Source organism: Malania oleifera, chromosome 10, assembly GCF_029873635.1.
Source record: "Malania oleifera isolate guangnan ecotype guangnan chromosome 10, ASM2987363v1, whole genome shotgun sequence".
Classification (NCBI taxonomy): domain Eukaryota; kingdom Viridiplantae; phylum Streptophyta; class Magnoliopsida; order Santalales; family Ximeniaceae; genus Malania; species Malania oleifera.
Genome location: NC_080426.1, coordinates 31,517,593 through 31,584,259, shown reverse-complemented (window position 1 = coordinate 31,584,259; position 66,667 = coordinate 31,517,593). Strand labels below are relative to the sequence as shown.

The following is a 66,667-nucleotide window of genomic DNA, read 5'->3' as shown; positions in this document are numbered from 1 at the left end:
CATCATATAATCGTCAAAACTATCACAATATACTCATCGTTTCATAATATCTGAAAATATGCTTCACTTGTAAAATCGTTCACATCATGATTCACTTCACATAAAAGTAATGTTCATGCCACACATATGCCGTTTAAAGTCATGCTTCATGTTCTAAAATCATCATTTCTAGCATCTCGTACGTACATATATTTAATAATCATAATAGCAGTATTTTCCAAACATATGTTGCATATATGATAAACAAATATAACATATGTTTTTTTGAAAATAAATGTGCTCATAAATTATAATTACTTGCATGGAAAATATCTGTTTTAGTTTATTCCCTTACCTGACTATTGAGAAAGCCCCTTAAAATCCTAGCCTGACTCCCGTAGGATTTCCTACTCAATACCCTGAAACTCAAAACTTTCAGTATTAAACATCTGTATTTTCATGCGTACATCAATTTTTATAACTGCCATAAAGTCTAATTTGACTTAAAAAGCCTTACCTCAACTCTGGGATGATTTCCAACTTCGTTTCCCCAACGATCTGTTTCGGCAAACTTGTAGAGAACTTCGCCAAGAGCGTCGTGGTAGCCTCAGATCTTTGATCCAGCGTAAAACCAGCCCAAAATCAAAGAGAGAGAGTGAGAGAGCCGAAGAGGAGAGAGAGAGGCTTCTTAAAAAAATAAGATATTTCCCGGATTTCCATATTTATAAAGCAGCGAGATTCGTCGACGAGTCCTTCACAAATTTCGTCGACGAGACCTTGTATTCGTCGACGAAATTCAGGCTGCCTTAGAACCCCTCTCGGTATTTTCTCGTCGACGAAGCTCTGTGTTCGTCGACGAAATCTTTAAAGCCTTCGTCGACGAACAAAGCTTGGCAGCTTCCCTTCTTTTCCCTTTTTCAAAATTTCCTTTCTTTATTATTTAAATTTCATTTAAAAATTCGGGTCATTAGACAACCAGGTTCTGATATCATATACATATACTGAAACCATGATACATAAATATCTCATATCATTTATTTTCACATCGATCATATCATTTCACATATATACATGTATCATGAAAATCATTGGCCCGTATGCCGGTATTACACATTTTATCATAGCTCGGCCCATACGCCAGCTACACATAGCACAGCCCGTACGCTGGCAAACAGTAATCACATAGCACAGCCCATACATCGGCAAATCACATCTCATAGCACGGCCCGTATGCCGGCAATCACAGCCACATAGCACGGCCCGTACGCTGATTTTTCATCATAAAAATCCATATCATCCACATTCCCAGAAAAACAGTATTTCACAACATTTTTACTCATGCCACACAATAGATTTTCCACATATTCAACATACGATCATTTTCACAGTATTTTGCAAATATAAAACATATATATATATATATATATATATATATGTATAAGCATTTTCTCAAAAACGGAAACTAGCTTAGTTTATCCCCTTACTTGATTCCTAGAAAGCCCCTAATAAAACTACTCTGCACCCGTAGGGTTCCTAACTCAACACCCTGAAAATGAAAAATTCCAGAACTAAAGTTCAGTATTTCGAAGCATACAATATTTTCCTCAATTACCAAAAACTCAAATATTGAGTAGAAAGTTTTCATCCAAAAGCATTCAAGTTTAAGACTTGGGGGGTTCCATGACCAATACTCTGAAATTGAAAACCTCCAGTATTAAACTTCAGTATTTTCATGCGCACAACATTTCTTCTAACTAGCGCAAGACCAAATATGGCTTAAAAAACCTTACCTCAACTCTGGGATGATTTCCAACTAACTTTCTCCTACGATCCGCTCTAGCAGATTTGGAGAGAACTCCGCCAGGAGCGTCGCGGTGACTTCGTATTGTCGATCCGACCTATATATGGCCCACAAATGATGAGAGAGAGAGAGAGAGAGAGAGTGAACCGAAGGGGAGAGAGAGAAGAGAGTGAGGCTTCTTTCATAAGATAAAAATTCGGATTTTCGTATATATAAAACAGGGGATTTCGTCAACGAGCCCGTTCTTTGTCGACGAGTCATTCACAAATTTCGTCAACGAAATCCACTCCTTATTGACAAAATTCAGTCAGCTCAAAAATCCCTCTCGGCATGTTCTCGTCAACGAAATCTTTAAAGCCTTTGTCGACGAAACCCTGTGTTCGTCGACGAAGCTTGACAGCTTCCTTCTTTTTCTTTTCCCATTCTCCTTTCTTTGTTATTTAAATTTCATTTAAAAATTCGAGTCGTTACAGATATGATTATTTTGGAATAGATTTTACATTTAGCAGGTTACCCTATTTCTGTGTGGCATGAGTTTTATTTCCATATAATGTGTATATCAAAATAGATTATTTTTTCCCAAATCAAACATGATATGATGGTTTTCATGGAAATTATAAAACAGTACAGGAATCATGATTTTACATATTTAAATAGTACATAAAATTATGTTCAAAATATATGTTATACCGATGCAGATGCTGTGATTCATGTTATGTTATGTCGGTCTAGATGTTGTGATTCATGTTATGTTATGCCGGCGCAGATGTCGAGGTTCATGTTGGCGCAGATGCCATAATCAAGTATGATCAGACAAAAATTATGAAATATGTATATGACAGTTATTATTATGAAATACGAAACAACTATGTTCAGTATATGGTACTTATTATATGATATCAGAACCCGGATGACATGGTTTAGTACAGTTTCAAGAGCACGGTACCCTAGCTATATGTTCAAAATTATGATAGTACTACCACACGACCAGTAGTGTGGGAGATGACAGTCAATGTAGCTTCAGTGTAGAGTGGAGTTCTTCCCCTGGTAGTTCGGGATCAGGTGGGACAGGCCCATTGTACTTACAGACTTTTGATTGATCTAGCATGGTCGGCCAGCCATTGCTAGGTCCCGCGTTCGGGCTGCACAACCTAGTCATGTGGGGGTAAGACATGACACCAGCTAGCTATCCATCCTAGGTGTATTTCAATATTGTTGTTATATAATATGATTTTTATGTTAGTAATTTAGTACGTTATGTTATGTTATGAGGAAACATGTTTTATTCAGGTATGATATCAACAATTTTTACCAGATATGATGTATGTATTGATATTATGTATAACACGAAAACACTCATGTTGCCACACACTGATATTAGTTTATTTCCATTACCTAGAGGTGCCTCACCCCAGCTATATAAACATTTCAGGAAATCTAGGTAGAGGAGCGGATAGAGCTCCGCGATAGTAGAGACCGGTGAGGCTACCCTATCTGAAGGGTGAGTTGTTGAGTTAGGGTCAGGTTTATTTTTGGGTTGAGACCTTAGGGTACTTCTGGCTTTTGATGGATGATTGTATATATAATAGGTTTAGTAGAACTCTAGTATTGTGATTGGTTGGATGATATATATGTGAATTATGTTTCCTGCTGTTAGGTATCAGAGTTATATTTTGGGTATATCCTTGGCACCCACGGGTCCAGGTTGATTATGTTATATAGTTGTACATGATTATTATATTGAATGTTATTATGAAAAAAAAATGGGTAAACTAGGCAGGTCGTTACAAAATAGGTAAAAAAAAATGGTATCATTTTTGGGTTGTTACAGTTTGATATCAAAGTCTAAGTTGTTAGGTTCTGTAGACTCTAGAGTGCAGTGGAAATAATACCAAAATATAGAAAAAATATTTGAGGTTTTGTTCTATAGTCTGGGTACAGGTTTTCCGTGATGGTTTCTATGTCATTCCTAGGGTGACAATTTCAGGAAAGTCATAGTAAACTATTGTTAGGTCGTGTGTGTGATACCCTATGGATGAAAGACTTAAAAATATTAAATGTTACTACCCATATCAATAAGGTGCACCTTTCTTTTCGGGAGCTTTCCCATAAGAACTCCATAGTTAAGCGTGCTTAGCTTAGAGCAATCTTCAGATGGGTGACTACCTGGGAAGTTTTCTTAGGAAGTGTGTAAGTGAGGATAAAAACACACTGAAAAGGACACGTGTTGATCTGTGGGGCCAGTCATTAGTCCGATAAGGCTTGCCCCTCTGTTGTCTAGTCTAGGTGGACGAGGAGAGACGTAGTGCTCCTTGGTAGACACAGGTTGGGGTGTTACAAATAGTATCAGAGCCAACATCTAGCCGGAAGTGTGATGAGATTCACATCGCTTGGGTTTGGAAATGTGGGTTCGCAACGAGGACGTTGCGTTCTATAAGTGGAAGAGAATGTGATACCCCATGGATGAAAGACTTAAAAAGATTAGATGTTACTACTCATATCAATAAGGTACACCTTTCTTTTCTAGAGTTTTCCCATAAAAACTCCATAGTTAAGCGTGCTTGGTTTGGAGCAAACTTGGGATGGATGACCACTTGGGAAGTTTTCTCAGGAAGTGTGTGAGTGAGGACAAAAACACACTGAAGAAGACACGTGTTGATCTATGGGGCCAGTCATTAGTCCGATAAGGCCCGCCCCTCTGTTGTTTGGTCTAGGTGGAGGAGAAGAGATGCAGTGCTTCCTGGCAGACACAGGTTGGGGCGTTACAGTGTGTCTAGGTTGCAGGATTGAATTTTGAATTAATATTAGGAAGGGTAGTTAATTGTGAATATGAGATTTCATTTAGATGAAATAAATTAGATTTATATGGGAGATAGGGTCCTTAAATTATGTTCATTGTCTTTTAAGGGTGGACCTAGGGAGCAATGGTACGAATGCTAGGGGTGATGGAGCAGAACCCTCTAGTTTGGGGAGCAGACCCTCTAGCGGCTGAGAACTAGATTCAGGATGTTGAGGATATAATGACGGTCCTCTCGTGTACTGACGAGCAAAAGGTATTGTTTGCAACATTTAAATTGACCGGGGAGACAAAACGCTGGTGGTGATCAACGAGGTTGATTGAGGAATAGAGGTCTGATCCGGTTTAATTTTAATTTATCTCAATAAAAAATATTCTCATCATTTTCAGTGCACATTTCATCATCTCATAATAGTATATACCATGTTTCACGTATTTCAACATTTCTCAGAAAATACTCATAAGTATTTATCACTTTTCATCACCTCTTATATTTCAAATACGCAAACACCACAATTCAATATAAGTCATATGCCACACAATTTTATCTGATATTCATATCAATAATTATAGGCAAAATAACATATTCTCATTTTCACGTATTAACTAAATCAGTAATTCTAAAAAATAACTGTAATAATTTATTCCCCTTACTTGACTTATGGAGATCTCTCTAAAAATACCCAATTCTTACGCCCCTTGGTGTTTGCAACTCAAAAACCTAAAATTTACATTTATCCCAAATTATTCGACTCAACTCTCAGAATAACTTTCGTTTATCACTTCCTAGATTTTGTATATTCCAAATTAATATTAAAATTCTAAAATACTCCACTTACCCTGGTTTTCTTGAACTACACCTTTAGGGATCCTGAAATTATAAGCGCGGTGCTCACCCGAATCCTGAATTCAATAACCCAAGTTTAACCCCAAAATACCCAATATTTTAACATTTCTAAATCTACATTAATTAAATAACAATTAATCCCTAAATAATCCCCTTATCCTAATTTTGGGGCTATCCTTACGACGACCCCATGAAAAATTCACGACCTGTAAAGAATCATCCCTAGATTCTTACGGTGTTATCTGATTGTCAATTAGGTTTAGGATTTAAGAAAAATTGAAGTAAGAATGAGAATTTACCTTATCCCAAGGGTTATGTTTATATTACTCTTATGACAAATCTGCTTCAGTAGAAATGTCGATGACGAAAAATGGAGCCCAGCGGTATTCTCTGATTTTTGATCGGCCGAATATCAATCAAGAAATTGAGGAGAGTGGGAGAAAGAGACAGAGGTGACAAGAGAGACTCAGGGGGGGGGGGCTTCAGGAAGCTTTACTTTTATATATATATATATATATATATTATAATAATATATTATATTATATTAATATATTATTATATTATATTAATTAATTCTTTGTTTATTTATTTAATTATTTAATTATTTATTTGAAATCACTCCACTAATCTTGTACAACTATTTTTGGGGTTATTACAAAATGTAACAATCTTAGACCCAACTCTGGTGAGGTATTGTCCGTTTTGGCCAATTGGTCTCACAAGCTTGCCCTATAAAAGGTGCCTCACATTATTGGAGTACAAACCATTCTTATAAGTTTAAGATCTTTTTAATACACATTCGATGTGAGACCATGACACTTTGCTATCAAGAGTCTTGCAAAGCAAGGTAGGGAGCTTCCAAAGAAATTAAGAAAAAATAAATGGATGACAGAGCCACAAATTAAAACAAAGCATGGTAAGTATATAAAAGCTATTAATAGACTTGAAACTCCCTCCACCTAGGTATGCTCAATTGTCAAAACTAGTATGAGAATTTGTCAACTAACCAATCTATAGTTGAATTGTTGGCCTATAGTATATGTTATCTTGTGGAATGATATTCCATTAGCATTAATTTGTATTAGTTATTTAATTTGTTTTTAAGTATGTTAATATAAAATCAATAACTTGTATCGATTTCTTACAACTAATAAATTATGAATGTGTCTTTTCTTGCCTTAGATTAGATATAGACATTGGACGTGTACTAGTTGACTTAAAACAAATTTTCTAACTCACGTGCAACTTGTACTATTACTTTTAACTAGTTTATTTAGAAATATGAATAAAAATCCTTCCCTTCGAGAGTATTGCATGTATAAAGTATCATATTAATAATTAAAGGTATTTTAATTTTTAGGATTATGGTACAAAAACTAATCATTTATAAAAATAATTATAATAATAATTAATGATCATGAAAAGTTAATCACTAATGATTCTATTATTAACAGTGCCAAGAAAATTATTTTTTGTACACTTAGTTAGCACGGGAACGTAGTGCGCACGTATGGACTCACCATAGGGATGAAGATCTATACATACATTATGTTCGATTAAACTCATGAATTCATCAAAGAGTGTGACTTGCATGTGCATGCGTGTGAATTTTGGTTAAAATATTATTAAAACCACGCAAATAGATAGGAATGCTTTGATATTGCAATAAAAAAATTATAAAAATTAAAATGCAAGCAAAAAATAAAAATTGCAAAAGAAATATGCAATATCGTTCTTGATTTATGGATGGTGGTTGAAATTTAACATGTATTATTTGCCTTTCTAATAATATATAATTTGAGATCTCACGTGCAGCTCAAAATATTACTTTCAACTATTTTGCTTAGTGGTATGAATAATTAAAAAACCTTACGTACTTTCATTCCAAAGTAAAAAGGTTGGATTAATATAATTATTCATAAACTTTTTCGAGTAAAAATAGTCATAGTAAAAATAATTTTCGTCATACATATCACACATCAGGTCAAACTATCAAGTTTATGGTACATTAACGAATCTATTATTAAAAAGTTAATAGCTACTATTATTATTAATTAGTATTGGTAGAGATCCTCCTACATGTCTCTATGGCTGATCCCGGTGTTTGCACAGTCAATATCGACGTCCTAGAAAAATGCAAACATAATATAATCAATACTAAATTTAATTAATATATACAAACGAGTTTGACGTTCATCAATCCAATAATTTAGGGTAAAATGATAATTTCACGCATTTACCTTATTTTAAGTTGTGTTTGAAAATATAAACTTAAATTCAAATTTACATGAATTTGAATAAAATTTAATTTACTTATATGTTACATATTAGCGACTTCCATACACCTCATATTCATAGTCCGATTCTAAGGTTTTCCAGATATAAAATTACTAAATAAAACAATCCCAAAGTAAAAATAGAACCTTCTATATAAAGATATAAACAAATCAAGTAAAAAGATTTAATCCCATATGACAAGAGACTCTATGTGGGCCTTTGTTGGGGACTTCATGCTGGCCCATTGTGACCAAAAGCCACATGGCTTTAAACATTCAAAGGTCTCCCATTTGTCCATTACTAAGTTTACCTGCTTTATTCATTGCTCTGTTTTTGATTTCTTGTTTGTGTTGGACTCCAAGTGGGACAGCTACTGCTCTCCATGTCACATGCAAATCCACATGAAGAATTGAAGATGACACAAAGTCAGAAAACCCATCTCTTCAATCCCCACAAAAAGCCAATTTGCCTTTTTCTCCCCTGTTTCCTAATAATCTAAAGACAGGACAAATTGAGCAGAGTATCAAAGTGCAGTGACCTAGGGATGTTGTCTCAGCACACAGGGAAATAGAAAGTTAAGAGGCCCTTGGGAAGACTCAAATGGGGTGGAAGGGCTGCACCAAGGGAAGGGTAATAGATGGGGATGGTTGTACTTTGACCCACTAATCATCAATGTTTAATTTTTGATGAAAAAAACAGAGATATTTTTTAAAATCAAAGAAATATAGAACGAAAAAAGAGAAGAAATCTCTTTTAAAAATTTTTAAAAAGGAGAAAACGCGAAGAAAAAAATTTATAGGGTAAAAGACACTGGCCGCTCTCGGGGTTTAACAAAAAGACAATGACTTCCCTTGAGCTTTCAAAAAGTTTAGGGAAAGATTTCAAGAATTCCAATGACCTCCTTAAGATTTGTCAGAAAGACATAGATCTCTTTTTGTATTTTGTTAGAAGACAAGTTTTTTTTTGGAGAAGATATGTGTCTTTTCGGAAAATTTCTAGGGAGATTTGTGTAATGCCCCGAACCCGTGAGTGGGGGCCTGAGGGGTTATGTGCTCCTTCCACCTATCTCTGATACCACAATCATCATGCACGCAGCAAAAATTAATAATATATCTCAATTAAAATACTAGAGTTCTATACTATACATTCAAAAAGTGTATCTGTTCACTTCATATTACATAACCAGGAATTAAACATAACTTTACATATTTTAGTTCTTACAACCACTCATAGTTACAAAAACTAACCCTGCCCTAGAGCTGCTAAGCTTGATCGCTAGAAGGTCTTAAAAAATTAATAATTCGCTAGAGTGAGACACTTCTCAGTAAGAATGTAATAAATTATTACCAGCGTGTGGCTATCATGAGTTTTAGTGTATACAAAATATAACCATTTGTTATTCAACAACAACTGAGAAGACACATGCAGACTATATTCACACATACATAATCATTCATAAGCGAGAGTTCTTGAGGATTTTCGAGATTACAAGTTCATAACATGTAACGCCTCTTTGCTTTTATACCGTTTGTAACTTTACCCTTTTAATTTGGGTGTGACTATAACTGATACTTATCAGGGCACTCACCTTACTTAGTAAGCTCTCGGGCGAAGAGTCTTACCTCGCCATAATCATTAATACATTTTAATTCCCATACATGTACTCACACACATTCAACATTAATCATACCACAGAATCTGCATACACATACACCACAACACATCCACATTTACAATACATTTAATTCACATCCATACAAGATACTGCACAAGTACTTCACTTTCCATGGCTCTCAGGGCATCCCTCCCCATCGTTCCCAGCACGTACTTCACAACAGACATCCATTGTTACACTTTCACAGTGACATATTCATAGTAAATCAGTAAAACGAACTCCTCAGGTCTGCCAACGTTTTACCCCCCTTTATATAAATGACATGTAACGTCCCTCATTAAAATATAACAAAATAAATCAAATGGTCAACCCGAACCCGTGGGTAACGGGGACTCCTATCATACACAGCGAAAAATCTAAGCAGCAGTAAACATAAAAATCCAAACATCTATCCATAAAACATAATACCAGAGCCTTTTTTTTTTGTTTATAACATTATAATACTGTACTCTTGTACATATCTATATACATCAAAATATCTCTAGGGTCACACAAAATAACTCTAACCCTAGTACAAAAATCTTACCCTCCTTACGGGGTAATCTTTCTAACTCAACGACGGCCCTAACCCGTCGGTCTCTCAGAGGCTCCTAAAAAATTTAATAATGATGGGGGTGAGACACTTCTCAGTAAGAGAAAGTAAACTAAATACAGTTGTGTGGCAACATGAATATTTAAAGTGCTTATACATATACAGTACAATTCATAACTCTGGAAATAATCATAATATCATACTGGATAATCATGTAATTTCATATTCGTTAATAAATCATAACATACATAAACATCTGTTATAACTCGTAATACTAAAAATCAACTCAGGATGAATAGCTAGCTAATGTCATGTATTACCCCCCATGACGGGTTGTGCAACCCGAAGGTGGGACCCGACAATGGCTAGTCGACCACTGCCGAATCAACTATGTCTGTAAGTACGATGGGCCCGCCGCACCCTAATCCGGACTGCCAGGTGGACGTCTACACTCTACTGAAAGCCTCATCGACTATCCATCTCCCATCCCCTCGTGGGACAGTAGCACTAATAAGGCCTCGTGCCAAAATCAACCCATAGCTACGGTACCGAGCTCCTAGTCTGAACTAAACTAACATCCTGGTTGCAATAACATATAATACATGAATATACGTAACATCAACACGGCCTCATGTCGAAAACATAGATACGGCCTCGCGCTGAAATCATACGTATGGCCTCGTGCCAAAATCATAGTAAATATATATATATGGCCTCGCGCCAATAACATAAATACGGCCTCGTGCCGATAACATAATAAATACGACCTCGCGCCGATAGCATAATAAATACGGTCTCGCGCTGATAACATCAATAAATACGACCTCGCGCCAAAAACATCAATACGGCCTCGTGCCGAAACGTTTCAGGTATTTACATTCTAAAAAAAAATTACTCTTTTATCATATATTCGTCAAACTCAATATAGCATAACTCGTCTTTCCAAAATACTTGAAAATGTATTTTACACGTAAAAGCATACATATCATATCTCATTTCACGTAAAATAATATTCATGTCACACATGCTCTGTTAAAAGTCATACTTCATATTCTAAAATCGTGCTTTTCTATCGTCTCATACATACATATACGTTTCATCGTAATAATAGTATTTCCCAAACGTACATTTCATCTATAATATACAGGTATATCATATGCTTTTCTAAAAATAAATTTATTCATAATCAATAATATTTTGCATGAAAATGAACTGCTTTAGTTTACTCCCTTACCTGGCTACTGAGAAAGCCCCCCTAAAATCTTAGCTTGACCCCTGTAAGATTTCCTACTCAATATCCTGAAACTCAAAACTCTCAGTACTAAACATCAGTATTTTCATGCGTACATCAATTTCTATAATTATCACAAAATCTAATTTGACTTAAAAAGTCTTACCTCAACTTTGGGATGATTTCCAACTTCGTTTTCCCGACGATCCGCTCTGGCAAACTTGCAGGGAACTTTGCCAGTAGCATCGTGGTAGCCTCAGATCTTTGATCTAGCGTAAAACTAGTCCAAAATTGAAGAGAGAGAGTGAGAGAGCCGAAGAGGAGAGAGAGAGGAAACTTAAAAATGAATTTAAAATCGGATTTTTCATATTTATAGGCGGCGGAACTCGTTGACGAGCCCGATCTTCGTCGACAAGTTCTTCATAAATTTCGTTGACGAGACCCTATATTCATCGACAAAATTCAGGCTGCCTCAGAACCCTTCTTGGTATTTTCTCGTCGATGAAGTCCTGTGTTTGTCGACGAATTCTATTAAGCCTTCGTCGACGAATCCCTGTGTTCGTCTCGTCGACGAAGCTTGGCAGCTTCCTTCTTTATTTTATTTGTTTCCATTCCCTTTACTTTTCCTTTCTTTATTATTTAAATTTCATTTAAAAATTCGGGTTGTTACATGACAATATAATGAACTCCTCAAGTCTGCCAACGTTATATTGTGAAATACCCGAATAACCACACAAAACAAATCACCTAAACATATCAATTCATTTACCACAGTAATCACAACCAGTTTATTATAAAGAGTTAATCTCATGCCACACGATTTAAGCATTAAACCATAATTTAATAAACTGAGATGGTCGACCCTACTCACTTTGATCCTTTATAAAATATGTATAACGATTCAAAACCAATAATTTATTCCAATTAGAACATTCAAAAAATCCATTTCTATAACCCTATGTTCATATACTTTAGTTTAATCGGTTAGTTTTGGAAATGACAGTCGTTTTCATAACCCTAAGCTCAAATACTCCTTTTTAAAGCGAATAGGTTTAGAAACAAAAGTGGTATATATATATATAAAAACCTATATACTCCATTTTAACCGGTATAATTTACAAAAGAACTAACATAATTTATTCCTCTTACCTATTTTCCCGAAAACGACCCGAAATGAATGGGAAAGCAAAACCCCGACTTTCAGAAACTCGTCGCAGAAACTGTTTCGATAACCCGGCAAAGAAGAGAAAGGCATTCGGAGGGAGAGAGCGGATCCCAGGAAGCCTTGGGAGAGAGAGAGAATCGAGCCCTAGGTTTTAGAGAGAGAAAGTTGAGTTTTTATGAAAAAAAAAATGAACTAAAGCCTATTTATAGGCGAGCTGCCCTGCAGGAAACAGTCGACAGTTTTTCTGGGCTTGACTAAACCATCAATGGTTTGGTACTTAAAATGCTCTCGATTGTTGAAACTGTCGACGGTTTTCTGAGATGGCCTCAAACCGTCGACGGTTTGATCCTGTACCAAACCATCTCCATTCCTTTTTCTTTCTTTTCCTTCCCTTTTATTTATTTCCTTTATTTTTCTTGGTTCAGGTCTCTACAGTTTGTGTCATTTTTGAAACCTAAAAAGAGAGGTATGTGACATTTTTGAAATTTCAAAAGAGGTTTTTATTTTTTTTATCAAACCTTATGGGAGATGAATGCCTTTTGCCCAAAAATATTATGACAATAGTGAAAATTGTCACTTTCACAGAAAATATGAAAAGAGCATTCATTTAAAATAACAAATTATAAAAGTAAAAAAATCAAAAACCTGTTCTCATTCCAAAATAATGATAAAGTCAACTTAGTTTGAAAATTAAAAAGAAATTAACTTAAATTACTATTATTATGACTAATTGTTAATTTTTCTATCTCCTCCTAATTTACCATTGCTCATCATCTCTTTCTATCTAATTCCACTAATATTGTGTTGTTGAATTAAATTCATCATGATCTTTGACGTACCATCTATTACTCTATTATTGTCATGACTATCATTAATAAAACTAATCATTCAGTAATTTAATAAGATTACTTTCATATAAAATTAATAAGTGTGTGAAGCTTATGCTATTTAATAATTTATTCATAAATATGACTTATTAATTAGCCGCAAAGGGAATTTGTGAATGCATAGAATCTAGTACAGATGTCGAGCTCTATTTTGCATATTAATTATGAACTGATCAATATATTTATGACATACATATTCTAATTCATTTTAAAAATAATTCAATTTTGGAGTTTTTTTTTTATTTGAATCAAATAGTTTAAATGACCATTCAAAGCTCTTGCTTTGTGTTTTATTAATGAGTCATTTTAATATGCTTTTTGATCCATTTGTTTAGATAGATAATATATTTTTGAGATACTAATGATCCTACATTCCGTATAGCAATCAATGTCTAAGGGCATAGATAGCCTTAATAGGGATTTGATAAATGAAAGTATGTATACCGTACGAGATAGAGTTAGGGGCGAAAAGGTTAGAAATTATAGAAAGAAAAGTATGTATACCGATCCTTAACTGAAAATAAATAAATATAAAACAAACTATAAGAAGCCAAACTTAATTTCATATCTTAATAAACATTTGAATATAAATCATGAGTGTTATTTTATCTCGAGTGAAAATTATATTCTATTAAAATATACTATTTTTTTAGTAAAAAAATTATTTTCAATGATCATAATCATATGTTACATTTAATGCATCATGTCAAATAAATTATTTGATTATGTTTTTTTTTTTTTGGTGTAAGGATAAAGAATACAAACAAATAAAAAATAGGCAGAAAGAGAGCAAAATTAGCTATGGAAAAACTGAACACCCCCAACTCATGAAACTAAAATGGTTCTGCCAGCTTCATCTACCTTCTTTCATTTACTCCAAACATTTAAAATGTGACATTTTGTATGAAAATTTCACAAGACATTCTGCAATTTTTATTTTTTATTTTTTATCAAAGAAAGAGATTGCGGAGTATAACAGAAACCGTGCAGATTTAAAAGAGTGTTGCAGAGAATGCTAATCCCCTGTCTCTCTCACAGAGACAGACGAGAGAGAGAGAGAGAGAGAGTCTAATTGAACAGCAGAAGCTTCCAGATGAAATGGAATTGGAGGTGCTTAGAAGAGTTCACGTCGCGCAATATTAGCTTAAAAAACAAGTCCTTTGGTTTTTAATATTCAATCCCAAAGGGGCAGTTAATAACTTAATAGTCCATACCTGACTAACCCAGGCCCGCCAAACAAAACCAAGCGCAGCGAGTGTTCAGAGAAAAGAAGAAAAACAAAGAAAGAAAGATTTTCTTCTTTCAGTCCTCCCTAATTTCGCTGAGCAAGAACAAGTTGAGGTACCAAATCATGTGAAAGTTTGCCCAACCGCGCAGTAAAGGTATGTGTACTGTTCATCGCCGTCGTCATCCTGCTTTTAGCTTCCCTCTTTTCTCTGTTGCGCTTTTTCATTTTACTTGCTTTGCTTGTTTCCTCAACTGGGTTTTGTTGATTTTCATTCTTTTATTGCTTTCCCATCTGGGTTTGCAGCAATTTTGAACTTGTTTGCCTCGTTTCCTCATCTGAGTTTTCTCGATTTTCATTCTTCTATTGCTTTTCCTATATGGGGTTGCTGCAAATGTGGACTTTTTTTTTTGCCTTTTGCAACCGAAACCCATTTGGGCAATGATCTTTCTTTCTTATTTCTACCTGTTTGCTTTTCTGTTTGGCGACTTGGGTTATCTCTGATTTTGTTTTTCCATTTGTTTTCATACCGGGGATACTTTACTCGCCTCTTCTTCCTCCTCTTTGATTTCTCTGTTTCACACATCTGGGTTCTCATTTGTTTTGGATAATTTTGCCTAACGTTCTTCCTCTTAACATGGATTGGTTCTAATGTCAACTCAGTTGCAATTCTTCACCAGGTGGGTCACGGCTGAATCTCCAAAGCTGCTGTTGATTTTGAACAATGAAGTGTTTCTCCTACTTCAGGGATAAAATCAGAAGCAGGGAACAAAGATCAGCCCCGGAACTGAAAGGCCTTAACAAAGCAGATAGTTCGCCAACGGGAGATGGGGTGATCAAATCTTCATTTTCGGCAACTTCTCCGCGTAGTATCCCGGAACTCTATGAAGAGAAGGCTCACAATTTGCGAGTCTTCATCTTCTCAGATCTCAGAAATGCTACTAACAATTTCAGTAGGCTGCTTAAGATTGGGGAAGGCGGATTTGGGTGTGTGTATAAGGGTTTAATCAAGCCCGCGAATGGGCAGGGTGAACATATTGTTGTTGCCATTAAAAAGCTTAACAAGGATGGCTTTCAGGTATTGGTTATGAGGATTTTCTTATGAGCTTATTTGTTGGGGAATATAATTGCAAAATGTTGATGTGAAGTGTATGAGATATAGTTTGTTGAGTAATTCTCAATAAGATTTGGAACAGAAATTTTTTGACACAATTTAGAATTATATTCATTTATTCTGGTTAGAATATGATGAACTTTTTGTTTTTCCCATTTCTATAATCTTGAAGTTTTGGGATAATCTTTTGTCTGATCAGTCATTTAAAATGCATGAACTTAAAATTGTCTATCAGTCATTTAATGGATGATCTCAAGATTACCTGAACAGTCATTTAATGCATGATCTCTGCATTTTATACTAATGATTAGTGTAGATTTTCATTGTTCATTTCAATGGTAGTAATTTTTATGTGCAAAATTCATGCTTTACCTTGGCAAGGAAGGTGAAGTTGAGCTCCCATGATCAATTTCTTTTGTTCCTATAGTGATTTCAGCTATTATGAGCATGTTTTTCTTTTTGCAAAATTTGGCTGCAGTCTTTGTCTAGCCTTAACCAACCTTGTGCGTGACCATGGATATTTCATTTTGAAGCATTCTTTCACCAGATCTCACTGTTTCTCTTACAAATGAAGCAAACACATTGTTTCTTGAAAGCTGTCTTTCTGACCTCTAGCTTTTGTTATTTTGAAAAGCGTATTGATCTGCTTCAGCCACTGGATCTCCTTAAGCTTACTGGTGTGGCTTCCCACGGACTTTCTGGCTTTTAGAAATTAACAAGCATAATGGACTAAAGTTATAAAAGTTGTCTGCTTGATGAATAGCATATTGATGTATTTCTGACTCTGGATCACCTCATAAACACCTGGGCTTTGCGCAAATGAACAAAAATGGGCCATGGAACCAACTGAAATTATTTTGTTGTTTTGATGAATTTTGTGTTGCTTGGTTCTCTTTTTGAGTTGTAGTTTGCTTGTTCTAATGAAAAATAGCATCTTGAAATGGCTATTATTGACATTGGATGAACAATTGATTGTTATTGTGATGTTGATACGCCAAAATATATTCAGATACTAGATGGATAGCATGTGTACCAAACCTAGTTCCTAAAATGGACTCATACAGGATGCATTCACCTATGTGCATCAAACAATGACTACTAGTATTTAGAATTTTCATTTTGTCTAGTCCAAACTAATCAGTGAAGTTGATAAGTTCCTTGCTATGCTAGTATGCTAAGTCTTGTTACTAGTTTATGCAAGTATACAAATCCTTTTCTTAATATTGTTAGGCTATTGTTCCTGAATTACTAATCTTTACCTTGTAATCCTTTGTTTGTCGTGCAGGGTCATAAACAATGGATAGCAGAAGTACAATTTCTTGGTGTTGTAGAGCATCCAAACCTTGTCAAACTTATTGGATACTGTGCTGTAGATGGAGAAAGAGGGATCCAGCGGCTACTCGTCTATGAGTTCATGCCCAACAAAAGTTTAGAAGATCATCTTTTCAATAAAGCATACCCTCCTCTTTCTTGGCAAACAAGATTGCAAATAGTACTTGGAGCAGCTCAGGGATTGGCTTATCTGCATGAAGAGTTGGAAGTCCAGGTTCTTTTTTTAGAATTTTCAATTGATATTATTTGAGTTTCAGGTTCCATTCTTAACTAATTTATGTTGATATTATTTGAATTTTCTTTATTTTAGCAGTTTGAACTCTAGTTGAATAGTCATGTTTTACTTCTATATGGACCCCAAAGTATGCATTGTTATGGATTAGGAGCCTTCTAGACTCAACTGGAAAAAATTTTACATTTCTTTTCTTGTTTATAGCAGTTAAAGACAGAAATCAGTCTATAAGACTGTCTATATTATGGAATAGATGTAAATGACAACAACAAAACAAGAAGTAGTGGATTAGCATAAGTACAAAATAGGCTCATTTGATTCCCTATAAAAACAAATGGACATTAATTCAGTGATCACATGCCTTGCTTTGGGGAAGAGAGGAAAAGGGGGGAGGTTGGGTGGGTGGAAGATTGGAGTTGGTTATTTTATATATTAGGATTTTCTCTTATATCTGTTACTCTTTCAAATGATATGATCTCGTTGATAAGAAGACATGTTTACGATCCAATTGTGGAAACAATCAATTACAAAATTATCATCAAGCTGGGTTCTGAAGGACGAGGGGCGTAACATCAGGTTCTCATTCTAGATATGTAACTTTTGAGGTTTCTTTTGTTTGGAAACATAGTTGCTTTAATGAAATTTTATCGTATGCGTGAAGTTGGATATTGCTTTCCCTGAAAGATCAGGAGGATCCTTTCCTTCAAGATACTGCAAAACTGGTTTATTTTTAGAGCTATCATCAAAATTGAGGACTTTAAGATCATGAACATGATTGCTGCTTGATGATTTTGTGTTAAACATCAGCGAAGCAGTCAAAATTTGTGAGATCATGTTGAAACTAGAAAGTTACTGAAAGCAATATTGATATCAAAATTTGAAATTTTTATGTTGTTTTTAGGTCCATGATAAGAGGGAACCTCAGCCATTATCTAACAACGCATGCTTATTTGAACTGTTATGACACTTGCTGCCTTATTGTAAATTTTAGCAATTCATTTGAAATATACAATATGACACTATTTGAAATATGTATCATGATCGCCTGTCAAGAAATATAATTTAACATTCCTTGGGATTTGGCCCTTTGATATTTAGTCAATGGATATATTCTTTACTGATCAATTTTCACTCTTCATTATTTCAGCACCTCTGTGTCAGTCAGAGGGTGTGTGCGTGTTGTGTTGTGTTGTTGTGTTTTTTTTTTTTGGGTGGGATGTGTATTGTTGGCATTACCTTTTAGACTGAAGTTGCATTTTTTAAACATTGTTGTCCCGATTCAAATCACCTTTATTTGTTGACTTTTTCCTTTTTCATTTGCTAACATTGAAGGTGATATATCGAGATTTCAAATCATCAAATGTGCTCTTGGATAAAGATTTCGAGCCAAAGCTTTCAGATTTTGGTCTTGCTAGGGAGGGGCCGACAGCTGGAAATACTCATGTTTCAACAGCGGTAAGTTTAGAGTGCACTTGTGTCTCCTTTGTTACTTGTAGGTTGCATGAGGGCCTACTGCAATTTTTACCCTTAGATGTGTAGGAAACACATACTACATGAACCTTGATCATACCAGGACCAGTGAGTTCCCCTTACTTCGTTTTAACCCTTCAAGATAGTGGTTTTTTTTTTTTTTTGAATTAATTGGAAATAGATCAGGAAATTTCAAGGATGAATTTGAGTTGCGGAAAGTGATGCATGTAAAAGAAACATATATTGTCAATAAATGTTTGAATTCAACAAACTTCTAAGGAATTCAAAGTAACTAAAGAAATAAATTATGAAACTCATGAAACATTTGCAAATCATGGGATGCAAAGTGGGGTAATTCATGCATGGTGAAAAAGACGTGGGATAATTTGCAATATCTAAATCAAAGGGAGACTCTTGCATTGGCTATGAGAATTTGTCCTTGTGATCAGGTTGTCGGGACACGTGGGTATGCTGCCCCAGATTACATTGAAACAGGCCATCTAACAACCAAGAGTGATGTGTGGAGTTTTGGTGTGGTACTGTATGAGATCCTTACAGGAAGACGGTCATTGGAAAGAAACCGACAGAGGACAGAGCAGAAACTTTTGGATTGGGTAAAACAATTCCCTGCTGAGAGCAGTAAATTCAGCATGATAATGGACCCGCGACTTGAAAACCAATATCGTACAAGTGCTGCTCGAAAAGTTGCTAAGGTAGCAGACAGTTGTCTATTGAAGAGTGCAAAAGATCGGCCAAAGATGAGTCAAGTAGTAGAAAATTTGAAGCAGATAATCCAAGCTTCAGACGAGGGAAGCTCTTCGAAGAAAATTTTCGAGACTTTTAAAGATGACCCAGATGTCTCAGATAAGAAGCCAAACCAAACAGAAGTCTCAGAATCCTCAAAGAGACGGATGGCCCATCTGGCTAGACTAAGCGAGCATGTAGACGGGATCAGTAAAAGAGGACTTATCATTATGCAGAGGGCTAAGGTTATTTAATGGTGCTTTTGCTGGAAAACTGCATTTTCATCTATTGCAAGGGTCTAATCTCTTTTGTTTTCAGGTCGTTGTTAATTAGTTGAAGAGCAGGACAGTGAGTGAAAACTATAAGTGAGCGAACTGGGGCGAATGATGAGATCGGTAGCCGCAAGTGGTGGGAAATTTTTCTGTAGAAATCAATAAGTTGTATACTGCCTTTTGACAAGGTACATGACAATAACTGTCCTGAGATCCTTGCCTTGTTTTTTTGGCCCATGTAAATGTGATTTGAGGAGATAGTAAGTTGTAGGCTTTGTATGGGTCCTTGTTTAGTAGCTTGTTCAGTACAAACGAGATGTAGGAACACTTTTGAAATGTCAACAATTATATATACTCCTGCTGGTTCAGAAATTTACTGAAGAGGATGAGGAGAAAGTGTTGATATGGGTTTCCTCGAATTCATTTTTGCTAAAATGTTGAACAAAAAAGAATTGGTTCTCTCTCTCTCTCTCTGCATGTAAGTGCAGACTAAATATGATATGAGGCTCGCGTTAAAAACCCACAAGGCTCCTGTGAGATCTTATTAATTTAAATGACGAATGGTAGTTTTCTTTTAATGTAAAGCAGTTGATGATCATTCACATGCACAAGTTTGGCTGCCCATGCTAGCCTACCAATAATGTTGACTTAAAAAACAAACAGCATTTATGTATTGCGCATTCATAAATGGCCAGGTAAAGAACAACTTAAGTTCATTAATTAGCGGACCAAGAGAAAAATTTAAAGTTTGGCATTAAGACATTTTTTTAGTTGAGAAATTTTTTTTTACTTTTTATTTCTTGTATTTAATTATCGCTAAGTTGCCTTTTTTCTATGAAAAAAATTGAAAACATAGATCAGATTGCATTCATTTGTTGAAAATGATAAATTACCTATTACTGTAGTATTTACAGGGGGATGCACGTAACACCAATTCTTGAATGAGGCATGATATACTATTAGAGATAGAGAGTAAAAGGTGATGGTGCATGAAGGTGATGCGTGGTGGTGATGGTGATAGTCATGGCAGGTGGAAGCAGCACTGATGATAACTTTCGCAGGTGGACGTACAGTTGCAACAGTAAATGCAAAGGCAAAGGTTAGTGGTAGCAGTGGTGGAAATGGGCAGGAGCGGAGGTGGTGACGGTGGCGGTACATGTTAACAGACAATGGTAGTGAATGGTAGTGACAGGCCGGTGATGGTAATGTTGGTGTTGGTAGCAGTAGTACTGGCGGAGGGTGATGCAGCGATAGAAATGGAAGGAGATGGTGGTGGTAGCAGTGGTAGCAGTGCAGACAGTGGTGGTGTGTCCGTGCGTGGTGGTGGAGCACAGATATAACTTAAAATCTTGTTTTAAAGTAAACTACCTAAAGCTCTGAGGTTGAGCTTGACTGACTTCAAGTCCTTAACAATTGATAATTTAATAAAATTATGACTAGTTTTAAAATTAAATACATAAAATGATGTCTGCTAAAAGAATGATGTCTGCTAAAAGGGTTCCAAGCTCTATTGTTAAACAAGACAATGAATCAATAAATGAACAAACATGCTTATGAGTTTATTTAACAAGTTAGCTAATGTGCTATATTATACAAGTCAACTCGTAATCTTAACAAGTTTGAGCATAATTAAGCTCAAGCTTAACTCGGTCGGTAAGGTTCAAATAGCTCTAAATGGGTTATTCTCGAGTCATGCACTAAGTAACTTGTTTTTTTATATATATTTAGCCATTTTTTATGCATATTTGAGTTAGACTCATATGTCTTTAGGGGAGAGACCTCAATTGAACAAACCTATCATTTCGGAGTAGTTTGGTGTGCTATAAAACGATTATGAATATTAAAATAAAGAATGAAAACTTAAAACAGAAATAAAAACTAAAAACAAAAAAACTCAACACAAAAAAATAACGAGCGAGTAGTTGCAAGCTAAAACCTTGAACGTACACTCATTTTGTCCAAACAACGACAAAAAAATATTATTAGAATACTTAAACTGCAAAAGAATATAAATTTAAAAATATTATAGAGAAAATAAAATTAATTCTAATTATTTACTCAAGTACCATATTTTAAATCTCTTTCCAGTGCTCCAAGAGCAATCTTATTATTCATGCAAATTGAAAAATAGTAAAAATATATTTTTTGATGACTTCCATTATCCTTTCAAATTTTAGAAAATTTATTGATAATTAGATTTTAATTTTATTTTTAAGTCATCTGGCAATCTGTATTTCAATTTCTTGTCTTCAAAAGATAATGTACAAAGCAATTCAACCCACAAAATGAATTCTGGGACTGTGGCAGCATGCTGTCCAAACTAAAAACTACGATTTTGACTTCTATAAGCAGACATGAAAGGCTAAAAATTAGTCTTTTGAGTGCTCCCTGCTTTGCTTTAATAGTTCAGCATGATTTAAATGAATTCATTTGATTTCAAGGACTTGGCATGAATCCATCATTGGTCCACAGCAGCATCATTTACAAAAATAAAAAATCAGGACTAGGGACTCTCAAATCCTCAATTTCAACTGCAAAAAACAATTTTTATCCATTTTTGGAATAACCATATCACAAAATTGGATTGTGCTTTGCAGCTGATTTTCCATTTCAAGAGCCTTTTGACAAGGCTCTTCTGAGACAGAGTTGCAGCCTCTGAAGCAGATCAATCCTCTAGATTCTCAACCACAGCAAGAAAAATACCATACAGCTAAATCAAGTTTGACGAATCTAACATAGCACTGATAAATACTTGAATTCTAACCCAAACTATTTTATGATAGCAGCCCCTGCAGCAGACCAATGAAAATATGTAGAAATAACCAATAGAGAAAATACTGCGGAACATAAAACGCTTCAAAGCACATTACAATATCATTTTCTTTAAAATGTTATTTGCCTTCACCAGATCGGTGTATATTGAGTCAACAAGTATGTTTTCAGGATACAATGAAGCCCAGAATATAATCTGTTATCAGTTTGCGTTATATACAAACGAAAAACTGATCACAAACACCCTTAGAAAAATTTGAACAAATTTCTAGAATTCTATTTCTGCAGAAAACAGAACTCAGAATTGGAGAAAATATGATTTGTGAAAGCCTTATGAGAGAATGATTGAATATTCTGTAGGATTATTGGAATTAATTCTATCTTAAAATAGACAACATTATGTCTATTTTCAACAGTTATTTCTGTTCAAATTTAAACTTGTCAGATTAAAATCTGACCGTTACATTATTTATACGGTTCCGATCATACCACTTGATCTTATAAAAAATATAAAATTAATTTTAAGTATCCGATCATGATCAACGGTCACGATCTCACAACGATGCAAGCGTGCAAAGTGTTAAGTGCTTGTGCGCCAACTAAATGCGCTACTAGCACTCTGCAGGACACGCAGCTCGCGCGCGCTAGGATGCACTAGAGTACACAATATCACTATCTCTTAACCAATTTTAAGAGAATTTTTCACATTATCATTTATTAATGACTTTTCCTTTTTCACTTTTCTCAATGTATGACAAACCCATATAGCATTAAATGCTTCTCATAAATGCTTTAGAAAATACAGAAATTAAAGATTTTGAAAACCTATAATTAGAAAATATTTCAACATTCCCCCACCATTTTCAAAATATAGATGAAAAATAATTTATTCAGATAAGAGAAAATTTATGCATAAGAGAAAATTTATACATAGTAGACAAACTTTGAACTAACAATCCTCTTTTGATTAACCAGATACATATCACACACAAATTATCAGATCTTTGGGTGTTACCAAAAGCCGATGCGTAGATTGGCCTTGCGTCCATATCCCAGTTTGATAAGTGTTCTAGAGATAAATCCATTTCTCATAGGAAGCAGCACCACTTCCGACACTTATATAGGTAGGTTTATCAAAAGTATCCCTGTAATTAAAGTACCTCACAGAACCTGTTATAATCCTATTAAGAGCTTAAGCTCAACCTTTTCATTTTTCACATTACAGGTACAAAGCACTATTTTTCTTGGGATGGATTATGTGAGACATATACATTTTAGTGCTTCCAGTCATTACATATGATGTACTTTGCTCATTGAACTCAAGAGTTTGAAAATTTCAAGCGTTGAGTCGAGTTTCCATCATTGGTGACTATAGGTTATGGATTTAAGTCTCATCCCCTTTGATGTTTTCCAGACCATGTCTCTTGCAAGTCCTTTTGTTAGTGGATCAGCCAAATTTTGGCTTGATCTCACAAAAAATATGGTAATTATACCATTAATAATTAACTATCTCACATAATTATGTCTTAGGCCAATATGTCTGGATTTACCATTATATATATTACTGTATTCCTGTGACTAAGTTGTCTCACTGTCACAATGCAAAGATATAGGTCGCATAGGCATTGGCCAAAATGAAATTTCTAATAGCAAATTCTTAAGTCATTCTGCCTATTTGCTACAAGAAGCTAAGGCCACAAATTTTGATGTCATAGTGGAATATGTTATAAGGATTTGCTTCTTTGAACCCCACGAGATGGCTCCTCCACCAAGGGTGAATATCCACCCACTAGTTGATGTATGATCATTACGATCAGTGATCCAACTGGCATCTGTTAATCCTTCTAAAATAGTAGGATATCCTTCATAATGTATGTCATAATCCATAGTATTTTTCAAATGCTTTAACACTCTATATATAGCATGCCAATGAATATCACTAGGATTACTAGTATATCTTGTGATGATCCGATTTTCTACCAATTTTTTTTATATAACAATAATCTGTCACACATCTATCAAATATCTCTATCAAGTATCTGTCAATTATCTCTGATACCATATCAACATGACCCGACCCGAAATAGGGTACCAAGTGATTAGTCCATCTTATAAAAATATACCAAACAGCTGAAGTCAATATATACACCATCCCAAATACATATACCAGAGTTTTATTCATCTTTACATACACAAATCCATATACATCCCCAAAAATCCAAAAAATACTCTAGGGTCATACAAAGCACATCCCCGGCTCAAAAACGCTTACCTTGACTATTAGGGTACTATGTCTCCTCTCCCTCGAAACTCTCTCTGCTTATCTGTCTTGGTTTCCTGAAATGTTTAAATTCTGGGTGAGATGTCTCTTAGTAAGATGGAATAAATTATTCACAGTGTGTGGCAACATGAGTTTGGTTATATCATAACACATTCATTTAAATAATTATATCAACTGGGAAAAACATACAGATTTGTACTTATAATCATATACATATATATAGTTTCATAAACTTTCTTTTCTCTGAATCATATATCAACATGTTTTCATAAGCTTTCATTTCTCATCATCATATTTCAACATGCTTTCATAAGCTTTCATTTCTCATCATCATATTCTAACCCATGAGTATCGACCAACATATAGCACGACGCGTCTGTAACTCATGGCTTATCATTTTTCATTTCATCTTTCACATTCATATTATAACCCATGAGTATCCACCAGCATATAGCACGACGCGTCTGTAACTCATGGCTGATCATTATATTATAACATAGAATTATCACGTCTGTAATGAGAAACCGTCCTGAGGATACTCATGCCACATCATCATGTATTCACCCCATATGATCGAGTTGTGCGGCCCGTAGGCGGGACCAAACTGTGGTTGGCATAGATAAAAAAATAAATGTGTCTGTAGTACAATTGGCCTACCTAATCCTGATCCAGACCCCAGGGGGTAACACAATCCTTCACCCAATCGACTGTCTCGCCACACTCTATACAAGACGTGTGGTTGCACTAACACATATACTAGCAATGGTATCGTGCTCTCAATATAACTCTGGTCCATCAGGGTTCTCATTTCAACATTTCTGTTTTCATATTTCATCATGTTTGAATATCTCATCATATCAGTATAATTCTCATCATATTTGTATATCACTTATACCATCATTTCTCAATAGAAACTATATATCATATTTCATCGTTTCTCATTGAAAACATATCTATATAACACATTTTCATCATTTCCCAGTAAAAACATATCTGTGTATCTCATTTCATCATTACTAAATAAAAACATATATCGTTTCTATAAAAACATATCTATATTTTTCATATCTTCATATCTGTATCAAACATATCAATATATCTCATATTTTCATTTCTATATGAAACATCTCTATAACTCATATCATTACTTCTCAATACAAATCATATTTATTAGTATATAGCACATTCCCTGTATAAAACGGTTATTTCATATTTCTCATGTCACACAAATTTTTAACTGATAATCATAATATAATAATCCGAGGGAAAATATTAATATCATAGTTTTTCAAACTATATACCATGTTCTCAATTTCACATACTTTAATCAACAGTTAATTTTTCAAAAATACCTGTTATAATTTATTCCCCTTACCTGCTTATTGAGAAGATTCCTGCGAAGATCCTAAACCCACGCCCGTGGTGTTTCTAAGCTCAAAACCCTGAAATCATATTTCCCCACTTCAATCAACTCAACTCTAGAATTATAATCATATTCACATTTCCTAGGCCCACACACTCCAATAACTAGTTAAACTGTAAATAAACTAATAATTCATCTCCCTTAGCTTAGCCTTGGAGTGGTGCCTGGATTGCCTAAATTGAAAATCTACTCCGATTAACATGCTAAGAGTCGCTTTTAGGACCCCATGGTAGTGTCTGATCGTCGAATTGGGTTGAAATCAGAGCGAAATCGAAGAGAGAAGGGAGAGGGTGTCCGTGGGTTGAGAGAGAGAGAGAGAGAGAGATTATGTTTTTTTTAAACCAAACAAATTGAAGTTCCCCTTTATTTCAGCACTGCAAGACAAAACCGTCGACGATTATCCTGAAACCGTTGACGGTTTGGTTTTTTAACCAAACCATTTTTTACTGTTTTACCATTACTGGGGCACGGTTACACAAAACCATCGATGGTTTTCTAGCCTCCTACCAAACCGTCGACGGTTTGGTCTACACCAAACAAAATTTCTTTCTTTTCTTTATTTTCTCATTAATTCAATTTTATGGGTCTCTACATATCTACTAAGTTTACCTATAACAAATGCAATATCAGGTCTAGTAGAAGTCATAGCATACATCAAGCAACCAATAACTCTAACATATTCTAACGGATTTACTACTCTATTGATGTTGGGATACAATTTCAAATTTGCATCAAAAGGTGTGCTAACAGATTTGCAGTCATAGTGATTAAACTTTTTCAGTATCTTTTTAATAAAGTGTGATTGGGTGAGAATCAATTTATCATTGTTTCTAATTATTCTAATACCCAGAATCACATATGCATTACCCATATCTTTATCAAAAATAGATTACAACAGTCTCTTAGCACTTTCAACACTTTCAATATCAGTACCAAAAATTAACATATCATCAACATATAAGCAAATAATTACACCTTTATTTCTATTGAACTTACTATATACACATTTATTAGATTCATGTATTCTAAAGCCATTAGAAAGAATGACTTGGTCAAATTTTTCATGCTACTATTTTGGGGCTTGTTTAAGTTGATAAAGAGATTTAACCAATTTACATACTTTAGATTCATTTCTTGGCATAAGAAAGCCTTCGGGTTGTTCCATGTAAATTTCTTCATCCAATTCTCCATTCAAGAATGCATCTTTTACATCCATTTTATGGATTTCAAACTTGTAGATGGAAGCTAAGGCAAGCAAGACTTTTATAGTTGCAATCCTAACAACTAGAGCATAAGTATCAAAGTAGTCGACGCCTTCCTTTTGTGTAAAGCCTTTAACTACTAACCTTACTTTGAACTTGTCAATCGATCCATCTACCTTCATTTTCTTTTTGAATATCCATTTACAACCTATTGGTTTTGATCCAGGAGGTAAATCAACCAATTTTCAGGTTTTATTACTCATGATAGAATCCATTTCATCATTTATAGCTTCTTTCCAAAATTCAGAATCTTGAGACTTCTTTGTCTCTCCATAAGTGAGAGGATCTGATTCCACACTTGGTAAAATTATAGTTTGTCTAGAGTGTGATTCTCTAGTACCTTCTACTAAGTAGATTATGAAGTTTTGTCCAAAAGACTTTGTTGTTCTCCTCCTCTTATTCCTCCTAGGTTCACTAGGTTTAGAAGGTTCACCACTAGTATGAAGTGGTTTCAAAGTCTCCACTGATTTATTTTGATCACTAACTTTTTGTATGGAAGTGAACTTATTTTCATGGAATTCTGCATCTCTAGATTTTATCATTGAAGTAACTCCTATAGAATCATTTGGTTCAATCACCAAGAATCTGTAAGCTTTGCTATGTTCAGCATAGCCAAGGAATACACATTCTATTCCTCGCTCACCTAATTTCCTTATCTTAGATTCAGGAAGCCTTACAATTGCTCTATAGCCCCAAATCTTAAGATATTTTAAAGTAGACTTTCTTTTCTTCCATAACTCATATGGAGAAGTGTTAGTTCTCTTAAAAGGAACTCTGTTTAATATATGACAAGCAGTTAGCAAGGCTTTGTTGGATATTTAAAAAACCAAAGACCAAGGATAATAAGAGAAGCTGATTTAGAGACTGTAGAAGGCTGATTTTTATTGAGCAACAAACTATCTATTTATACAGCATAATGAAAACTGACTTGCAGAAAAATCTGCTAAAACTGAATTACAGAAAAATTTACTACATGTTGAGCATAACAGCTAAGTGCCTAAAAATCAGCATAAAGAAATGATTATAATCCTAAAGAATAGTAACAAATAAAACTGATTCAACTCCTAAAGAATAGCAACAAATAAAACTGATTCAACTTCATAAGTCACACCAGTCAACACTCCTCCTTGACTCTGTTGCTGCAAACATCAAGCTTCTCCCTCAAGAATTCATATCTAATCTTCGGAAATGCCTTTGTTAGGATGTAAGCACTTTGATTTTCTATTTCACAATAGATCAATTGCACTTCTCCTTCCCTTTGCACCTCTCTTAGAAGATAAAACTTTATTTTGAAGTATTTTGTTTTGCCATGGAACACTGGATTATTAGCAATTGAAATTGCAGTTTGGTTGTCCACAAATAATTGTGTGCCTTCTTGTTGTTCCATATGCAAATATGTCATAAGTTTCCTGATCCAAAGGGCTTGATTCACAGCAACAGCAACAACTATATATTTTGTTTGTGTTGTGGATTGAGTTATGACTTCTTGCTTCTTAGAACGTCATGAAAAAATTCCAGAACCAAAGCTAAAACAGTAACTTGAGGTGCTTCTTATATCATCATCACATCCAGCCCAATCACTATCAAAACAACCAAGGAGATTAAAGTTTTTAACTTGACTGAATCTTATTCCATAATCAATTGTGCCCTTGACATATCTAAGAATTCTTTTTGCTACTTGAAAATGAATTTCACTAACACAGTGCATATACCTTGATAGCAAATTCACTGCATGCATGATATCTAGCCTAGTTGTAGTTAAATACATTAGGCAGCCTATTGGGCTCTTGTACAACCTTTTATCCACCTTTCAGCTTCATTTTCTTTGCAAAACTTCTCTTTTTGATTCATTGGAGTCACAATTGGCTTACACTCCTCCATGTTGAATTTCTTGAGGACTTCCTTTGCATATTTATGTTGGCATAGAAATATTTCTTTTTCTTTTGACGTACTTGCATAACAAGAAAGAATGTCATCCTCCCAAGGTCTATCACTTCAAAGACATCTTTCATTTCTTCTTTAAACTTGTCAATCAGCTCCTTGCTACTTCCTGTAACAAGTAGATCATCAACATACAGAGATACCACAAGTATTTCATCATCAATCTTCTTGATATATAAAGTAGATTCACTCAGACTTTTTTCAAAGCCTAAGTTCACTAAGTGTGCATCAATTCTGCTATACCAGGACCTTGATGTCTGTTTTAAACCATACAGGGCTTTTTTTAGTTGATATACCTTCTCCTCGTGTCCTTGAAAAACAAACCCTTCGGGTTGCTCCACAAAATTTCTTCCTCAAAGTATCCATTCAAAAAGGGTGACCTGACATCTATTTGGTGTAAAACCTAGCCTTTTTGTGCATCAAGAGCCAGCAACATCCTTATGGTATCTAACCAGGCAACTAGGGCAAAAGTTTCAAAAAATCTACCCCAAACATCTGGGCATATCCCTTGACAACAAATCTTGCCTTGTACTTGTTTACAAAACCATCAAGATTGAGCTTGGTCCTATAAACCCACTTGACTCCTATAGCTTTCTTGTGTTTAGGTCTATCCACCAACTCTCATGTCTGGTTCTTTTCAATCATATTTAGCTCCTCCTTCATTGCAACTATCCACTTCTGATCAGTTGTAGCTTCTTCATATTTTGCAGACTCCATTACAATAACATTACACTTATGAAAAATGTTAGAGAGTGATCCGATTCCTCTAACAGGTTCACCATCCATATCATCATTCTTCTCTTAAACCTTAACTTTCTTGTCATTCTCCCAACTCCAACTATCTAACTCAAGGAATTGAACATCCCTGGTGACAATTACTTTGTTGCTTTGTGTGTAGGCCTTTGAAATTGAGCTATAGCCTACAAAAATCCCAGATTCTGCTTTTTTGTCTAACTTGTCTCTCTTAACTTGAGGGATCTAAGAGAAACATAGGCAACCAAATGTCTTTAAATTAAGTAACTTTGGTTTATAGTCATACCATGCTTCAAATGGAGTCTTTTTCAGCAAAACTTTTGTTAGCAATCTGTTTAGCAGAAAAACTGCTGTATTTACAGCCTCGGCCCAAAATTTCTTTGGTAGCCCTTTTTCATGAAGCAAGCACCTTGTCATCTCCATAATTGTCCGATTTTTCCTCTTCACAACACCATTCTGTTGAGGAGTGTAAGGTGCTGTCAGCTGATATTCAATGCTTGCATCTTCACAAAACTTGTTAAATTTTTCAGTGATATATTTAGTTCTATTATTAGACCTAATCACCTGCATTTTGCATCCACTTTGAGTTTCGACCCAAGCTTTAAACTTCTCGAAGATTTCAGCAACCTCAGATTTAAGCTTCATAAAATAAATTCAACACATTCTTGAGTAATCATCAATGAAAGCAATATAATACTTACTGCCATTCAATGATGATGTTTTCATTAGTCCTCCCACATCTGTGTGTATTAATTGCAGCCTCTGTGTAACCCTCCAAGCCTTGTTTTGTTGAAAAGGAAGTCTGGTTTGCTTTCCATACTGACAGGCAACACATTTGGGAGACTCCTCCTCTAATTCAGGCGAGCCTTTCACAAGATTGTTCTTCTTCATGAAAAAGTATAGTGGTATGATGGAAATGCCCCAATCTTTTGTGTCAAAGCACTGTATTGCTATCTTCTTTGTCTACAGCAGTTTGCTCCTCTTTCATCAAATCCAAGGCAAAATTTTTGTCTTTCATTTGATCTTTAAACACCTCCATGTCTTTTGTATCTTTAATCACACAGTTTTTGCCTTCAAACGACACCTTATAGCCTTTCTCCAATAACTGAGTAACACTCAAAATATTTTGATTAATTTTAGGAACATATAGAACATCATAAATTAATTTCAGACCTGTGTGGCCTTCAATTGCTACTGTTCCTTTTTATTTTTCTGCAATGTGTGCTCCATTTCCAATTCTGACTTTAAAAATAGCAGTCTTGTCAAGCTCTTTGAAGACCTCTCGATCATAAGTCATGTGGTTTGTACAACCATTATCTATATGTCAGCTTTCTGTGGAGCTGTTGGTGGCAAAGCATGAGACAATAAACAACTGCTCCTCTTGAGGTTGATCCTCAGCAGCCTTGGCTTCTCCTTCTTGCTGTTGAGTCTTACATATCCTTTCCATGTGCCTTAATTGACCACACTTATGACATCTTACATCTGGCCTCCACCAACACTTATTCTATGGATGATTGGTTTTTTTGCAGTAGAAGCAAGGTAGAAAGACTTGAGTTGCTGCTTTGACTATTTTTGTTGTTGCTTGCATAATCTCCAGGTTTGTTGTTTTTGTTATGTTTTTCTTTTTCGTTTTTGCCACCATTTTTGTTCTTGCCACCATTGTTGTTTTGTGATTTGGCTTGAAAAGCACCCTCCACAGATCCTTTTTGCTTCATAAGCCTCCTTTGTTCTGGTGCCTACAGTGCATTCAACAATTCTGCCAAGGTAATGCTTGATAAAGCTTTTGAGTTTTCTAGAGATGAAATTGTAGCCTCAAACTTTTCAAAAATTGTGACTAGGACCTTTTGAACAATTCTAGAATCAGAAAAATCAGTACCAAGGAGTCTTACTGTAACGACCTGCTATTTATATAATATTATCTTTTCTCTTTTCTTTTTTCCTATTTGTATATCATAAATATCATTTGTCTGAAATACTACTGAAAATATCTCTAGCTCAAAGGAGCACTGAGGAAAACTCTATATGTCATACACCCCTAAGCAGTGGTATACAAGAAACTGTAAACTGTCATATACACAATACCAGAAAACTATAATATTTAGAAATATATTTACAACACAAGATACCCAGTGACAACATCAAAAACCTGGAATCTACCCCAAACCACTGGTATCATAAAGAAACACCTACCCTTCCAATATGGGCAGTGTAAGATAATCTCTACCTGCGAGCCTAATCTGCTCGCCTAGCTGGATCTCCTGGAAAATAGTAAGTCACTGAAATGAAACAACGCTTAGTAAGATGAAATGTGCTATTACCAGTGTGTGGCAGCTAAGTTACACATTTAATATACTGAAATAATACTGATACTGTAAAATGAGTAAGCTGATATACTGTACAAAATACATGTAATGTAGTTTAAAATACAATTGTGTATCTGAGCTTGCTATCTGTACTTACTGTTAATATGATAATATAAAATGTTATTGTGTGATATATCTGTACATAGGAACTTCTGCTATATCCCGGGATTTGTATATCATGATATAACCCCTCATGATAGGGTTGTGCGGCGCGTAGGCTGGACTTACTCTAGTTGGCCAATCAGGCAAGTCAATCTATATCTATAACATCCGTCAATCTGGCCCACTACAATCTCTCCGGGCAATCTCCATCCCTATCATCGTCTAACCGGCCACCTCAACCCAGCTTGCTGGGGAGACTGCAATCTCTCCTGGTACGGTTAGACGAAATTCACATACTAGCTGAGTAATGTGGTTGCACTCTATCTGTAATAGCAACGGTACTGTGTTCTGCTATATATATATCTGTCTATAATTTTCACAAGGTTCTAATATCGTGTAATACTGTATACATATGTAAATATATATTTATCTTGCTGCTTTTAACATAATTTCAAAACAACCATAACACTATAAATCTGATCTATAATATCTGATTGAAATATCTATAATATCTGTTTGTAATATCTGTCTGTAATATCTGTAATATATGTCTGAGTGTTATGATTTAGAAATCATGTTATTTTGATAAATACTATAAATCTGACTTTCTGATATTAATATGTATAATTGAATATCTGTAAAGTTGCATAATCAATCATGCTAAACTATAATAAACTCAGGTCACACAACTGTGTAATTAAAATTTCATAATCTATTTTCTGTAATTTCACTATAAAAATAATAATCATGATATTCTGGGAAAATAATCTAATCAACATGCTTATAAATATACATTCATAACCTTTTGTGATACATTCTAAAACTCCCTAGCATAGCATATTTCTCTTGCCTAATTTCTGAAAAGCCCCTACTGTATTCTGACTTTATACCCACAGGGTTTTCCACACAACATCCTGAAAACAACATCTCTTGGAATAAAATATTATTATTTTTCTATGTACAACATTTTATATAACTATGGTAAAGGCAAACACTGAATAAAATGTCTTACCATGAAATTCGGACGAAATTCAAACCAGCCCCTCCAACGATCCGCTCCGGCAGACTTGTAGAGAACTTTCCCAAGAGCATCATGGTGGCCTCAGATCGTCGATTCAACGAGAAATGGAGCCGGAATCGAAGAGAGAAGGGGAGAGGGACGTTTTAGAGAGAGAAAAGTGTTTCTTGCCCCACATTTCTGTGAAAAATCCGATTTTAGAAATACTTATAGACCTGGATTCGTCGACGAGACACCTCATCTCGTCAACGAGTCCCTGAAGAAAGTTCTTCGATGAACCTGAACCACTCGTCGACAAATTGCAGACTGTAAAAAATCCCCTCTCGGTATCTTTTCGTCAACAAGACGTGTCCTCATCAACGAGATCCTCATGTACCCTTGTCAACGAATTCCCTGTGTTCGTCGTCGAGACCCTAATTAATTTCTTAGGTTATTACATTCTCCTCTCCTTATAAAATTCCGTCCTTGAAATTTACTATCTGTGTTGAACACCATCTACCATCCCATAGAGGAAAACAATCTACTTATTTTATTACTTACCCTTACTTATGGCGGAGGAATACTGTGGTTACATTCTAAACTCTAAGAGATTACACATATAAAACTAAAAACTAATCATTAACTAAATCAATACATGTACCTGCAAATGAAACTCTACCTAACTATTATACTTTACCTAATTACCACTAAACCTCTTGAAACAACTGCGGGTATTTCTGTCTCATCTGTTCCTCAAGTTCCTAAGAACCTTCCTTTATAGCATGATTCCTTCACAAAACTTTTATTAGCTGAATTTCTTTGGTGCGCAATTCTTGTGTCTTTCTGTTCAAAATCCGTACTCGTACTTCTTTATAAGTTAATGAATCCTTAAACTCTATTTCTGCATAACTGATTATATGGGATGGATCTAGGATGTATTTCCTCAGCATAGTTACATGGAATACGTCGTGTATTCTAGATAAAATTGGCGGCAAAACTAACCTGTAGACAACTGACCCTATTCTTTCTAATATCTCAAAAAGGCCAATATACCTAAGGCTCAACTTGCCCTTCTTTTCAAATCTCATAACTCCTCTCAAAGGAGCTACCTTCAGGAATACTCAATCTCCCACGTTAAACACTAACTCCCGGTGGCGAGTGTCTGCGTAGCTTTTCTGCCGACTTTGCGCAGTACTAATTCTTTTTTAATTAGGCGGACCTTATCATACGCCTGCTGTACTATCTTTAGACCTAAAACCGCATTTCGCCAACTTCATCCCAGAAGAGAAAAGAACGATATCTCCTACCATACAATGCCTCGTAGGGTGGCATGTCAATGCTAGCCTGATAGCTGTTATTGTAAGCAAATTCAACCGACATAAACTGAGTCCAGCTACCCCCAAAATCTAGCACACATGCACAAAACATATCTTCTAATGTCTAGATCGTCCTTTCAGTATAACCATTTCTCTAAGGATGGAAAGCAGTGCTAAATGCTAACTGTGTACCCATAGCCTCCTGAAAACTTTTCCAAAATCGTGAAATAAATCGAGGGTCCCGGTCCGAGACTATGGATACCGGTACACCATAGACGCGAACTATCTCCTGAACATATATTTTTGCCAGTCTGTCCATAGAATAGTCGACTTTAAAGGGGATGAAATGGGCGGTCTTCGTCAGACAATCAATAATCACCCAAATTCCATTCATTCCTTATCATACTAGTGGTAACCCAATAATGAAGTCCATAGAGACATGATCCCATTTCCACTCTGGAATAAAGAGTGGTTGCAACTGCCCTGCTGGTCTCTGGTGCTCATCCTTAACCTGCTGGCACATCAAATACTGCTATACAAATTCGGCAATTTCTCTTTTCATTCCACTCCACGAAAAGTACTTTCGCAGATCCCTATACATTTTAGTACTACTAGGATGTACTGTGTATAGTGATTTGTGAGCTTTCTCTAAAATTATTCTTCTAATATCTTCATCATCCGGCACACATAATTTGGTGCGAAATCTCAAAGCTCCATCATCAGAGATACTAAACTCCTCTCCTTAACCATGCCGTACTCTGGCTATCACCTCTGCTAATTCTGCATCATCACCCTGAGCGGCCTTAATCTTCTCATATAGTGTAGGTTGTACAATCAAGCTGGCAACCAATGCTTGAGGACTATCCTCTACTAACTCTATGCCAAGTCTCTCCAAATCCATCAGAATCAGGTGATGAATCTCCATAGCCACCAGTGCTAGTCCCACTGACTTCCTACTCAAAGCATCAGCCACCACATTCGCTTTTCCCGGGTGGTAACTATTAGTACAGTCATAATCTTTAATAAGTTCTAGCCATCTTCTTTGCCTCATATTCAATTTTTTCTAGGTAAAGAAATAATTTAGGCTCTTGTAATCCGTGAAATTTTCGCACTTTCCACCATACAAATAATGCCTCCAGATCTTGAGAGCGTACACCTTTGCAACTAACTCCAAATCATGGTCAGAATAGTTTTTCTCATATTCTTTAAGCTGTCTAGAAGCATATGCAATAACCCTGCCATGTTGTATCAATACGCACGCAAGACCCTTCAGGAATGCATCACTGTATATCACAAACCCATCCTCCCCTGATGGGATAGCCAATACTGGGACAGTAACCAATCTCTGTTTCAATTCCTGAAAGCTCTGCTCACAGTCATCAGTCCATTCAAACCTTACATTTTTCCTCGTGAGTCACGTCAATAGACCTAATAAACTGGAGAAACCATCAACAAAGTGACGGTAGTGACCTACTAAATCTAGAAAACTTCTAACCTCTTGAACATTTCCAAGTCTTACCCAATTTACCACTGCCTCTATCTTACTCGAGTCAACAGAGACACCTGCCTCAGAGATCACATGGCCAAGAAAAGAAACATGCTTCAGCCAAAATTCATATTTCTTGAATTTCATGTATAGCTTTCTCTCTCCCAATGTCTGTAATACCAACCTCAAATGGTACTCGTGCTCCTAAAAAATCCTCTAGTAGACCAGTATATCATCAATAAATATAATCACAAATTGGTCTAAATACTGATGAAATACTAGATTCATTAAATCCATAAATATTGTTGGTGCATTAGTCAATCCAAATGGCATCACTAAGAACTCGTAATGCCCATATCTGGTTCGGAATGCGGTTTTCGAAATGTCCTCTGCTTTAACTTTCACCTAATGATAACCCGACCACAGGTCAATTTTAGAATAAACCTGGGTCCCCTGGAGCTGATCAAAGAAATCATCAATCCTAGGGAGAGGATATTTATTCTTGACTGTCAGTTTGTTTATCTCTCTATAATCGATACACAACCTCATGGTCCCGTCTTTCTTCTTCACAAATAAAATTGGTGCACCCCAGGGCGACACAGTGGGCCTGAAAAATCCCTTGTCTAGTAATTCCTGTAACTGATCTTTCAATTCTTTCAATTCAACTGGGGCCATATGATATGGTGTTTTAGATACCGGTGCTGACCTCAGCAACAGATCTACACTAAACTCAATCTCTCGGTCTGGTAGCAAACTAGGTAACTCTTCTAGAAATACATCTAAAAATTCTCTTACCACAGGAATATCAACTTGTTTCAGTTCTTCTTTTGATAATTCCTTTATGCAGGCAACAAATCTCTGGCAATCTTCTTAAATCAGTTTCCTCACCTAAATAGCTAACGTAAGTTGTGGTGAAGAACGTACTCGCAAACCAAGAAATCTATATTCTTACTCTCCTGGAGGTTTAAAAATCACTTCTTTCAAATGACAGTCAATACTAGCATGATTAACTGTCAACTAATACATACCCAGAATTATATTAAACCCCTACATATCTAACATCACAAGATCAACTGGCAATACCTTTCCCCGAATAGTTAGTGGAAAGTCCCAGAGTACCCTCCTACATCTCACTACTAATCTAATCGACATATTTACAACTAAACCAACATCCAATAATTGTGCCTCATACCCCGTTAATTTAGCATACACCGATGAAATAAAAGAATGGGTGGCACCTGTATTAAATAAAACAACAGTTGTATATGAGAAAGTAGTAAGGGTACCTCTAACTACGTCTCCAATTGCATCGACGTCAACGCTACACTCTCGTCGATGCAGTGTTCCTTTGCTGGCCTCCACACGGCGCCTGATAACCACCCCAAAACGGTCTGAGAGCTGGTTCCTAAGCTAGCAATCCCTGACACGACCAATATCTGTGTTCGGGTCTTCCACAGTGATAGCAGACATCCTCACCCATCCTACATTCACCTGGATGTCTACGGCCACACCTAGGACAGGTAGGAAAAGCTCGTCCACCCTGAGGACCACCGCGACCCATCATTCGTCTCTAACTACCTCCATATCGATCTCCTTTCCATGGCCCTCGGCTGGAACTTGCCTGCAAATCCTGAGTCGCAGACCTCTTCCTCTAACTCTAAGCTGCAGTACCTCTCTGCATACCACTCTCAATAATAGCAGCTCTATCCACCACTTCCGCGAACGTCTGAGCCTGGAAGCTAATGACTTGCTTAAATAAATTTTGCCTCAGGCCTTCTTCAAACTTCCTTACTTTCTTTTCCTCATCTAGTGCCAAGTGTGGGGTGAAACAGGATAACTCAATGAATCGTGCAACATACTAAGACACGGTCATCTGTCCCTAAGCTAAATGCAGAAATTTTGCTATCTTTGTGCTCCGAACGACAGCAGAGAAATATCGCTTGAAGAATAATTCCTTGAACCGACTCCACGACACTGGCACTGGACGAGTCCTTGTAGAAAGTTTGTCGACGAACCTGAACCCCTCGTCGACGAATTTCAGATTGTCAAAAACCCCCTTTCAGTATCTTCTCGTCGATGAAACGTGTCATCGTTGACGAGATCCTCATGTACCCTCGTCGATGAATTCCTTGTGTTCGTCACCGAGACCCTGATTAATTTCTTGGGTTATTACACTTACCTTGTTGATAATGCCAAGAAGTCTGTCAGAATATTCCTTGACTATTTTTGATTCTTTCATCTTTTGCATCTCAAATTCTCCGATCAAATTCAGCACTTACATCCCTTTGACCCTTTCATTTCCTTCGTATTCTTGCTTCAAAAAATTCCAAATTTCCTTGGCTGTTTTCAGTGTCATTATTCTGGTAAAAATGGTGGATGAGACTGCTGCAAACAAGGTTGCTCTTATTTTTTATTTTCTTTGCTTCATCTCCTTCTGATTTTTTATTTGTGCAAGAGTTGGATTGTTTGAAGGGCTGGAACTTCATATACTTGTTCAGTAGCTTCCCATAGATCATTAGTTGAATCAAGATAGGCTTCCATTCTAACAGTCCACATCTGATAATTTGTTCCATCAAACACTGGAGGTGCAATTACAATGAATGAATTTTCTGAATTCATTTTGAATAGGCTGTTGTGTTTGAGTTCTCTCAATCTCACAAGTCCCTCAAGACTCTAGCTCTTGTCGCGACGTTCTCAGACACGAACTTGGAAAAGGTAGTAAAAGGTAATTTTAAAAATATTTTCATGAAAATCAAGGTGTGATGGAGTCGCCACTAACCTTTTGGAGTGTGGGTAGAACACTTGATCACTACCCAATTAAAGGTAGAATCGGTCTACATTACCAGAGTCGGGTTTAAGAGTTTGGTTATGTTAGGGGAAGGTATTAGCACCCCTACGCACTCGTTCTTACGAACGGTACCTAATTAATTGAAAATTATCCCACTAATTAAATTTAATAAGCCTTTGAAAATTAATCCCTTTCAAAAATCAAAGAAAATGCACAAAATAAAATACTATATAAGTATTCCCTCAAAATCAGGGCATACCGTACTCTGAAGAGCTCATGCTTCCCTTTTAAATCATCAGAATCGAAAAATTGAGAAAATAATTTACAAAAATACACTCTCAAGATTTTAAAATTTGAAAATAATATTCCGAGAGGTTTGAGACTCATTCGAGATGAAAACAATTTTCTAAACCTCGAAAATATTTTTTTTCTCTTTTTTGGTGATTTTTATAAGTACAAAAACATTTTTCTAACCTCAAAATTTATTTTTATGACTTTTTGTGATTTTTCCAAAAATTTTAAATAACACAAAGACAATTAAGCAAAATGAGGAAAATCAAGTCCTGAAAATATTTTTTAAACTTTTTCCCGAGTTTTCTGAATTTTATGATTCTTTAAAATTTCTGTGACTTTTTATGATATTTCCAAACACAAAAACAATTGCCTAACCTTGAAATATTTTTGTAATTTTTATAGTCTTCTATGATTTTTAGGATTTTTTTGGCACAAAAGTAGTTTTCTAATAATTTTTGGGAATTTTTCTATAATTTATCTAAATTTTTGTGATTTTTTCAAATGCAAAAAATAGTTTTTTCAACTTTGAAATATTTTGTGAATTTTCCCAAGTTTTCCTAAGTTCTTATTGTATTTTATAACATTTTTCAAGTGCAAAACATTTTAAAACTTCAAAATATCTTTTGTGCATTTTTCTAAATTTTCTTGAAATTTTTTATGATTTTTGTTGAATTTATTTGAATTTATTGTGAATTATTGAATAGGATAAGGGAATTAAACTGGTTCCATGCCGATTCAAAGGACCTGAATCGATTTGGAGAGTCACTGGTTCAAAAGGGGCCAACCTATTTAAGGTCTTGTCAAAACTGTCACGACCCGAAAATTCTGCTATATATATATATAATTTTTTTTTCCACATAATAAACTTTGACACCAACTGTAATGCCCTGTGCAATACTCCATTCACAATATATGTATAAAATACACTATAGTACCCTGTAATGCCCAAAGTGGCACCAAGTACAACAGTCTTCAAACATAACATACTACACAGCGGAAGCTACTACATATATACATACATCCAACAACAATACCAGAGTTCTAATCATCCATAAACACATAACTATACTTATATCCCCAAAAGTCATCATACCTCCTAGGGATTACACAAAAACATATCTCCCAGCTCGAATACTTACCCTGAAACTAGGGCAATACCACAACCTCCTCTACCTCGGAGCTTGCTCCGCCTGTTTGTCTGGATCTCCTAAAATGTTTGAATTCTTAGGGTGAGACACCTCTCAATAAGTAGGAATAAGTTAATATCAGTATATGGCAGATGAGTTTTATAATCAAAACAGAGCTATCAATTCAACTGTAACCGAAAAGACATCTCTGTATATATATATAACACATAACTCACACCTATATCATTTAAGATACACATTTTCTATTTGAACATACTTTTAATTATGATAAATAATTCTGCTATCGTAAATCTATGTATATATATAAGTCAAATTGTATCTGTATTTGTAACTGTAACTGTGAGTACGATTGGCCTACCCAGCCTAGTCCGGACTATAGGGAGATCCTCTACTCTCCTCTGGCCCAATCAATTGATTTACCAACATTTTATCTGAAAGTGTGGCTACACTACTATAACTGTATAGCAACAGTACCGTACTCTCTGCAAATCTCTAGTCAATCAGGGTTCTGATACTATATAATACTATTTATAAATATTACTGTGTTACCATGATTTTGTATAAACTGTAATACCATGATTCTGTATAAACTGTAAAATCATGGTTCTGTATAAATCTATAATATCATGGTTCTGAATAAATCTATAATATCATGGTTCTATATAAACTGCAATATTATGAATCTGTATAAAATTGTAATACTATGAATTAGTATAAACTATATATCATGGTTCTGAATAAACTGTATTTTCATGGCTCTGTAAAATATTGTATATAAACTCTGTATTTAAAACTATCATTTCTTATGCCACACAATTTGAGTGATATTCATAATTTAATAATCTATATAGGAAAACTGTATTTCCCTACTGTATGGGATAAACTATAATTCTCTGCTATAAAATAATAATATTCTCATCTCTAGGGTTTATTTGAATCTAAAATACCAAGCTTTTCCCCAAAATACATATATATATATATATATATATATATACGTAAAACTATAATTTCCATACCCATAACTTTAATACTCTGAATCATCCAAACAATCATACTCTATAATTCTATAATCGCATATTATATTTTAATCGGTACAATTTTCTAAAATAATCGACATAACTTATTCCCCTTATATGTTTCCTAGAGTTATGCCTACAGGGATCCCAAATTGTGTCTGCAACGCTCACACAAACCCTATATCCACATATCCTAACTCAATCAGCTCAACTCCAGAATATTTATCATTTTAACATTCCCTAAGCCCACATATTCCAATAACTAATTAAACCTAAAAAATAACTTCCTTATCCTAATTTTGGAGTGGTGCCTGTGAAGCCTAAATAGCAAAATCGCTCTGGTTAAACAACGGAGAATCATAGCAGGGATCCCAAAATGATGTTTATTAACTAATTCGTGCTTGTTTTGAGAGAAAAATCGAAGAGAGAGAGAGAGAGAGAGTGGTGGTCACAACCCTAATAGAGAGACAGGAGAGTTTTATTTTGTAACATAAAAAATGAACTTAAAGTCTTTATATAGCCTTGCTAACGCAGGGTTGAATCCGTTGACGGTTTCGCCTTTTTAACCAAATCATTTCTACTATTTTACCTTCCTCTGGTCGCAATAACTCAAAATCCTCAACGGTTTTCTGAGCTCACCCAAAATCGTCGAAGGTTTGGCTTGTGCCAAACCAATATTTCTCTTTTTCTTTATTATTTCATTATTTACTATTTCCAGAGTCTCTACAAAGACCATACACGTGTCACCTTCTGAGTGGGTAGATTGATGAGGTGCAGATCGTGAATGTGGCGCAAACTCACTGTTGTCGTAAAGCATCAATCAGACATTTGAGGAGAGGCCACGCGAGGCCGGACATGTGTGGATGATAACACTACACGTGTCGTCTTCTAAGTGGGTAGACACAAAGCATACTTAAACTTTAAAATTTTTCTTCATTTCATTTTGCACTTTTGCTCTCTACCCTCTCTCTCACCCTTCCTCGCTGTTCCACGAGCTTAAACCTGAAACCCCAAGTCCCCTTCGTAACTCTCTTCTCGTTCCTTTCTCCTTCTCAAGCCTCTTTGCAGTTGAAACCCTACCCTCAGTTTTTCTTCGCTCTTCAGCAATTGACGATCACCATGGCCACCGTCAAGCTCAACCATGGTCACTCCACAACCACCATCACGGCTGCTCTCCAACTACAACTGCTTCACGCCGTTGGAAACACCACCATCCATCTCGACACCGCCGAGATTGAAGACGATGATAGTGCTCCTCCGCCATCGATATCGCCCTCTCAAACCCTCGTCAAGGAAACTCGTCAAACAGCCTGCTCGAACGCTCACTCCTTCTTTTGCTTCCTCTTTCTACCTTACGAGTACGGATCCTCTTCTTACGCTCCCTATAGTTCTCTTGCGATCAGATTTGGGTCAAATCAGGGTACCCCGAGGGCACTACGGCAAACACCCCCCGAAGATGGGTCTTGGAGAGGTTGATTCAAAGTTCGAAGATAAGTTTTCTTTTCTATATTTTTTTTATTTCCTGTTTGAACTGTTGATTGAATGCTGGCTTTGGTCTAGCGCTTATGTGATTTGGAATACTGGTTGTGTTTATGGCGTCTTGTGTGTGAATCTGTTATGGCTAGGGTTTTGGATCTTGCTTCGGGTTGAAACGAGGCAATTCATCTTAACCCGATGAGTGGGGGAGGGTGGATCAACTCGGTTAAGCCCGAGTCAGGCTCAGTGGGCTTTGGTATTAACGTTTTAACCAAAACAGGCTTGGGTGAGTTTAGAATTGGCTTTGGGTTTGAGGGTGGATTTAAAAAATAGGCCTTGGTAAATCTTGAAAAGGGCTTGGGTAGCTTTTGAAATGGGTTGAGTTAGAACTCGAAATGGGCTTATGGATTAAGAATATTGAAATGGGCTTGAGGTTCTTAAAGTTAAAACAGGGTTAGGGGTTTTAAAACTAATTGGCCCTAGGTCACTGAAATTTGAAAAATGGGCCTTGGGGCTTTGCAATTAAAACAGGTTCGAACCTGAGTGCAAGTTCGGGCCGAGTGCTCGGGTATTTTTTCAAAACAGGGGTGAACCTTAGTTTGGATTGGGGTATCTACACTCACTCACACACACGCAATAATTGTATGGACTTGAACAAAACAAGAATGATAAATCTTAGAGTCTTACCCTAGTCCTTTCCTCCTCTTGTCTTCTTTTCTCGATTGTGAGGTAGATTTTGCTATAGATTTACCTCCAGGGACAACACTGATCTCTAAGGCTCCATATCATATGGCTCCAATTGAATTGGGAGAATTAAAGGATCAGTTACAAGATTTATAGAATAAAGGGTTTATCAGACCCAGCGCATCATCCTGGGAAGTACCAGTGTTATTCGTAAAGAAGAAAGACGGGTCTATGAGGACGTGCATAAATTATACGGAGATAAACAAGGTAACCATCAAGAACAAATATCTTCTACCCCATATAGATGATTTATTTGATCAGTTTCAAGGTACACGGGTCTATTCTAAGATCAACCTCAGATCAAATTATCATCAGGTGAAGGTTAACACAGAAGAAGTGGCTTATTAGAATCGTCGACAGGGACACGTGTCTCATCAATGAGCAGTTACCAAGAGGGCTATTTCAGGGCCTGAAATTCGTCGACGAAGGTTATGAGTTCATCGACGAACTCCCTTCTTGACCTCGTCGACCAAGTGACGTGTCTCGTCGACAAAGGCAGGTATATAAGTATGCTAAAATCAAATTTCAGCGTAGGAAATTTGCATGTGGCTCTTTCTCTCTCTAAGTTTTTGTCCCTTTCACCTTCTCTCCTTGATTTCGGCCTCATTTTTCACCAGATAGACGATCCGAAGTCATCACGTCACTCCTAGGAAGATTCTTTTCAAATCTGCTGGAGTAATCCGTTGGTTAGGCTAACTTGGGAACCATCCAAAAACCAGGGTGAGTGGATTTTTTGTGCATTTTCAGTATTACCTAATTCATTTGAAGTCAAATTCTGCATTATATGCGAAAATATTGGGATTTTGTGAAGTAAAATTATGATGTTATATTTTCAAGAATATGGTGTTTTGGGATCCTGTGGACAAGGGTTGAGGACCCCAGTGGGTGGTATTTTAGGAACCTAAGCAAAATGATATATGGAGTATAGTTTAAGATTTGTGCATGTGTAGATTTGGGGAGTATGAATATGATAATTATTTAGGTTAATTCAATTGTTTGATTTGGAAAATGTACGTGTGTTATCTCAGGATGTTAAAATTATGAATGCCGCATACGTGATATTGCAAATAATAGTTAGTGCTCAGATAATTATGTAAGGGAAATATGTTATGCTAAGAATTTTAGTATGATAGTCAGTAGAAATTATATGTTTTACCATATTATTATTATTCAGATTACAATATATATATATATAGCAGAAAATACAGATTTTAGAACAAGTGAATTTATTTATTTAAATTGTGTGGCATGAGTTTATAACAAATTAGTACAGTATTTATACAGTTTACAAATACCATGTGTTGCAGTGTATTGGGCAGAAAATGTCATGGGATAAATATATGTTTTATAAGAAGATGATTTTCAGTATATATATACAGATAGAAATTTTACAGAATATTCAGAATACCATGATTTATCTATTTTTTATGATACCAAGATTTACAGTATATATATATATATATAGAAACATATATTTATAGCATAATCAAAATACCATGATTTTAGTCAAATAATCAGATATATAGACATTAAATGTTCAACCAGTTGTTCAGATTAACAAATTAGTTTTACAATGTTTTAATTATTATAAAATCATGGTAAAACATTAATATAGATATATTAATTACATATGTATATAGTATCAGATCCTGATGGATCAGATTTAGTCAGCAGAGCACGGTACCGTAACTATATTCAGTTCAGAGTTCAACCACATTACTCAAATAGTATGTGGTATTCAGCAGTCAATCATGCCTACGTTGTGGACAAACCCTCCTTCAGATAAGGGTTGAGAAGGTCTATCTGACTTTCGGAGTTCAGTTGACTTACCCTGATCAGCCATCCAGGATAGGTCCCGTTTTCGAGCCGCACAATCCTGTAATGAAGGGTTAAATCATGACTTTCAGTTATCCATCCAAAGCAATTTTCTCAATTATTATAAATATGTATATTCAAGTTTACAGAAACCATAGATATACTTATGGATATTAGAAGTATTATGTTTAGAAAATCCAGAAAAATTAGTTTATGTTAAGCAACATAGGTTTGAGTTATACTGTAATATTTACACATGTTTTCTTAGATTCAGTAATTTATGGTATTTCTATATCTAATTTTACAAATATGTAAACTCACCTGTCATACATTAGTAATAACATATTTCGTTGTTTCATTCCAGTGATTCAATATTTTTCAGGTGATCCAGTTAGACGAGTAGATCAGACTCGTAGATAGAGATGACTTCTGTACTACCCTATCTGTAGGGTGAGTATTTTTGGGAAGTCAATTTGAGTAGTTCCTAGGTTCAATCGAGGGTGTTTTTGGAATGGTTGTGTATGTATATTTTGAAAAATATTTTGACACTAGTATTGTATATATTGGCATGGTTGTATGTATTATGCTTTCCACTTTTTAGATTGTTTATTGCGTCTCAGATTTCACAGGTCCTATTTGGCCTGTGATGTTGGTTTGTTTTATATTAAAAGGTATTAGAGTAGTAGAAATTTTACATTTAATTTATGTAAAAAAAAAAAAAAGGAGGGCAACAAAAATCAAGTTGTTACATTATGCATCGCAGTCTCTTTTACATGTTGATATTTCCTTGGGTGTTGCATACATTTTTATGGGCTAGTAATATGATTTCTTATTGTAAGATCTTCTTATACTAACCTAAATTAATTATTTACATATCCTTGTGTGTGTGGTCCTATTTAATTTAAGTTTATCCCATTATTTTTTTTGCCTCATTTTCTTTAACCACTTTAAAAAATGATTCGCACTCTTTGAAATTCTAAATTCATTGGATACTTGACTCATGTGCTATAAAAGAATATCTTCTATTCCTCTTTTGATTGATCAAAATTTAAATTTACTTCCTTTGATTATTTTATTTCAGACTGGAACTGAATTCTGATCTTATACTCTCCTTAAAAATTGGCCCAAAGACCCATGGCTGACTTATAGAAATATGGAAAGATTGAATGTTTCCAAAGAATTATAACTTTTCAAAAAATCTTAGGATAATCAATATCCCCAACAACTTCACCATTAAAGAACCCCTGGGATTTCTAAGCATCTAAATCTGAGGGTAACCACTAACATTCTTTCAATTGCTCTCATATCCATGCACACTAAATCATAAGAATATCATAGAGAACTAGGAGTACATCCTAATGTGTAAAGGTGCGCACATTCCAAAATACACAAATTTATATTTTAATATTCCAGTATTGCAAATGGTAACTTATTCCTTACCGTGACTATTTACACAAAACAAGATCATAGTGCAATATTCCGAAAGAAAACGTATAAGGTTTACGTGACTTTCTGAAACTGTCGATTGTTCAAGAAAAATCATTGTAAACCCTCAATGAATTTTTGCTTTCGGCTATGAGACAAAACTCCAAAATTACAATTTGCTTGTTGTACTTTACTTCGCTATGCATCCTATATCTAATCGCTCCTACAACACTCAGTCTATCCATTCTTATACTTTGGTAATAATCATCCCTAAAGTATACAGAATCTATATTCTAATCTCTAATACCAATTATGACGCCCCAAACCCAAAACTGGGTCGGGGGTTTTATTCTAAAAATAAATCTCTGATACCATATAATTAAATAGCGGAAGATTTCCATAACAATTACCAGAACACTAAAAACCATCATTTATTACAACTAAAAATCTCAATACAACATATAGGATTCTGAGATCATCAATAGATTAATAAAATAATACAACTCTATACCGGACATTCTATCCCATCCCATGCTTCCACTGCGTTATTCTGATTACTATCATACTCCACAAGACATCTGAAAAATTTTAGAATAATCATGGGGTGAGACATCTCTCAATAAGATGAAATACATTATTATCAATGTGTTCTATTGTGACAATTATTTATATATGTCTCTTATATTACCCCTAAATATACTGAACATCAGCATAATCAATATGATGCAATTAGATAAGTCTACTAACGTAAGTTTTACGACATATCACACACAAGGTAAAACAGTTTAAAATAAATCTACTAACGTAAGGTTTATGACATATCACAAACAATATAATGCAGTTCAATTACATCTACTAACGTAAGTTTTACAACTCATCACAGATAATTAAATTTACACTTTTATAGTACTTCTATATGCCACACAGGCCTTCTCCTTCGATTTATATGTCACACAGGCTTTCAGCATCAATATAGATTTCATACAGAATTTTTATATTGAGCATCACCACTTCAATTTATACGCCACACAGGCCTTCAGTATCAGTATAGACTTCACATAGAGTTTCTATATTGAACATCACCACTTCATATTTATATGCCACACAGGCCTTCGGCATCAGTATAGACTTCCCACAGAATTTCTATACTAAGCATCACCACTTCAATTTATATGTCACACAGCCTTCAGCATCAGTATAGACTTCACACAAAGTTTCTATACTGAGCATCACCACCTTATATTTATACGTCACACAGGCCTTCGGCATCAATATAAACTTCACACAGAATTTCTATACAGAACATCACCACTTCAATTTCTCAATCAAATGCAAAATCTAACTTACCATATAACAGAATTAAACTATCACATTCACATATTCATATCAAACTTGTCATTTTATAATTTCACAATAATCTCACTATATACATATATTCATAAACTAGTATTACATCACATACTCACAATAACATATCATAACAATTTCAAAAAAAAATCATATAAAATTATTTGTTAATTAATCTCATGTCACACGATTATACATTAAATTTTTCATTTAAGTAATCCGCCAGGAAAAAGCGCATATTTCTAAAATCTGGTCTAATTGTTTTCCAAAAATTCTATTTAATTTAAACCTACAATTTTTCCTAAAATGGAGGCACACGAATCACCCTCCTAGTTGTTCCCAAATATGTGTAACACTCAAAAACGACCATTCGATATGCCCAAATCATACAAAAATTCAAATACAACGTATTCGTATAATATATTCAAATTTAATCGATTCAAAATCTTTAAAAAGCTGATATAATGTATTCCCCTTACTTGATTACCGAAAATGTTCCTGCAAGGATCCTCAACTAACGTCTATGGCGTTCGAAACACAAAATCTTGTAACCATATATTTTAACTTAATCAGCTAAATCCCAAAATAATTATTATCCTAACACCTCTAGGCTCACACGCTCCCATTAATCGGTTAAATTCTAAAAACTTAGGTATGATCAACTTCCCAAATTTAAATTTAATTTCTAACATATTTAAAAACACCAATATGATCAAATCCCTACAGCTTAATCTAATTTCAAAATATTCCCATAAATCTAATTTAATTAAATCTCTGTAGTTTAACTTAATTCCAAAATATTCCCAATTTAATAAATAAACCATAATTTTCATACCCACAAAATTATTTAGAAAACCATATACAATATTTCAATAATTATATACTATGATTTAATCGAATAAATTCCTAAAATAAATAACATAATTTGTACTCCTTACCTTAACCTTGGAGTAGTGCCAAAGATCCCCAAATTAAAAAAAAAAAAACTCCAATTAAAATGACGAAAATCGAAGTTAGGAACCTGTGATGGTGTTCATTTTTCGCTTTAGTCGAAAAACAAGGGAGAAATCTAGAGAGAGAGAGAGAGAGAGAGTGGCGTGAGGGGGGAAGAACTCTCTGGATTCCAATTCTAATTGGAATCCTAGGAAAGAAGATCAAGTATGTATATATTAGATTATAATATTATTATATTATATTAATATATTATTTAATTAATTAATTAATTTTACTTTTAAATTTATTTATTTATTTTTTACACCTACATGCATATTATTTTCTGGGGCGTTATAGTTACAGTCCACTAAAGTACCAAAATGTCATCCAATGCCCTCACTAGTTAAGTTCTCATTTCCTTTCCCACGTCACATTTTGATAAACTTGCATTGATGATTTCTACACAAAACACATAGAAAATATAAAGTTACAATGTTTATAAATAAATAAATAAAAGATAGAATATAGTTAGTAACTACTAAATTGTCCTTCTAATTTTAAATATTTATTACATAAAAATAAAATATAATATTTGATTAAAAATAATAAGCAGTATTTATTTAAAATCTTTAAATAATTAAAATTTTAAAATATTAGATATTTCATCTATTAATAAAATAACTCATAAAATAAAAACTATATTAATTATTTAATATTTATGTACAATATATAAATTTAAGACAATTAAATTTATTTCTCAAATCTTAGCAATTAAGAGTTTAGGATTCTAGGAAAACCTCATATAATATATAAATAAAGTTAAATAATATGATATATAAATAATTAAGGCAGTCTATAATATATAAATAAATAATATAATATATATAAATTATATACTAATTCAAGAATTAAGTAAACAAGAGGCAAAAAAAAAAAAAGGAGAGAGAAAGAAACCTGAAAAGTAAGGATTAAAGAGTGAGAGATAAGGAAATTAAATAATTTAAGTCACCTTCGCTAGAGCCTAGAGGATTGGAGGAGTCTCGAATAGTCATAGGGAGCTGCTGCAGGACTAACGAGTGGCGAGGAGTGGCGGAGGGAGCTGCTGCAGGACGTACTGGCGAGTCGGCAACGACTCACGGAGCTGCTGTAGGGCTAGCGGCAACTCGTGGAGCTGCTGCAAGGCTGGCCTGCGAGGCTGCGACTGCTTGAGGGGGGCAGATCTTAGGCTTCAAAGTTCAAAATCAGAGAAATGGAGGAGGTGAACTGATGAAGTGCTGGCCGACAGCAATGAACAATCCTTCTTATTCTTTAGCTTCCCCTTCCAATAACAAATCAAAGGTACGATTTTTTGAAGAGGGGGAAAGCAAGGAATCGTGAGAAAGTCAAGTGGATTCGAAGGAGACGAGCAAAGTCGCCGAATTGGAGCGTCAAACGGTCTGTAACAGACCGTTACACGGTGCAACGGAGTGCAACGTCCGTGAATTTTTTTCTCCCCACAATATCAGTCCATAACGGTTTCGGTCTCTCATTTCCCATTACATAAGGACCGTTATTTAAAACCATGAAAATACCCCACACTAATTCAAGTTTGACAAGGTTAACATGGCACTTGATAAACACTTGAATTCAAGTATAACCATAGTAGTCAAAGGCACGAGGCGAGCCGAGGCGCAAAGGGTCTTTGAAGCCGAGGCGCGAGGCGAAGGCGCGCACCTCACGAAGATGAGGCGCACAATTATTAAAATGGTGTAAAATATCTATTTGGGGTAATTTATATATGAACATATGAATATCTAGTGATATTAGAATTTAAAATGCCAAAACATTCAATGGAAATTTAATAAAATTGCCAAAACGAAGCCCAAAAGCATCAATAATTCAACATAGTTCAACATCAAAAGAAAAGAGTACAATAAAAGATTTCAAAATATAAAATCTAAAAATCCTCCTCAATCATCACTCATCACTCATCACTCATCACTCATCATCAACTAAGTCGGTGAAGATATCATCATCTTCCTCTGCATCATCAGAACTATTTTGTCCAACATCTTTTTCCTCTTCCGTCTCCTCTGCACTATCCACTTGGATTTCATCCTCATCTACAAGTTCCAACATTGTGGTCCGACCCCTAGCACTGGTTGCACTACTAGATGAAGCCCTTCCTCTTCCTTTAGACAATGATGGCATATTTGTACTTATTCTTGATCTAGTGTGATGTGGGGGGTTATTTAGTCCAGCAGCTCTAGCAACAGAATCCCAAGTCAAATTATCATCTTCAAACACAAGTTCATCATCCTCATCAGAATCGTCATCCATCCTACCAATCAACCACTTATTACTATCATCAATGTCCTTTAGGAGGATGGGATCAATGGTGTCACGTTTGTCGTATCGATGCCTCAGAGTTCGATTATATTTCACAAATACCAAATCATTCAAGCGTTGTTGGGATAGCCTATTTCTCCTTTTGCTATGAAGCTGCAAAAAGTTTAAAGAAATATGGTTAATAATGATTCTAAAAAGTAGTAGATTGGTAGTTCTTGTTCTTTAATAATTAATCCATGATATACTAATGACTTACATGTTAGAATATGCTCCAATTTCTTTCGTAGCCGGTAGCACTACACGTGAGGCTAAGAATTTTCACAGCAAACTTTTGCAAGTTTGGAGTTGTTGATCCATATGCCATCCACCATTGCGCTATTATAAAATAAATTTTAAATGAATACCTACTAGGTAAATAGCAAAAATAATTTTCAAAAATGAAGAGGTAGTACAAATGCCACTTTACCTTGTGCTTTTGTCTTCCTTTGTCTCACTGCCAAACTAATTCCAAAGACGCCACTAGCGGCATTGTATTTTTCCAACTCATTTGAAACTTTATCTTGCATTTTAATAGTTGGCAGTAACCTTCCAATACATTTGTACAAACCCGTCATAATTTCTTCATCTTGCAAAATGTTGGGGTTTGAATAGAAAAATTCTGGATTCAAGTAGTGTGCAGCTGCATGCAACGGTTGATGGAGTTGGCATCCCCACCTCGTATCAATAATTTCAAATGCCTCCTTGAATTTATCCTCTCTCTCACCAAAAGCCTTAGCTATGGCTTCCTTAGCCCTATTCATTACTTCATAAATGTATCACATTGCAGGCTTCTTTTCCCCATCAACCAAACGGAGTACACGAACAAGTGGACCTGTTAACTTAAGAGCATAGACGATGGTACTCCAAAAAGTAGGCATCAAAACAATAGTAGCTGCTCTTTTGCCAGCCGCCTCCTTTGCCCATTTAGTAGTATTCCAATCTTCAGAAGTAAACATTTTCCTCAAATTGTTCTTTTGAAGATGGATTGAACGAAGGGTGATGAAGGCAGTTGCAAATCTTGTAACTGCAGGTCTTAGTAACTCCTTTCCTCCAGTGAACTGTCTCATCAAGTTGACAACGCCAACACGATTATAGATATAGCCATTCAAAAAAATTGGCCTTTTCAAAGTTGCATGAATTGAAGGCATCTTCCCAATATCCTCCAAAATTAAATCAATGCAATGAGCAGCACACGGTGTCCAATATAAATGTGGCCTCTTTGCTTCCAACAATCTCCCTGTTGAAAAATTAAGGAATTAAGCCATTAAAATATTAAAACAAACAATATATACACTATAGAAAGTAGTTCTAAAAATAAGTTCTTACCTGCTGCAACATAATTTGACGCATTGTCAGTTACCACTTGAATCACATTTGATTCTCCAATTTCCTCGACCATATCATTAAGTAATCTATATATTCTATCTGCATTCTTGACAATATTAGAAGCATCAATAGACTTAATGAATACTGATCCCCTTGGAGAGTTCACTAAAAAGTTGATTATATCCTTATTAGTAACTGAATCTCTCCAACCATCAGACATAATTGAGCAGCCATATTTTATTCATTCCTCCTTATGGACCTTCAACAACTCTTTCATTCGACAAACTTCCTCCTTTAGGTAAGGAACTCTCACTTCATGATAGTTAAGTGGCTTTATTCTAGGACCATATTGTCCAATCGATTCAAGTGTCACTGTAAAGCTGCTCAAACGTACAGCATTAAATGGTATCCCAGCATCATACATCCACCTAGCAAAATCTCTCATTGCCATTTTTCTTAGTTCTTTCTTGCACGCTTCATTTATTGATGTTTGCTTCATCTTCCCTTCTTTCCTAACTTGAATTGCTTTCTTTGGATCGAGAGTAAAAAACAAGTCTATAGGCCCCTTCTGTTTTGGTTTCTTTAAGTTGGATTGGTATGATCTTTTACTTCCATCACTAGTAAACACTCTCTTGCCACGAATGTCAATTTCTTGAACTTCATCTTCACCGTAATGATTTATATCATCAAAGTCGGGCAATAACTCATTTTCCTCATTTTCCATATCTTTCTTCAACATATACTCTTTAATCTCCTCACGTACATGAGCAGGGCACTTAGAGCATTCTTTCACATTTCGAAATCCTCGGACAATGTGTTGTTTTGCCCAAAATATTCCTCCCCTTGTGACTTTAGCACAAAAATTGCAAATCAAATTATTTCTATTTTTTTTATCCTCCAAATGTGCATACTTCCATGCGGGATCTTTCTTTGCCGAGGCCTCACATCCAGAACTAGAATCCATTTAAGATTTTAGACTTGGTATCCCGTATCCTAACTGAAAAAACAATGCATCATATATTTAAAATTTAAGACTTACATAATGCATTTCTAAACAAATTAAAAAAAAGTAGCTAAATTTCAATAAAAAGAATAAATATTATTTATTAGTTATAAATTTTAAACTTACATTAATTAAACTAAATATTATAAATTAAAAAACAGTAGCTAAATTTCTGTAAAAAAAATAAATATTATGTATTAGTTATAATTTGTAAGCTTACATTAATTAAACTTAATATTATAAATTAAAAAACAGTAGCTAAATTTCTATAAAAAATAACTAAATATTATGTTATTAGTTATAATTTATAAGCTTACATTAATTAAACTAAATATTATAAATTAAAAAACAGTAAGCTTACATATAAAGAAGAAGAAGAAGAGAAGCAGCAGGCAGCAGGACGCAAGCAGCAGCAACAACAGAAGAAGAAGAAGAGAAGCAGCAGGCAACAGGATGCAAGCAGAAGAAGAAGAAAAAGAATAAGAAGAAGAAAACTTACAAAGGTTCGAAGGCTTAAAGACGATCTCCAGCTGGTTCGAAATGTTGAAGGCGACGTGACAAACTCACGTCGTGCTCGAAGGCAATCAGACGAACTCACGACTGCTTCGAAGGCAGGTAGACGAACTCGTGAGGGCTCCGACTGGTTCGAAACGAAGTTGCGCAGGTCGTGCTTCTTCAAAATGTCGAAGATGAACTCACGATCCTGGTTGAAGCTCGAAGACAAAGTCGCGAAGGCTTCCGGCTGGTTCAAAGGCTCGCAAACGAACTCACAAAGGGCTTCGAAGGGTTGAAAGGGGCTAGGGCTCTGTTTGTTTGAGTCGAATGAGGGATACGAGTCTGGCTTGGGCTATTTCTCTCCTTTAAATGGCTTAAAAATACACAAGGCGGGCCTCGTCTCGCCTGGGGTCGCCTCTTCCAGGTCGCCTCGCCCCACCTGGTATGAGGCGGCAAACTCATCGCCTCACTGCGCCTTGCGCCTAGGTGCGCCTTTTAACTACTATGAGTATAACCATTTTATAATAGCAGTTAATAAATACTTACTCCCGCCCTTCTCTTTCCCCCACCTAAAATTTGATTCTGGAGTTTGGCTCTCTATGCGCCATTGTATTTTCCAACTTCTTCAAGCCTCCAAGCCTGCAAATCTATACATCTCGCATTGCAGAAACCTTTTAGTAGAAGCTACTCACCTGCTCTTCTATGTTGAGGAGCAACAGTGAGATAAGATATGCTTCAACCAAAAACTTGAAATCGTTTGCCATCCATAGGAAATCTATATAGTGCGACCTATCACCGAGGGTCCCCACAGAACATCAATCAGGGCATGCTGAAGAAAAGTCTGCAAAGAATTAAAAGGATTGTGCACCCAAATCAATAGTTTAAATAGCATTATCAAATTAGATGTAAGTGCGAAAATCAGAAACAAATGGGTGTCGTATAGTCATGGCGTAACTTACGATATGCATCAGAGAAGTGAATGTGTGCTGCTAATTTTACATTGGTGTTGCTTGAGTGGCATCAAACTTCAAATTTAACAATTTCATAAGACATGAACTGTACTGAATCCATGAACTGTACTGAATCCTTTCCGATTCATACAAGTGAACCAGTCTCATTTTTCTTTAGTATGGATACACATAAATTAGAGGCACTTAAATATGGAGAGAAGAATCAGTAAAGTTTTTTGTTTTCACGGAATATCTATTCTTAGGAATAGAGTAGTCATATATATGGATTTGATAGCTTACAGAAGAAGTGTTGCCATCATAAAACAAATGACAATGCAAAAAAGTTGTGTTATTCTGTAAGACATGGAATAGGACACTCATGTGGGAATTTAGAATAATCATTCTTGTCTATTCCATGTGATGGATTAATTAAAAATTCTTGCCATCATAAAACAAATGATAATGCAAAAAATTGTGTTATTCCATAAGACATGGAACAGGACACTCATGTGGACATTTGGAATAATTATTTTCTTGTCTATTCCATGTGATGGATTGACAAAAAAAAGCCTTGCACAAAAAAAAGTCTTGCATTCTCATTTGCTTTATGATGGCAACACTTAGTTCTTTTGTAAGCTATCAAATCCATATAATATGGCCTACAAATAGACACTTCACAAATTACATGTAACCTAAAAGAAAAAGAATAGAGGTTTGAGCTCCAGGTTCAAGTAATATGCAGTAGCCAGTAAACGAAGGATGAAAGCACGAAAAAGTAATCGGGAACTCTCAGACACTGTTGCTTAAGAGGCAGGTAACCCCAGCTTGAAGAGTAGCAATTTCACAAAAAAATCATAAAATGTCTCACTGTGCAGTAGGCGGGATGAAAGCGTGAAACAGTAAGCAACTACTTATACACCATGTTCACCCAATCTTAAGATTAACAATCTCATAAAAATTTGTAGCAGCAATAACAACTACTTTGTCTTGTAGCAAAATAATAATCCTACAAACAATCACCTTCCTAAATCTTTGCATCAGCTAGTAGAAACTAGAGATTAACCATTTTCCCTACTGCAATTCTCACTCTAATGGGTAGGAAGGAGGAGAATCAAAACCGAGTAAACCACGAGAAAGTGCAATCAATACCGGATAGAAAGCTGCCAGATCCCAAAGCTGGCAAAGCTTAACAGCGTTTCTTCATCAAAACCCCAATTCAAATACAATTACTTCCTAAGGTTTAGCTTTTGGCATTCCAAATTATTTCTTGATTAAAACTCTTTTAACTTATTAACAAATTTATTTCTGTGTAAACAAAATTTTCATGAATTTAAACTTTAAAGTCATTGTGTAAACTACTCAGCCATAAAGACATGCTGACAGTAAACAAACTATTAACTAAATTCATAAACAATACTCACAGAGATTGCACTTCCTTTTCTAATTTTTTATAATAGAATATTAGATTTGTTTCAATTATCATATCAACCAAAGCCACAGGCAACCCTCTCACGTATAGCTTTTCCAGATATTTGTAATTCGTTGTCTGATTAGACAATATCTTGCTTCAAACATAGGAATTGCTAAGAGTAAAATCTGTGAAAAAGAACCAATTGTATGGGAAATACTTCAGTATTGTGCATGGATGTTCTGTACCGTACTCCTTACAGTATTGTGCATGGATGTTCCGTACCGTACTCCTTACAGTATTGTGCATGGATGTTCCGGCATGCCACCACTTCTAGTTATAAGTAACTAAACGTAAATATTTTCAGACATTTTAAAACTCTACTGATGAATTTAACAATGAACTTGGTAACAATTAGTTATATACTTAACAATATTTAACAAATGAAGACATCAAAACAGGCAGCACATGTTTAATAATTACGTAATGATAAAAGAAAAATTTTGAATATAGATGAATATGAAAGAAACATGGTTAATCACAAAAGAGGTGATTTAAAGATAGAAGTAAGATGCCGATCATGAAGCATGTCTCAGCAAGGCAACACTGACCAACTCCACCTATTGTCCCCCAGGGTGGAGTCAAAACGGTTTGGGCTTGTGATTCCAGACTAGAGGTCCTAGGTTTTCAAATCTCATTTGGATGGTCAATGCTACCCAGGATGTACATATATTTGGCCACTTCAAATTTTTATAGAGAGGGTGTGGAACCTTAAGAAAGGATCGACTCCCTTGTGTTATGAATTATGATTGCGTTAATCTTCTAATATTATTTAACATATAAATACAGTGGCTCTTCTTCTTACAAAAATTTAACAAGAGCATCTTTGTGCGTGACCCAATTTAACTGCAACAGATTTTAAAGACTTTAGCTTTGTGTATAGTGTCCTACAGTGACCCATACCCAATGAATAGTCAAAGAGTCATAGGTTAAAAAATTTAAACTAGGATTCGAAATGGTCAGATTCATAATTTCTCATTTTGACAACAGTTCAGTCTCAGGAAGGCATTACAATCAAAGAGGCTGTAAAGAATTCATAAAATAGAACAGTTAAAAATATGACTCTATAAGTAATTGGAGATGGTATAGCATTAATACAATACTAGCATATTGCAGAGAAGCAAGTTTGAAAGCAATTTAACAGCATGCAATGAAAAACTATATATATTAATTTACAAGGCCAATTTTAATCAATAACATAAACCAGGGACCATAGCAAGTATCCCAACTTACAGGTTTGTAAAATTTAGAAGCTTCATTGAAACAATATTACAATTTATCCCTAACCTCAAGCAGTCACTCAATTGGCTGTGAGCTGTGCCTCGAGCAGTGTGATAGCTAATACCCCTCCCCCACTCCTTGGGGGCACCATCTTACCTACCAAAAAAATCACCATTAAAAAAAAAAGTTTCATTTACAATAAATTTTTCCTAGCCCTGAAATAAGGCCATGATCCTGAAAGCAAATATTACAAACAAAGAATCTGACCATTCCAGTTCCCACTGCCCAAGGATGCCACCAAATTGCCTCTGAAGACCGTTTCACAGATGTGATCTCCATGATCCCAGGTGCATTACAATAAATCTGACATGAGCATAATTGCTCATTAGTTTTTCAAGTATATTAAAAATAAAATAAAAAAATTCATGTCCCATGTTGATCTATGTCGTAAGACTCCATTCCAAACAATCTAGATCTACTTTCTCCCAGACCATTAAACAGTTCATGGGGGTATGTATATCCGCTTTTCATCGTTAACATAAGCATACATAAGAGTACATTGCAAAGAATGGTGGCAACAAAACCAATCCCCACCACTGAAATGCATAGACACTGGCTAGATTTTTTTTTCAAAAAAAACACCGGGACGAGCCAACTCTCTAATTAAGTCTCAGGCCATTATGGCCTTCCTCATCGCCTCAGTTCCAGCTTTTTCTTCCTCCCCCTTCAAAACAGAACACACCGCTTCCTATAAGGCTGCAATCGACCTTCATGAATGCCGTTTCAACCAAAATTTTCTCATATTTTCCCCAATTAGTGATACTCTTAACTTCTGTCTGCCAAATGCATAGAGTTTTAGGATAATCTCTGATGCCAGCTTGTATCCCCACCACATAATTACATATATTTACACATGATTCAGCCTTACCTCAGGAACTGATGTGGTACAAAATTGTCTTGCTAATCAACTAGCTGAAAATCCACTGTCAATTAGCTTGAGAGGAGACTTACTTGTTCGGGTATCAGATCTATTTCTAAGGAAATTTTCGTATGTAATATACATGAGGAAGTCCAGAAAAAAACTCTTTTCTGAAGCTACTCTTGTAAAGTCAGCATCTTCTTGCATGCTACAGTAGGCTCTATCCATTGTTTTATATGTAATTTCATCAAATTCAAAGCCAATTTCACTCAACTTCTGCCCCCACATCAAGGTCCTTTCAGGAAGTCCCTGCTTGCAGAAGTGAGACAAAAGTAAATTAAACGTTACAACATTTGGATCAAACGCCATCTTAAGCAACTTTGCAGTTAAAATCAATGCACGGTCCAGTATGTCACTACAAAGACCATTCATCAGAGTGTTATATGTTACTGTATTTGGAACAACACCCACTGATACAAGCTCATTCAACATCATCACAGCTCGGTTCATCCTTCGGCTACTACAAAAACCCTGGATGCGTATATTATAAGTTGTGATATCAGGATCCCACCCACCTGCACACATTTTATTGACAAAGTCATCGGCATTAACCATATCCAATGCTTTACAGTACCCATTGATTAGTGTGTTATAAGTGACAATATCAGGAGTCAACCCACTCTGGTGCATGTCCATAAAAGCATCTGTTGCTGACTTCATCCTCCCCTGTTTACAGAGCCCGTTGATGATCATATTGATGGTGAAGATATCTGGGAGAAGACCTCTTTCACGCATCTCTCCTTCCAACTTCAATGCTTCTCTCAGCCTCCCAAGCCTGCAAAAACCCCCAATCAAAGAGTTGTAGGGGAAATTATTTGGTACAAATCCTTTTCTTGACATTTCTAAAAACAAATTGTATGCTTCCTCCACCAGACCTGCTTTAGAGAGTCCATCAATGAATGCTGAGAAGGCAACAGCATCAGGAAAAAAACCCCTCTGTTCCATCTCTTTCCACAAATTTTGAGCCCCCATCAGGTCCCCTGTCCTAAAACACCCATCAAGAAGCACTGTGAAAGCCACTCTGTTGACAGGAAAACCGTTCTCTATCATCTTATCCAGAATGTCCCTGGCCTCCTGCAGCCTCCCATTTTTCGACAAACCTAGAAGCAGAGAACTGCATGTGGAAGATGAAGGAGTTAGACCAAATTTTGCCATAACTTTAAAGGCTAGGAAGGCTTTATCTTCAAAGCCTGCTCTGCTAAAAGCAGCGATGATCGAGTTAAAAGCAATCACACTGAGGGGTATCCCTTTCTCAAGCATATCCTCAAGAAATTTCATGGCTTCATCCAATCTACCAGCCCAACACAGTCCTGCAACATATACATCAGGCAATGAATAATCTGGAAGCAATCCTGATGTGGATAAATCCCTCAACAACCTGTCTCCATCCTGTTCCCTTCCATACTTGTAATGTCCCGCAACCAAAATATTAAAGGTCATACCATCAGGAGTTAAACCTTTTTCCCTCATTTCTTCATATAGCATGTTTGCTTGACCAATCTCTCTTGCCTTGACATATCCATCCATTAAACAATTGTATATAATGGTGTTTGGAGATATGCCCACATCTTGGATTCCGTCAAAAAGTTTCCTCGCCCCCATTACATTTCCCTCCCTGCATAATGCATTAATAATCGTACTAAATGTAGCTGTGCTAGGATTACAACCCCTCTCAATCATCAAATGTACCCAACCCAATGCATCAGCAGTTCTCCCCCTCAAGCAATATGCATTGATAATAATGTTATAAGAGAAAACGTCTGGCTCACATCGGAACTTCCACATAACATGCAATAAACCCTCACTAACTTCAAGATGCCCTTTTTTACAAAAACCAAGGATCATCACATTGAAAGTATAGTTAGAAGGATGAGGCCCTCTCTGAAGCATTTCTCTAAATAACTTCCACACACTACCGTAATCACCAATTCTAAGCAACATTTTGAAAAGAATAGAAAATGCAGACAAACTTGGTCTCAGTCCCATTTCTCTCATCCTCCTCACAATGCACAATGCCTCCATGTCCATTTCCGCATTCAAGAACGCCCTCATTAGTGAATCAAGAACAGAAAAGTCTGACTCATAAGCACCGTGAACTTTCCACATGAACTCCACTAAACCCCTGCTCCGACCCACCCCAATTTTAGCAATTACCCATGAAAGCACGCCTTGCGCAAGCACCCTGAGCCCCTCCGCTGCTAAAATATGCGCAGCAACACAACAAGATTGAACCAAAGTGTCTGAATCATCCCGGAAAGAGAATTTGAAAAACGCAAGTGCTACTTGTTGATTTTCGAACAACTTCATGATCTTTACTAGAAAAATTGGGCAAAATTTCAGCGAAAAACACTTCAACAAGTGCCCATGCCTCTGTTTGATTATTCTAGACAAGCCCAAAATAATTTTACGCCGTTCATTTGAATTGATGAAGTCTAATGAATTCGAATTTCTAAATGGCGAGAATTGTTCAAGAAAATCAAGGTTTTCAGAATCACAAGAAGAATAACACGAAGGGGAAGAGGAAGTATGGGAACAAAATAGAAAATTTAGGGTTTTGGAGTTGCGCAACACTAGGGTCCGTGAAGTGCTTACTGAGAGTGAGCCTACTAAAGGAATAATGAGCGGAGCGTAACGCACCTCGGAAACGGTGCGCAGATGGCGCAAAGTAGGAGACATCAAGAGCTCGCCGTCAGATATCGCCGGTAGCTTCCGGCGAAGTGTGCTCCGGGCGGAGCTCACGGTGGCGAAGTCGGGCGGAGGAGTCCGTTGGAGCATGGAGGAGATTTCAAACCTTGTGAGAAATGGGCCACGTTCGAGGTCAGCTGTGAACTTAGTGAATGGACCGAATTGGGCTGTGATCTTAGGAGTTTTTTCCCTTTTAACTTTTTTTAAAAAAAATATATTAAATAATACCTCATTCTGGGAAGTATTTCCTAGAATGACTCTGACGTAATCTCGCTAGTCCAAATGACGATTTTTAACCAAATCTCGCTACTTCAAGTAGCGAAATTTACACGTGTCACTGGAGTTTATTTTTCGTAAAGCACAAATCTCGCTACTCCAAGTAGCGAGATTTAATTGGGAGAATTAATGCTCTGCCAGCCGCTTTCGACGCGTGGTAAATCTCTGCCAACCACCATTCGACGCGTGAAAAATCTCACTACTCCAAGTAGCGAGATTTTATTGGGATAATTAATGCTCTGCCACTTGCCTTTTGAATTACCTCCACCCGGCTCTCGACGCGTGGCAAATCTCGTTACTCCAAGTAGCGAGATTTGCTTCAGTTTAACCTCGCCTGTTCTTCCTCCTTTCTTACGCGAACAGAGTACCTGTTGCAGAAGCCGAGCAGGTGACCGTTGAAGGGAGCCGGAGCAGGTGACCGTTGAAGAGAGCCGGAGCAGGTGACCGTTGCAGGCTTTATCAAATCGAAAATTATATAAGGAGATGGGGTAAGTTATGTTTTTCATGTTCAGTGCTTATATTTTTACATTATTTTGATTTCATCGAAAGTTTTGATAATCCGAGAAAGAGTTTGTGATTTGTGTTAAAAGATTCGTGGACAAACATTACTGAAGGTTTGTATTTCATTGTTTTGGTATTTAAATTTAATTTTTTTGCTGATAATATTTTATTTGTATTTCATTGGTTGGGTATTTGAATTTAATTTTTTGCTGATAATATGTTATTTTTTCCATTCAAACTATTGTTTAATATTTATTTATTTTTTTTACGATTGTTATTTCATTGTAAAATGCATTATGTTTCCTGCCCTATAAATTGTTGAAGTTTCCCCCACTCACTAAATATGTTGAATTTCCTTCTACTCTTTTGAATATAATTGTGCAATTATAATTAGATCATATGGTTTACTTTAAAAGTATGAAATTTTGTTATTCAATTCTTAAATTTTCTTCTACTGTTTTTAATATAATTGGGCATATCCACTAAAGTTGTGAACATAACATGCAAATTGTATGGTTTTAATTGATACTTTGAGTTAATGTGAGTGCACATTCTAATTATAAATTGTATTGTCATATGTATAAGATCCTAGGATCTTATACCTTATTTTTCGGGTTATTAATAATTATGTTGAAAATTTAAAAAAAAAAATTCTGACTCTTATATTAATGTTAAAGAAGTAAAAAAAAAAATATGTGATATTTTTATAATGTACAAAAGAAGAATCTGAAAATTGAGAATTATTTTCTAAACATTGAACACATCTTTAGGCTTTTCTCTTCCCTTTATTCTTTTCTTTTCACCAGTTAATTTAGGACTAGTTGAAAAATTAAAATTTGACAATATGTTTGGTTAATATTTATGAAAATTAATATAAGTTAATTTTTTTAATTAAATAATATTTATGTATTATTTTTAAATCAATTGATATTTTAAATATATAATTAAAAAATAAAATTACAAATAATATATAATAAAAATATTATAAAAAAATACAATTTATTATAATTATTTTAATTAATTGTTGTACTATCCAAATTTATTTTATAATAAAATATTTTTTTTATATGACAATTGAAAATTTGTTAAAAATATTATAATATTGCTTATATATATATATATATCTTAATTTGAATTCTATTTCAATTTTTTTCATAAACAGTTAAAAATTGAAAATAAAAACAAAAAAATGACCACATAAAGAAACATATTTATATAATATGTTTTCTTGTTCACTTTTCTAATCTTTAACTAAATAGTTTTATTTTATTTTTAGATTTATGAATTGGTTCTTCAAAAAACTAATAAAAAAAAAAATTAGGCCCAGCACAGCATAATGATTTATATATATATATTGTTGGATGCTACGCCTTCTCAATTTCAAAAACTAACTCATAGGATAAATCTTTCCAAATACTTAATAATTGATTATTAGTACCTTTCACAATAATTCCAATAATCTCTCTCTCATACATGAGACTCCAATTTTAACCCATCTCGAGAAGAATGTTAAAACTTGTTTTTGACACTAGTATTTCGGGTGGGATTTTTTCCATACTTATATATATGTATGTGTGTGTGTAGGCTATGAAAAAAATGTTGCTTTGAGAATGTGTGTGTGTAGGTTATGAAAATAAAATAAAATTTATTACCTCTTTGTCTGCCTACTCAAGAATCCAGCTATAATGTGAATTGCTGTTTGGACATCAATGAGTTCTCCCTCTCCTAGACTAAGATGATCATGTGGGCAAGGTTTGACAAGTTCTCTTCGAGTGAAGAGTTTTCTTAGTTCTCCAAGCTCATAGCCTAAATTTCTGTTATATTTTGTTCACCAATACTGACAAGCGTACTACTTGGTTTCCAACAATCTACTCAATTCTAATTCACCCAAAATCACATACACAGAGGCAATGTTCACAGAATCACAGCGCTACCTATGAAAGGTTATCTCACCCATCCTCTGTCATTAGTCTATCCTATGTAATAGAACAATGACTTTAACGAATATTAAAATAGAGGCAACTCCTACACTGCACATAAACTGCCAAAAAAGAAAGGTACTTGAACAGCTGACCATCATTAGAATCCTGAAGTAGCAGAAGACAATTAGTTGGATTACCCGAGTTATTTGGTAGGTGCAGTAGTTCTAAAAAATGCGGTTCCTTAGGGATCAAATTAAAATAAAAAATTCCATGAAAAAAGCCCCATATGTATAACATCCTAGGGTGCGGGGTGCCTGAGGAGGCCACAGTCGACAGAGCACCATTAAAGATCCAACGGTACGAGGGCGAAACCGGCCTCAACTAGTCACCGTCGATGACGCTGACTGGGAACACTGTAGAGATGATAGCTAAAAGGTCACATTATTAAAGGAGAGTAGTAATGAGTTTTTTTCTCCCCGAATTTATGTATTTTTCACCAATATATCGATATAAATGCAGTGTTCACATTTTAAAGCACTTGCCATAAGACAATCCCACTCCCATTTCATGAATCGGGATGTTATGCGTTCTAATTAACATTTTTCCAAAAGATCCCTTCAACTCCTTTGAGTATGGGTGTTTGGATTAGCAATGAATCCTCAAAAGGCTACTTAACAAAATTGAACTTCAAATTAAGTAGCAACCCAACCCATAATGAGGCAGAGTACGAAGTACCATTTTGGAAAAAATACTCTTAAGAGCACCATTTCATAGTTCTTTGGATTCTAAGTTGAATTACAATTTTGGGAAAATCTGAAGAATACGTCATATGGGGAAAATCAATACATATTCATGTTTTTTATTCATAGGCGCTGAATTCATCTATTTATTTTCTTTGTGGGAAAGTTAGGTTCAAACTCTAAGTTCATTCATTCATTAGAATTTGTATACATCTATTTGGTTTATAGTTATTAGTTATTTCGTCTCATTTACACATCACTTATACATACAATTTTGTCTTGCGTAGGTTTGTTTTATTTCCCGATCGCCGATCCAAATGGCAGGAAGCTCAAGTAGTGATCCAGTCACGGTATTTTTATATATAGGGGGGAACATTATAACCGCAACAGATGGTGTTAGGTATAGTAGTCGGCCAGTTCGATTTATTCGAATTGGCCGTAAGTGTAAATTAAGTAAATTATATACGAAGATATATAAATATTTGCATATTGATCCAGATCAATATGCATTGCGGGTGACCGCAAGATACCCTGCGCGAGAGTTAAATAATACAGCGTTCTACGAGGCTGTTCCGATATCAGATGATTATGGGTTGCGCATTGTATTGGACGCACACTGTGTCGGTGAGACATATTTGACGATGCAATTGTATGTCGAGACTATTCCTCAAGTGGGTGTAATTGCAGTTAGGCAACCAGATGAGCCCGCGGAGCAATTGGGTGAAGTCGGTGAAGACACCGAACAAACACATCAGGTCGATGTTGGTGGGGAGGTTTGTGCTACGTCCACGGTTGATTTTAATGAATATCTAGGATCGTCATTCCAACCGTTGGAGTACGAAGCACCTGTTCCTCAGATGTTTCCGCAGGGAGGTTGCGAAGATGTCCCAAGTGCGGTACCAGCATCGTTGTTTGCCATTGCGAACGACGCATTGGACGAGGGCATGAACATTACGAATGATGTTCATATTGAAGACGAACACATGCACGAGCAGGAAATGGGTGAAGGGTTAAATGATGTCCCCGATGATGTGAACTTACCTCACCATGACACGGACGACGCAACGTTTGACACGCAATTCATCGGCGAGCTTCCGATGTACGGTCATATTGACCTAGCTGCTGCAGCTTTAACTGTAGTCGATGAGCTTCCCATACGCGTCACTCGTTGGGAAGAATCCTCTGAGTTGAGTAAGGAGATGCTCTTCGGTTCGAAGGATCAGTTGATCGCCGCAGTGCGAATATATCACACTCGCACCCACCATGACTTCCACGTGGTGTGATCTACTCCTGAGTTGTGGGTTGCTAGGTGTAAGGACCACGATTGCACATGGAGATTGCGTGCCATGTATCGGATGATACACCGTTTTTTCGAAATCACCCAATATAGTGGTCCGCTTACGTGTCTGAATGAACTTATATCGCAGGACCATAACCAAATCACGTCGTCCCTTATTGCTGGGGAGATAGTG

General features: G+C 35.5%; 3 protein-coding genes and 1 long non-coding RNA gene across 6 annotated transcripts; 1 reads left to right on the top strand and 3 right to left on the bottom strand.

Annotated features, from left to right (window-relative positions):
* Nucleotides 1-14,193: 14,193 nt before the first annotated feature.
* On the top strand, nt 14,194-19,961 carry LOC131165704 (probable serine/threonine-protein kinase PBL19). Of its 2 annotated transcripts, none has more exons than XM_058123708.1 (6): nt 14,194-14,573; nt 15,097-15,494; nt 16,816-17,076; nt 18,427-18,549; nt 19,014-19,553; nt 19,627-19,961. In XM_058123708.1, exons 2-6 carry the CDS (start codon nt 15,141-15,143, stop codon nt 19,639-19,641), a joined length of 1,293 nt encoding a protein of 430 aa, XP_057979691.1. In that variant the 5' UTR covers nt 14,194-14,573; nt 15,097-15,140; the 3' UTR covers nt 19,642-19,961. The 2 variants fall into 2 exon arrangements, with proteins under 2 accessions (XP_057979691.1, XP_057979692.1); XM_058123709.1 differs by having other exon boundaries at nt 14,235-14,573; nt 15,080-15,494.
* A 27,433-nt stretch (nt 19,962-47,394) lies between these two features.
* Nucleotides 47,395-50,772, bottom strand: LOC131165703 (uncharacterized). The gene is made up of 2 exons (XR_009139634.1): nt 50,272-50,772; nt 47,395-47,560 (listed from the first exon to the last, which is right to left on the bottom strand). It is a non-coding gene; the product is annotated as an uncharacterized LOC131165703 (long non-coding RNA).
* Nucleotides 50,773-51,087: 315 nt separating this feature from the next.
* On the bottom strand, nt 51,088-52,863 carry LOC131165702 (uncharacterized). 2 transcript variants are annotated; one of them, XR_009139633.1, is made up of 3 exons: nt 52,057-52,863; nt 51,847-51,965; nt 51,088-51,743 (listed from the first exon to the last, which is right to left on the bottom strand). XR_009139633.1 is itself a non-coding variant. In XM_058123707.1 (2 exons), the coding sequence occupies exon 2, from the start codon at nt 51,579-51,581 to the stop codon at nt 51,240-51,242; it is 342 nt and encodes a 113-aa protein (XP_057979690.1). In that variant the 5' UTR covers nt 51,582-51,743; nt 51,847-52,057; the 3' UTR covers nt 51,088-51,239. The 2 variants fall into 2 exon arrangements, 1 of the variants encoding a protein (XP_057979690.1); XM_058123707.1 differs by having other exon boundaries at nt 51,847-52,057.
* A 5,699-nt stretch (nt 52,864-58,562) lies between these two features.
* LOC131165701 (pentatricopeptide repeat-containing protein At1g63330-like) lies at nt 58,563-61,900 on the bottom strand. The gene has a single exon (XM_058123705.1). The coding sequence runs from the start codon at nt 61,844-61,846 to the stop codon at nt 59,057-59,059; it is 2,790 nt and encodes a 929-aa protein (XP_057979688.1). The 5' UTR covers nt 61,847-61,900; the 3' UTR covers nt 58,563-59,056.
* Nucleotides 61,901-66,667: the final 4,767 nt, after the last annotated feature.

Excerpts from the sequence above, each read along its gene's own strand:
- LOC131165704 (XM_058123708.1), top strand. The coding sequence starts at position 15,141 with ATGAAGTGTTTCTCCTACTTCAGGGATAAAATCAGAAGCAGGGAACAA. Across the intron at positions 17,077-18,426 it reads ATGAAGAGTTGGAAGTCCAG|GTGATATATCGAGATTTCAA; the intron begins GTTCTTTTTTTA and ends CTAACATTGAAG. Across the intron at positions 18,550-19,013 it reads ATACTCATGTTTCAACAGCG|GTTGTCGGGACACGTGGGTA; the intron begins GTAAGTTTAGAG and ends CCTTGTGATCAG.
- LOC131165702 (XM_058123707.1), bottom strand. The coding sequence starts at position 51,581 with ATGGATGACGATTCTGATGAGGATGATGAACTTGTGTTTGAAGATGAT.
- LOC131165701 (XM_058123705.1), bottom strand. The coding sequence starts at position 61,846 with ATGCTCCAACGGACTCCTCCGCCCGACTTCGCCACCGTGAGCTCCGCC.